The sequence below is a fragment of the Adiantum capillus-veneris genome, chromosome 16 (genome assembly GCF_014529385.1).
Source record: "Adiantum capillus-veneris isolate H3 chromosome 16, ASM1452938v2, whole genome shotgun sequence".
Taxonomy (NCBI): domain Eukaryota; kingdom Viridiplantae; phylum Streptophyta; class Polypodiopsida; order Polypodiales; family Pteridaceae; genus Adiantum; species Adiantum capillus-veneris.
In genome coordinates this window covers 8,885,665-8,946,612 of record NC_140946.1, presented here as the reverse complement: position 1 = coordinate 8,946,612, position 60,948 = coordinate 8,885,665, and the positions used below count along the sequence as shown (strand labels likewise).

Below are 60,948 nucleotides of genomic sequence, written 5' to 3'. Positions count from 1 at the left end.
TGATTGCACCAATCCATTGTTGTTGAATGATTATAGATGTAATGAGTGCACCAATCCATTGTTGTTGGCGGATTATGGATGAAATGTGTTTCAAAGTCCATTATCTTGGAGTATTTTGTATGTAATGTGTTCACAGTCCACGAATGAAGATTCTTGGACGTAGACAGTTCAATTTTCTAAAAGACAATTGATGCTCAAGATGGCATTCTTATAAGGTACAAAGTTGAGAGTAGCGTAATCGAGATCTAAGGAGATAGCACCCATTCCTAATGATGTCAATGACAGTGGTACTCAATATAGTGGCAAAGTAGAACCTGATGTACCATTTGCTCCCTCCACAAGGGGAAAGACAGACAAGTTACGGAAGTGGCTGTTGGAGACCTTGTGAGATGCATCGACTTCAGATTTTCCATGAGACTGGCGTGATGCCGGTACCACTCGGCATTCTCAGCGAATTCGGCTTGCTAGCACGACTGAGTCCTTATTTTTTACAGGTAAACTATACTTTGATGTCTATGGCGATCCATTTGCTGCCCTATACCTCTCGCGAACTTCAGTTTTGCATCAGCCTCACCACACGGCCAAGGATCAAGTTGCATTCACGTTTGTGGTTGCTGCAAATTTCAACCGTTATCTTCTCTCTCATGCAACCATCTACTGGGCGCCATCTTGGTGCCATTCCAATTGTACCTACAACCAATATGCAGCCAAAGGAGTATTTAGTTCAACCAAAGGGTTGTGTCCTTACATTTGGTGCATCAAATCATACCTAAGCATTGCAACAAGGGCAACGTGGATTCTCCTTCAATGCTCTCTTGTTACTACTCAAGGCATATGTGTATCTCAACTTTGATAAATCGTTTACAATGGAGATGTCGAGGCCTATATCTGTTGGAGATTCAATGCTTCAAGAAGACTAGCAAGAAAGAAACGGTAGGAGCATTCTCTATCAGAATGCATTATCGGAGCTCCAGAATGTGTCAACGGATCTTATGTGTTGGAGATGTTGAAGAAGGATTCTTAACATTGGAGAGGTCATCGTTTAAGTCAGAAAACCGCTCCGGATCTGTCGAAGTCAGGATATCATTGGAGGCAAAATCGATACAAATGTGGTGAGGTTTGCGTTTGAGGTTGATGCCGAATGAGAGAAGTTGCCCTCACATTGGGTGCATCAAATTATTCCTAAGCATTGCGACAAGGATAGTAGGATTCTCCATCCAATGCTCTCCAGCTACTACTGTTGGGGTAAAGCTCCAAAAATGCATCATCAGAGTCATATGTGTATCTCAACTTTCATAAACCATTTACAATAGAGATGTCTAGGCCTTTATTTGTACGATATTTACATTCGTGGTAACTTAAGAAGCTTTTTCAAATTAAATGATACATCATGTGTGTGGATGCAAGACTCTCCCTACACAATCAAGATCATCAATCCATAAGCTTTTATAGAGTGCCTTTAGAATTGCAACCTTGCAGACTTTGCACGTTGCCATGCGTACAAAACTCTTCATGAAACTTTGCAAATAGAATCAATGGTTATATCGTAACGTGTAAAACCATTGCTCAGGTTGATATGTGAAATCAAGCATGAACACATATGATGGTGCAACAATTTATAGTGCAATTATATTGTACTCTTGCTTAAACAGATGAGGAGTAAAATTTTCTCTATAGTATTATAAAATTTTATACCACAGGTTTTCAAATACTTCTCTTCATAATTTGAAATTAAAAAGTGTTGGTCATGCTCATGAAAACTACATTAAAACCAACAAAACATGGAACAAAAGTGATATTTTGAGATTATTTTAAAATTTAAATTTTTAAAATTGAAAGTTTTCAAAAGCGTTACTTCTACTAATAGCTTCGTATAGGTTTGTATCATGATATATCATATTGAAAATTTTTATTGTAGATTATCTAAATAACCCAAGAATTATTGCCTTAGGAGAATATAATGATCACTCTATTGGCAAATGAAAAAATTGAGTGATCATTTTATTCTCCTCAAACAATAATTTCTGAGCCGTTTATACAATTTACAATCATTTTTTTAAATCTGTTCTATCATGACACAATTCTGTAAAAAGTTATTAGAAGTAACACTTTTCAAAATTTACAATTGTAAACCTTTAAATTTTAAGTTAGTATCAAAACATCACCTTTGCTTCATGTTTTGTTGGTTTGAGTGTAATTTTCATGGAGCATGACCAACATTTATTAATTTCAAATCATGAAGAAAAGTACTTGAAAACCTTTTATCTAAAATTTTATAATATTATGGAAAAGATATGAAATAAGCATATGTAGAAAAAAATAACTATTATAACGATATTTTATCTGATGTGATCATGCAAAAGCATTTACATATATTATACGGTGCATCAGACTTATCAAGGAGCAAAAATAATAACAAAATCTATTTAAATACATCTGCAATTTACAAAGTAGTTTGTATTTGCGCATAATATGAACAATATTATCAAGAGCATGGATGATTTACAAGTGTTCATTTTGTTTGCAAGCGATACACTTATTCATATCATAAGAAAGCTATAGTAAAGTGTGAGTCAACAATCATGGTGATTGTTTATGATCGATCTATCTTTAAATCTGCACATTGTGTATAACAAAGAGAAGAGATGAACAATTTTCTTTACGAATACTCTTTTGCACAAAAACTATGGAGTAAAGATGAAACATACAAACTTGATAAAATTTTATGTAAATTTTAAGACCCGAGTGATCAAAAGCTAAAACCTCTTGAAAGAGCAATCACACAAAAGCTCTTTGGCTATAATTTACAATTCAAAGAAGTGCACCAAAAATTTAAAGAAAGAAAAGTTCAGCTTAGTGAAGCAAAGCAGCAAAACTAAGTGCTCACAAAGCAGCTTCATTGAATCAAAAAGACACATAAAAAGCTAAAGAAAACAACGCAACAATTGAAAGAGACCCACCTATAACTTGAGGAGTAGAAAAAGCCAAAAATCAACTTGAGATACTAAGCAAAGGTGCATGATTGGGAACACAAAGAGACCAATTATCATAAAAAAATTGCATGAGAGAGCTGTTAGAAGAGTTTACCTGCACACATATCACCCTCCACAATGCTAAACATGTTTTAATTTATTTTACTCTTGATTTATTTGAGCAAGAGTACAGTATAATTGTTGTACAAATTGTTACACCATCACATGTGTTTCTACTTGATTTGGCATGTCAACCTTAGTAATGGTTTTACACATTACAATGTAACCATTGATTCTGTTTGCACTGTCTCATGAAGAGTTTTATACGCATAGCAGGGATGCATATACGTCATACACCCCAACAATCCTCTTGTGTATCACGCATTCCAACATAAGTTACTAGAGAAAAGAACAAGGGCCAATGGAGCACAAGCTCTTGACAATTGTGGTGGCACGCTGTACGGATTTTCGTAATTTGTACTAACTGATTTTGACAGTTTTGTGTGAGCTCTTTGAGTTGGAGCTTTTGGGGTTATGTGCTTTTAGAACTGATTCTTTTGGGGGCTTTGCTTTTGGGCATCCCTTGTAAATTTTAAAAGAGCCCATGGGCCTCTCACTCTGCAGGGCTAAGCTCGGCAAGATCCAATGGGAAGCTAGCAAGAGAAATTAGCAAGAGGGGTCCACCAAGATGAGAGAGAGGGTTGATTTTTGAAGCATTATTCCACACACACTCACACTAGACCATGTGTGAAGCAAGGAAAAGTCTATCTCCTTCTCAAGCTTTAATGGAAAGCTCTTTATCTCCTCCAAGCTTGTGAGAAGGGAGGCCTACATCGACACACTCTTGGCTTCTGATGTAAATCCAACAAAGAGACAAGCTCCAATGCATGCTCATCTCCTCTACCATTCTAATTATTAAGCTATGCTAAGATATCCTCCTACACACAAGAGGTGGAGAGTGAGGGATCTAAAGCCGTTTTTTGTTGCAAAGCTTTAAAGTAAAAAAAACTTCATCAATATAACAATATGTTCTCTTTTCACAAAAATAGCAATTTTTTGAGCAACGCTTCACAAAACGTACCTACTTCAATTGAAGCAGTGCAAAAAGTATAGGCTATCAAGAAATTCTTTTTACATTGGGATTTTTATTTTTAGTTTGGGTTTTGAAAGGGATATGTGTAAGAAATACTAATCGTCTTTCCTCTTTGTTATATATCAATGCTACTCAGATTCAAATATAAATCGATCTTATAAACAATTACCACTGTTATTAGCTCATACTCTATCATAGCTTTTTTATGAGTCCTCTATCATTTCTCACTCCACAATAGAATATAGATAATAGCGCATGACCCATTTACACGCTACATGTGGATGCAGCTTTAGCTATCTAAGGAGCACATTCTCTACATTGTCATTTGCTACTTTGCGCCCAGTGACTCCAGATTTGCACAGACAAGAGGAGACGCTAAGGAATCCCACACACATGGCAGGGAGGAAGAGTATGATACGCATTCACCATATGCATGCCTCACAAAGAAGATCATGGAGTATTCCATACAAGGGAAAGTCTTTCTCATTTCAATGCCATGACATAGAGCAGATAGTGTGACATTTATGACTTTGATGACCCAGAGCTACTCTCCACCATGGAGCATACAAGAGCAGAGAGGACTTTTAGAGATACCACGACATCCACACCATATGGACTACACATGCTCCGCCTAGAATCATAGCACCGTCTCATTATCTAAAACGGGATGATGCAATGGCCATCATCCGGGCCTTGACATGTGTACTACCATCCAAGAGACGGGAGCACAATAGATTACATCATCCGAGCCTTGACATGTGTACCACCATCCAAGAGACAGGAGCACAATAGATTACATCATGAATTTTCAAGAGGCAGCCCACCTGCTCACATCCTTCACCATACGACCACTACCCATTGGGATTGACCAAGCATATTTTGCTCTCTCCTTCACTGTCTCATTAGTCCCACATACATCTCCTACTTATACACGACACACCACCATTCATTTCACACATGAGCTAGCTAGAGTTTACTCATCCCACGTATATGAGGAGATATACACTTTGGATCCAAACACACCACTACCTACACGTACTAGCCAGATCTCCACTGTCCTCAGCTGCTTCCCACACACTATCCATAGCGACCTCCAACCCCCATCTCTTGGGACTATACTCCATGCTGCCAGTATGTGACGTCCGAATCAAACAATGTACTGAAAGAAAGAAATCCAAGAATGGTCGGATGAAGAGAAGGGTTCTCTCCAAAACCACTCTCCACTGTCCCACTGCACTCAGGCTAGAGGGCAGTGCAAATGAACTTGTATCCTACTTTGGTACAACCTTATGATTTTTTTAGAGGTTAAAGCTGAAAAGACTTTTAAAATGACCTTATCCTCAAGATCATTTCAGAAAGTTTTTCTTTAGTTTCAACCTTTAAAAAATCATAAAAATATATCAAAGTAAGATATAAGTTTATTTGTAAGATTTGACTATGTTATACCCAATATATCAGATATATCAAATATACCCAATAATTAAGATATATCAAATATATATAAAATATATATCAAATATATCAAGTCTGTACCGCCAATGTCTTTGAGATCCTGAAAAAGAATCAAGTATACAGAATCTTAATTGAGACTCCATATCTTCTGCAAACTATTGCTTCAAAGTTATTGATATCTCCTAACAAAAGTTGAAAATCCAGTTTAAAACCATCGAGTATGTAGTCGCCGTTGTCATTAGCAACAACAATGACTGAGACATTTGTCACTTGGTGAGCAAAAAGTTCTTTTTCACCACTTTGAGCGCACAAGTGACCACGTGGCATTAAAAACATCGTGGATGCATAACGTCGTAAAAAGCAAGTTATATTAAAAACATCGTGGATGCACAAACGTCATGAAAAGCAAGTTACATTAAAAACATCGTGAAACTAGTGCAAAAACTTATGATAAAACCCTATGTGTGAAACGTTGTGCAATGATAATATATACAAAAGTTGTTGCTTCATGGTGAAAACCACAGAGCAACCTCAAACTCTTATCTTAATTTACTTTAATCAACTTTTGTATATTATCACTACGCATATGAAGACCGACAATCCGAGTGAAAGATATCTATTAGAATACTATAAGACCTTTGCGGCCGTACTTGCCATGGAGCGATAAGTCGTCGGCTCTCCACCCAACCATTGAGATAATGATAAGTGTTTCTTATTCCCAGACCTTAGAGATGTGTGGCCTGCCGTCCACATTGGTCTGGCCGCCCAGGCACTACAACCAGACGGTATCCCCCTTAACCCCGTCCTCATGGCTCTATGGCTAGAGGACGGTCGACCTCGTCATAGCCGTTATAGGCTACCTGACATTGCCCCCCCTTTAAGAAGAGTTTTTATCCTCAAAAACCAAATGGAATAACCTCTTGGAAAATGCACATCGGCGTTCCCAAATAGCTGCTACTTTGTCATTTTGGTTAAGTTGTCCACTACCACCCACACTGAGCCATTTCCTCGACCATCTTGGGTAAACCAGTAAAATAGTCTACAAGAATGCTTTTTTATTTACCTTGAGGAATCTCCAAAGGATGGAGTAGTCCCCAACATTGAGACATGCATGTGTATTGACCTGACAATTATTGCATTGCAAGACATAAGTCTTGGACGTCCTGAAATCGTAAAGGGTTTACAAACACTGACAAAGATAAAGGGGATGCTCATAAAAAATATTATTTGGAGCATTGTGAAACCTCCATCCATGGTTGGAGGCAACTTGTTGGATGCAAACCTCCACACGAACCTTAAATGCTCATCAACAAGCCAACGATGAGCAAGCACCACTTGGGATCGTCATCACGGCACTCGAAGACGACTTCATTCACCACATAGATGATGCTACATCCACGCTTCACGCTTAGCAAGTCCTAGAGCGTCTTTTCGGTGCTCGAGATAAGCACTTGAAAATGAGCCTCAAAATTCAACTTTATGGTCTCGCTATGCAAGAGCAATAATTTCTCGCTAGCCTCATCGACAAACTTAAGACCATGCACCAGTGATTTTCACTGTGAGACAGACAGACAGAGGAGGGGGAGCACGATTCTGCGCATCCCCAAGAGGATCTTGCTGGACCTCGTCACACAGCCGTTATAGGCTACCTGACATTGCCCCCCCTTTAAGAAGAGTTTTTATCCTCAAAAACCAAATGGAATAACCTCTTGGAAAATGCACATTGGCGTTCCCAAATAGATGCTACTTTGTCATTTTGGTTAAGCTATCCACTACCACCCATACTAAGCCATTTCCTCGACCATCTTGGGTAAACCGGTAAAACAGTCTACGAGAATGCTTTTCTATTTACCTTGAGGAATCTCCAAAGGATGGAGTAGTCCCCCAACATTGAGACGCGCATGTGTATTGACCTGACAGTTATTGCATTGCAAGACGTAAGTCTTGGACGTCTTGAAATCGTAAAGGGTCAGTACAAAGATGAATGGGATGCTCATGAAAAATATTATTTGGAGCATTGTGAAACCTCCATCCGCGGTTGGAGGCAAACCTCCACAAGAACCTTAAATGCTCATCAACAAGCCAACGATGAGCAAGCACCACTTGGGATCATCATCATGGCACTCGAAGACAACTTCATTCACCACATAGATGATGCTACATCCACGCTTCATGCAAGAGCAATATTTTCTTGCTAGCCTCATCGACAAACTTAAGACCATGCACCAGTGATTCTCACTGTGAGACAGACAGACAGAGGAGGGGGAGCACGATTCTGCACCTCCCCAAGAGGATCTTGCTGGATCCAAACTCTCCTAATGAAAAAACAAACTATGCATAAAGATGGCTAAATCAATAAATGGGAGGTGGAAACAACCACACTGGTGGTGTCCGGTACTGGCATCTAGGCACACCATGAACCATGGTGAAGGAAGAGTCGAGGCCACCATCTCCTCATGGCGCTCTCGTATGCAATCCGAGCTACACTAAAGTTGCTCGAATTGGGAGATTTTACTCGAGTTGTGATCAAGAAGTAGAGATTCTCGAAAAGAGACTTCGTGTCCAGGAAAGCAGAGTTGATACTAAGATCTTTGTGGAAAAAAGGACTCTGGGAATAGACTCCAAATAGAGTTTATAGGGATGCTACGCCACGAGTCTGGAAGGTGAGCTCTAGAGGTGAGAACCTTGGTTTCCGAGACCCATGAGTAAGGAACAGAGGTTCCTAGGTATAGGGTTTTGCTCTGAGAATGGCTTCTTAGTACTATCTAGTCTGATCTAGAACGAACGGGATACTACGTTCGGTTCAAATGCTTGTATAAAGCCAAGTAATAAAGATACTCTTCACAAGGAGGGACCATCCCATCTTCTAGTCCCTGATGTAGTATCAATCTTCTTTCTCTCTCTCTCTCACTCTCCATATCAAATGTCTTCAGTATTAACTAATAAATTCTATTTATCCAAGTATATTTGAGATTGTTATGCGCTCCCGTTTGTGACAGCTTCTCTGACATGATGATATGACATATAGACATCACTATATTGTATGCTTCTTGTCATGTGCCTTCTATTAACTCAATCAAGGAATAAAATGCTAAGAGTTAGGACTTGGGTGTGAGACAACACATTGGTAGATTAGGACTCAATCTGATGAAAGCACCGCAGTCAAAGTGACTAAATACTCTGCTAGTAGCTCCTGGTAGATTTGAAGATGGAGAACTCTAAACTCAGAGTTACAAAAACTTTTAATGAGCAAGATAAAGAATACTAAAACATCACCTATTGTCACCCATCTTGCACATGAATGTGAATAGCGACAAGATCTCATCATCAAGGGAATGGATCCCCAAAGGAATTAGTTTGCTTCAAGAAGTCCAATAGGATTGCATTTAACTCTTTCTACTGCTGCCTTCATTTGCCTTTAGCTCTGCTCCCTTTCTTCTCGCTTTATTTCTATTGGACTTTTTCAAGTAAACTAATTCCTTTAGGGACCCAATCCCTTTATGAGGATACCTTGTCACCTTCCATATTCGTGTGTGATACGATTGGCAATGGGTGATGTTGTAGTGTTCCTTAGCTTGCTTGTTAAGAGTCTGTGGAACGTTGAGTCCAGAATTTTCCATCTTCAAATCAACTTGAAGCTACTTGACAGGGCATATTATCTATTTGAGTGAAGTGCTCATCAAATTGAATCATAATCTATCAATGTCTTCTTTTGCACGGAACTTTGCATATTCATCCATGCCAAGGCAGGCAGCTATGTCGATGGAAATGAAGTCTTTAACCGACCCAGGGTGGTCAATGAAAATAACCACATCTTTGTCATAAACCATGACACAGACTTAGCCTACCAAGGCTAGCCAGGCACAAGTAGTTTATGGCTGACAGTACGTACATGGCCGTTGCCGCCACGGACGGGCAAGTTAATTTCACACAGAGGATTGTCATAAGTTCCCTATCCTTGATCACTGTGGATTTTTACCTTTAATAAAGTCTCATCTGCCCGCAACAATCCAAAGATGCTGAGAAGGTCGAGTCGTATCTTAATCCACTCCAATCTTGTCAAAAATTTGTAGTGCATCTCGCAAAGTCTCCAATAGCCACTTCAGTAACTTGTCTGTCTGGCTCCTCGCGGGAGGAGCTACTAGTATATCGAGATCTACCTCTGTACTATAATAAGAACCGTTGTCATCTACATCATCAGATATACCAATGTTATGACCCTCATAGATACCTGCTTTGGAGTGGCAAGTACTTGCTTTGGAGCAGCAACTAGCTACCCCTGTTTCTGTCAAAAGAGGCTCTGTCTAAAAAGACCTAACCATGTGTCAGTTGATTTGATGGCAAACTTAAGAAATGTTTTCCATAATATACTGAAGCTAATGATGCGAACACATTTTCTAGCCAAAAATAGTAGCTCCCTAAAATTTAGGAGATGCTTCCATTGCATCCCTACTGGTCTCCTTACCATCATTGAAGACTGCCACTAGGCCAACATCTGCAATGTAGCTCATCTACATCTGCAATTACATTTGCTAGTCTCTTGTCTACTTGTCCAATTATAGTGTCAACTAGCCAAACAAGGAAAATACCTGTCGCCGACCAAGACTCTTACTGGACATTCTTGTCCGTTTCACACTGGCCATGGAACTCCCGGCGTTTAGATTTCCAAAGGGGTAATTCCAAAAAGCAAAAGAAATTATACAAAAGTAAGAAAATCTGCAAAATGATAGTTAAGCATCACAGGCTTGTGACAGTGAGGGATTGTATAAATGGCTCTAGGAGGGTTGTATCAATGACACAGTTTAAGTTATCGAAAAAGAATATGCAATGGGCAAATATTTTGTCTATGTTCCACTTTCAGATTGTGCATGTGGAAGGCCAAAAGAATGTTGTGGCTGATGTGTTGTCAAGAAAGCCACAAATTTCAGCTGTGTCAATTCCTTGTCATCATGAGCTCGATGACATGAAGGAACAGTTTGCCAATGACGAAGATTTTGCAAGGGTCTTTAAATAGTTACTAGATGAAAAATACCATGAGCACTATCTTCTCAAATATGGTTTTATGATGATGCATGGCAAATTGTGTATCACTAGGCCATTGCGACCATAATCATCAATACTGAGACTACAACTAATACAACAAGCTCTCCACTATCCTATACACCTCAGTCCTCAGCTGCTTCGCACACACTATCCATAGCGACCGACCCCCACCTCCTGGGACGATCCTCAGAATCGATGATACGACGGAGAGTGTAGAAACTTATAAAGACATCTTCAAGCTCAACGAGCTTTGGGGGTGATCACATAGAGTAATATTAAACAACATATGAAGGCCATCGCACGAGTTTAAGACATGTAGAACTGCGAGGAGTTCCTTTTCATATGCATAGATCTTGCTCAATAGGGTCGAGCCTTCGACTCTCATAGGCTATGGTGTGCCCTTCTTGGAACAAGAAAGCTCCAAGGCAATCACCACAAGCATCGCATTGAACCTCAAATGGCTTTGAGAGGTCCGCCAGTGTAAGCATAGTTGAGAGATAAGCTTTTCCTTGAGCTTTTCAAAAGCATTGTTTTCGTTTATAGACCAGGTAAACTTAGTGTTCTTTTTAGTTAGGTCATGCAATGGTACTGCTATTAGTGAGAATTTTCCTATAAAGTGTCTATAATATGTACACATACCTATAAAGCTTCTTAGTTCAAAAGCATTGTTTTCGTTTATAGACCATGTAAACTTAATGTTCTTTTTAGTTAGGTCATGCAATGGTACTGCTATTAGTGAGAATTTTCCTATAAAGTGTCTATAATATGTACACATACCTATAAAGCTTCTTAGTTCAAAAGCATTGTTTTCGTTTATAGACCATGTAAACTTAATGTTCTTTTTAGTTAGGTCATGCAATGGTACTGCTATTAGTGAGAATTTTCCTATAAAGTGTCTATAATATGTACACATACCTATAAAGCTTCTTAGTTCAAAAGCATTGTTTTCGTTTATAGACCATGTAAACTTAATGTTCTTTTTAGTTAGGTCATGCAATGGTACTGCTATTAGTAAGAATTTTCCTATAAAGTGTCTATAATATGTACACATACCTATAAAGCTTCTTAGTTCATGCAAATTCCTTGGAATAGGCCATCCTTTTAGTACCTCCAACTTTGATGATTGACATTACTAGCCATATACTATAATACTGTCCGCAGTAATGTCCACAGTAGTGTCCACAGTAATGTCCACAGATTGAGTATTTAGGTCACATTATCTCTCAAGATGGCATCCAAATGGATCCATCAAAGTTAGAGGTAATAAAAGGATGGCCTAAACCAAGGAATATTCATGAACTAAGAAGCTTTATAGGTATGTGTGCATACTATACAGACGCTTCATAGGAAATTTCTCACTCTAATAGCAAGACCATTACATAACCTCACAAAGAAAAATGTTAGGTACACATGGTCTGCCAAGGAGAACAATGCTTTCAAAAAGCTTAAAGAAAAGCTTATCTCTCAACCTATGCTTACACTACCGGATCTCTCAAAGCCATTTGAGGTCCAATGTGATGCTTGTGGTGATTGCCTTGGAGCTGTTTTTCTCCAAGAAGGGCACGCCATAGGCTATGAAAGTCGAAGGCTCGACCCTGCTGAGCAAGTTCTAGCAGGACCATTACATAACCTCACAAAGAAAAATGTTAGGTACACATGGTCTGCCAAGGAGAACAATGCTTTCAAAAAGCTTAAAGAAAAGCTTATCTCTCAATCTGTGCTTACACTACCGGATCTCTCAAAGCCATTTGAGGTCCAATGTGATGCTTGTGGTGATTGCCTTGGAGCTGTTTTGCTCCAAGAAGGGCACGCCATAGGCTATGAAAGTAGAAGGCTTGACCCTGTTGAGCAAGTTCTATGCATATATGAAAAGGAACTCCTTGTAGTTCTACATGCCTTAGACTCATGGAAGCAACTCACAATGATCTATCTTCAATCATAGATGAGTATGCTATTGATCGCGATTTTAGAGATGTGATTTCAACCATTGCATTAGGGAAGAAAGAGGAACCAATTACTTTACAAGATGGTTATCTTCTCTATGGCAATAGACTATGTGTTACTAACTCACTACGTGAGAAAGTAATGTATGAATCTCATGCTCCTCCTTATGTGGGGCATAGAGGGATTTAGTCTACCCTAAAGGGGATTGAAGGGCTTAGAAATTTTCTCCTTGATGACGCATGTCCTTCTCAAAGGAGAATTCAAGAGCCCCCACCGAAGGAATGAGAAAGAAGTGAGTCTCCTGCCACCTCGATGGAGATGGCTCCACGAAGACGGCGAGCTAAATGCTCTTCATCACCTCCAAAACGGAGAAGACCATCACATACTTCTCCACACCATACTTCAAAGAGGGGTGACAAAAATCAAGAGAAGAAAAAGGCGAGAAAGAGGACACCCTCTTCTCCATCCTCTTCATCCTCTTCCTCTTATGAGAGTGATGGTGAAGACAAAGAAGATCAAAGCAAGAAAAAGGCGAGAAAGAGGTCACCCTCTTCTCCATCTTCCTCAAATTCATCACCTTCTGAAGAAAGTGATGGTGAAACCTTTGAACCATAAAAAATAAGAGGCCATAGGAAATCCTATGCCGCATGGAAGAGGTCATCCAAGCTCAACAAGTTCAAAGAGGGAGGGAAGAGCATCTCTTTCCCTACCTACGATGGAACCTTTGGTGCTACGGACAAAGTCTTGGCCTTTATCCAACAGCTCGATGCGGTGTTCGGAGATGAGGGCTTCAAGGAGTTCTCTAAGCTATGCCATGTAGCTGTGCACTTTCAAAAGTACGCCAGGCAATGGTGGTCTAGCTTGCGGGGGGCCAACGGTGAATCTCCACGAACATGGAAAGATTTAAGAGCTTCCATGATGAAGCAATTTTTGGCCACCGATTCCAAAGAAAAACTACTCACCGAATGGTGAAGCTTGAAGCTCTCTCCCTACGAATCCATCCACAAATATGGAAAGGAACCCCTCGCAGTTCTACATGCCTTAGACTCATGGAAGCACTATTTATTAAGGACTCCTTGAACATTCTGCAAACGGATCACCAAAGTCTTAAGTACTTTGACCCAGACCAAGCTCTCCGGACAAACAAATGAGGTGGGCAAATTTTATTTCGCAATTTCATTTTCGAGTGTGGCGAGTAGCAAGGACATGTGTACTGCGCTTGTCCCCAAAAGAACACCCTCCACCATAAGCCTTCTAGAGCTACCTTGGTCGAAATACAAGAGGAGGAAACTCACCACAAAGGATCTCCTTTATGCCATGCTTGGGGAAAGGTAAGAGAACATGATGCTTTTATTCTCTTTGACAACCTACTCAAAATTTCATATCCACAGAGTTGGCCACCAAGCTAGGCATACAAGCTTATGAGATGGGAGATGTCCAGAGATGGTGCTTTCAAGGGGAAAGAAGCTTTAGTCACTCCCTTAATCGAGAAATTGAGGCTCCATGTCCAAAGCTATATGGACAAAGAGTACTTATTTATCTCCCCTCTCAAGCATGAGGACGTAATCCTAGGGGCACCATGGTTTGATTGCATGGCTTGCAATGTTAAATTCCCTGAAAGGAGAATATCCTTTAAGTTCAGAGAAAAAGATATGTACATAGATGCTAAGAAAATGGGTAACACCATACCCATTGTACATACACAAGCTTTCAAGAAGTCAATAAAGAGATCTATTTTTGTGTACATGATTTTTGTTAAAGACACTCAAAATGAACCTAATGTTTTAGCAAAAGAAAATATACACAATCAAAGGAATTAGAGTTATCCAATTACCTCAAGGGGTTTGAAGATGTATTTATTGACGACATCCCTTGTGAGCTACCTTCTAAATGAGACAATGATGACCATGCAATTGAACTTCTTCCAGGAAGTTCACCGCCTAACAAACCTCCTTATAGAGTTTCTCAAGCTCAACAAGAGGAGATTATGCGGCAAGTCTATTAAATAAATCAAGTACGATGCTCAACATGTTTGTGACAAGGATTCATGCAATTCATATTGCACGTGTTCCCCTTCTTTCAAGGTTAAAGTACCTTCTCGGCCAACTTCTCTCACAAAAGAGTACTCAAACAAAAATTGCAGATGTGAAGAGAGTTTACTTCAATTAAACAGGGACTCTTTTAGCATTTTCAACCATGACACAAAGTTTTTATACCATATCAAGACAATTTACGCACTTTCCTTGTTCATCTTTTGTAAAGCAATGCAAAATTTTTTTTTGACATGTACTTTGAATCCACTTTCACGATAAACCATTCATATCTGTTCAATAGGACAAGCAACAAGTTAAAGCCAACATCAGCATTAATTACAGCATGCATGCATAGCAATGCCAATCATCAATTGGATATATTAATGCATATGTAGAACATTAGATCTTTCTTCAAATTAAATGATACATCATGTGTATGGATGCATAAGATTCTCCCTGCACAATCAAGATCATCCATGCATAAGCTTCTATAAAGTGCATTCCCACAAAACTTTAAATTTGTAAACTTTGCATGTTGCCATGCGTACAAAACTCTTCAAGAAACATTACAAATAGAATCAATGATTATGTCGTAACGTGTAAAACCATTGCTCAGGTTGACATGTCAAATCAAGCAGGAACATATATGATGGTGCAACAATTTATTGTGTTTCTACTTGATTTGGCATGTCAACCTTAGTAATGGTTATATACATTACAATGTAACCATTGATTCTATTTGCACTGTCTCATGAAGAGTTTTGTACGTATAGCAACGTGCAAAGTTTGTAATCTTATAGTTTTGTGGGAAAGCACTCTATAGAAGCTTATGGATGGATAATTTTGATTGTGCAGGGAGTCTTATGCATCCACACACATGTTGTATTATTTAATTTGAAGCAAGATCTAATGTTTTAAATATGCATTAATATATCCAATTGATGATTGACATTGCTATGCATGTATGTTGTAATTAATGGTGATGTTGGCTATAACTTGTTGCTTGTCTTATTGAATAGATATGAATGGTTTATCGTGAAAGTGGATTCAAAGTACATGTCAAAAAATGTTTTTGCATGTTTTACAAAGGATGAACAAGGATGTTCTCACTTGTTGGGATACACATACGTCATATATCCCAACAATCCTCTCGTGTGTATCACACATTCCAACATAATTTACTAGAGCAAAGAACAGGGGGCAATGGAGCACAAGCTCTCGACAGTTGTGTGGCACGCTGTACAGATTTCCGTAATTTATTCTGGCTGATTTTGGTAGTTTTACGTGAGATTTTTGAGCTGGAGCTTTTGGGGTTATGTGCTTTTAGCACTGATGCTTTTGGGGGTTCTGCTTTTGGGCATCCCTTGTAACTTTAAAAGAGCCCCTGGGCCTCTCACTCTGCAGGGGATCTGATGGCTAAGCCCGGCAAGATCCATTGGGGAGCCAGTAAGAGGAATTAGCAAGAGGGGTCCACCAAGAGAAATTAGCAAGAGGGGTCCACCAAGATGAGAGAGAGGGCTGATTTGTGAGACATTATTCCACACACTCTCACACTAGACCATGTGTGAAGCAAGGAAAAGTCTATGTCCTTCTCAAGCTTTAATGGAAAGCTCTTTATCTACTCCAAGCTTGTGACAAGGGAGGCCTACATCGACACACTCTTGGCTCGTAATGCAAATCCAACCAAGAGACAAGCTCCAATGCATGCTCATCTCCTCTATCATGCTAATTACTAAGCTATGCTAAGATATCCTCCTACACACAAGAGGTGGGGAGTGAGGGATCTAAAGCCGTTTTTTGTTGCAAATCTTTGAAGTAAAAAAACTTCATCAACATAACAAGATGTTCTCTTTTCACAAAAATAGCAATTTATTGAGCAACGCTTCACAAAACGTACCTACTTCAATTGAAGCAATACAAGGGGTATAAGCTATCAAGATTTTTTTTTTTACATTGGGATTTTTATTTTTAGTTTGGGTTTTGAAAGGGATATGTGTAAGAAAAACTAATTGTCTTTCCTCTTTGTTATATATCAATGCTACTAAGATTCAGATACAAATCGATCTCATAAACAATTATCACTGTTGTTAACTCATACTCTATCATAGCTTTTTATGAGGACATCATAACTCTTTAATGCAATTTTTGCAAGGGGGCATGGATCGTTGCATTTACTCATCATGCTTTGGACGACTCTTTGATCGTGAATGATATGGATAATCTTTTATCACTCTATGTAGAATTTTTAAAAAAATTCTACATAGACTCATCTAATGGAACTTTTGATGTCATGATAGTGTTTTTATATTGCACAATTTAACATAGTCAAATCTTGCAAACTGAACTTGTGTTCTACCTTCTTACAATCTAAAAAAAAACCATAGGATTGTACCAAGGTAAGACACAAGTTCATTTCTAAAAATTAACTATATTAAATTATACAATATCAAAACACTATGATGGCATCAAAAGTCTCATAAAAAGAGTCATATTCTTCATCCTCCCTTAATCAGATGACAATATAACTGTATGCATAAGTTTTTTAATAAATCAAATGCAAAGTTTTGCATCTTTTGAAGTTTTTTTTTAAAATATGCAGAGGTCCCCTTCTTTGACTTTATAATATGGTAAAAAACTATCAATATAATTCATAATCAAAGTGTTGTTTTCACAACACGATGAGTAAATATAGGAATTCATACCCTTTTACAATAGCTACATGAAAAATTTATTGTGTTCTCATAAAAAATCCATTGTAAAGTATAGGTTAACAATAATAGTAATTATTTATGAGATCGATCTATATCTGAATTTAAGCCACATTGATGTATAATAAAGAGGAAAGACGGATAATTTTTCTGTCAACACTCAAACTAAAGATAAAAAGCTCAATGTAAAAAGAAATTTTTAATTTTTTTGCACTGCTTCAATTGAAGTGTATATTTTGTGAAGCGTTGCTCAAGAAATCTTTTTTTTTTTGTGCGAAAAGAGAACATCATGTTATGCTGATGAAGTATTAATACTTCAAACCTTTGTAACAAAAAACTACTGCACTTTAATGCTTCAGAGACGATTGAGCTAGGGCTTCATAGCAATTGAGCTAAGGCCTCATAACGTTCGCTTTTTGCATGGTGCTATACATCAACACTTTCTTAACAATAATGTCGGGAGATATCAATAACTTTGAAGCAATGGTTTGTGGGGTGGATGATCTCAAATATATCAACTTTATCAGATATATAAAGTATATCATATATATCAAATATACCAATTCTCATGAGAAATCATATGGCCCTAGGGCCCTAGGGTGCCAATGTATAAGTTGAACAACTATAGGCTCCCCTCTATTATAATGAGAGATGATATGGCCCTAGGGCCACAGGGTGCCAGTGTATAAATTGAAGGGTTGTAGGCGTTCCTCTATTTTAATGAGAGATCCTATGTCCCTAGGGCCATAGGATGCCAATACATAAACTCAGTGGGAGTCCCTACATACGAAGTGTATACGGCACAACACTTCCAGAGGCTCTAATGGGACAGCAGTTCTCCATCATCGCTCACTCCACAATAGAATATAGATAGTAGCACACGACCCATTTGCACACGCTACATGTGGATGCGGCTTTAGCTATCTAAGGAGCACATTATTTACCTTGTCATTTGCTACTTTGTGCCCAGTGACTCCAGATTTGCACAGACAAGAGGAGAAGACACTAAGGAGTCCAACACACATGGGCAGAGAGAAAGAGGATGGTATGCATTCACCATATGCATGCCTCATGAAGAAGATCATAGAGTATTCCATACAAGGGAAAGTCTTTCTCATGGGAGATTTCAATGCCATGACATAGAGCAGATAGTGCGACATTTACAACTTTGATGACCCAGAGCTACTCTCCACCATGGAGCATACAAGAGCAGAGAGGAATTTCAAAGATACCACGACATCCACACCATATGGACGACACCTGATCTGCCTAGGATCATAGCACTGTCTCCTTATCTAAAACAGGATGATGCAATGGCCATCATCCGGGCCTTGACATGTGTACCACCATCCAAGAGACGGGATCACAATAGATTACATCATGGATTTTCAAGAGGCAGCCCACCTGCTCACATCCTTCACCATATGATCACTACCCATTGGGACTGACCAAGCATATTCTTCTCTCTCCTTTACTGTCTCATATGTCCCATATACACCTCCTACTTATACATGACACACCACCATTCATTTCACACATGAGCTAGCTAGAGCTTACTCATCCCACATATATGAGGAGATATACACTTTGGATCCAAACACACCACTAGCTACACTTACTAGCCAGCTCTCCACTATCCTACACACCTCGGTCCTCAGCTGCTTCCCACACACTATCCATAGCAACCGCCGACCCCCACCTCCTGGGACGATACCCCAGAATCAATGGTACGATGGAGAGTGTAGAAAATTTTATAGGCATCTGCAAGCTCAGCAGCAGCTTTGGGGGTGATCACATAGAGTAAGATTAAACGACATATGAAGGCCATCACACATCATAAACGATGAGCCTTCGAGGAGGCACAAGAGCTTGAGCTATAACACCTTCTCATGAGTATAAACTGCGCCACAGTTTGGAGGATCCTCAAAGATCCACGTCCCACATCCCACTTGGAGGACCCTTGAATATGGCATGGCTATAGAGAGCACCTATACCAAATCCATGCGCAAGCATTGATTCTCGGGCCATCAGATCCTTGTCGCACTACCTCGACCTTCTTCACATTTGGGATCGTGAAGAGAGCTATCCAACGTCTATATTTTTCTGGCTCCTTTATTCAAAATTTACAAAATATCGTATAACACTATAGCTTACTCTGCAAACAGTAATAGTGGATTAGGCAAAGTGATTCCAATTATACCTAGTCAAAGAATAATAGGCAGATAAAGACAAGGACTCAGACCAAATGGCATCACTTAGAACTCGTAGAGACCAAAGGTTGTTCTAAATGCAGTCTTATGCACATCCTCTGGCCTAATGCGAATCTGATGCACATCCTTTGGCCTAATGCGAATCTATGCTGCTAAAAATCTCCGCACTCTCTAGGCGATCAAGAATATCATCAAACCTTGGGATAAGAAACCTGTTCTTGATGGTATTCTTATTCAGCACATGGTAGTCAATACACATGCGCCAAGAGCCATCCTTCCGAGATGGTGTCTAAGATACTACGACTAAAATTCACAAAGGAAAAGCTAGAGTTTGATGATCTCAGGTCATTTCTCATTGTTGCAAAGGAAGTCGTGTTGGTACCTCAAGGCAAAGTTCGCATTTCCGATAGAGGTGGTGAAGCAATTGCAGCTTCGGATTCCAGAAAGAATACCAAAAGCCCTTGTTACAATTGTGGGAAGCGCGGTCATTTGGCCAGAGATTGCAAATCCCCAAGACAAAGACAGAGGCTCTACAAAGGACAAAGGCAAGGGCAAGCATAATGAGGAAAGCAATGATGATGACATAGGGAAGTATACTACAGGATCTGCTGGTGTGGTGGAGACTACACTGGCAAGGGTTCCACCTTTCTAGTCATGTGGTCATTGCCGCCACTAGCTTCAGCCTGAGGAGAGAGGCTTGTGAGTGGAACAGAGGGGAAGACAATGCTCCATATAATTGATTTGGACGATGCGTTTGAGGTCGATGCCATCCGGGGAAAGTTCTCTCTATCGGGATGTCACCGTGTCCGAGAGTTATACAATGCTCTCCTACTATTGTCGTCCAAGCTCTGGAATGTGTCATCGGCTCATCATTTGTGATCCATTTGTTATCCTATACCTCTCGAAAACTTCAGTTTTGCATCAGCCTCACCACACGGCCATGGATCCAGTTGCATGCATCCAAAGGAGTATTCAGTTTCAACCAAAGGGTTGTGTCCTTACATTTGGTGCCTACAACCAATATGCAGCCAAAGGAGTATTCAGTTTCAACCGAAGGGTTGTGTCCTTACATTTGGTGCATCAAATCATACCTAAGCATTGCAACAAGGGCAACGTGGATTCTCCTTCAATGCTCTCTTGTTACTACTCAAGGCATATGTGTATCTCAACTTTGATAAATCGTTTACAATGGAGATGTCGAGGCCTATATCTGTTGGAGATTCCATGCTTCAGGAAGACTAGTAAGAAAGTGACGGCAGTAGCATTCTCTATCAGAATGCATTATCGGAGCTCTAGAATGCGTCAATGGATTTTATGTGTCGGAGATGTTGAAGAAGGATTCTTAACATTGGAGAGGTCATCGTTTGAGTCAGAAAACTGCTCCGGATCCGTCAAAGTCAAGATATCATCCGAGGCAAAATCGATTGTGGTGAGGTTTGCGTTTGAGGTTGATGCCGAATGAGAGAAGTTGCCCTCGCATTGGGTGCATCAAATTATTCCTAAGCATTGCGAAAAGGATAGTAGGATTCTCCATCCGATACTCTCCAGCTACTACTACTGGCAAAGCTCCAAAAATGCGTCATTGGAGTCATATGTGAATCTCAACTTTCATAAACCATTTACAATAGAGATGTCTAGGCCTCTATTTGTACGATATTCACATTCGTGGTAACTTAAGAAGCAGTGCTTTTAAACACATTGAGCATGGCACGTCCAAACGATCCAAACGGTTGATGGTCATATGTAGTTTAATGTGCTAGTTGCTGAAGCTAATTTGGGGAATGACTTGAGGGTGAGGACTTCTGCCTTATGTAGGTATATAACATGACAAAAGTGGCAATGGGCTGAATTGGCGCACTCGATGTGAGAGGAATAAAGGGCTGAAAATGCAGATCTCAACGTTTCTAACTATGGACAGCAATGGGGACACTCGATGTTGGCAAAGCAATGGCCGAGGAGATGCTCGGTGGGCTGCCTACGCACCGGACTGCAACGGCAAGGAGACGCCGGCATAGACTTCCGACCCGCACGAAGGGCTGAAATCTGAAAACGCTGACTAATCTGCTACTTCGCTGAATTCTGAAAACGCAAGGCTGATCTGCTGCATTTGATGGCGCTAGGTTTATCTTGCCTGAAACTGATAACGCTATGGCCGATTTGGAGGCAAAAACGCCAGCTCTCTGATCCAATGCAAAAATGCTAGGGTCTCTTGCTGCTCCCCAAAACGCTAGGCTGATTTGGGCTTTGGGCGCCTCCACTTGTTTGCAGATGCCAAATGTGAGCCTAGCTGCTCCTTTTATATCGGGGGTATACTGCGTAAGGACTTTTTATAGTTTGCGTCAGGCAATCCGTCCACCAACCCAACAAAATAAATCATAAATAATGATGTATTTTAATAAATTGAATGGGGTTAAAACTGGGTGCAAACACGCACATCTGTCGACTCAGGAATTTGATTGACGCGCGAACGGGCACGCCGGGTTTCTCTAACCCTAATCTACATGCTCGTCATGCCAGATGCCTACCAAAGTGTAACAACATCTGTCAAAACGTGTGTACAAACCATTTATGCAAGAGGGTTCCAAAACTGGAAAACCTAATCTAATGGACTGGTCCGGGCATGCAGGTCCTGCGGGGGGGAATCTATAGGAATAGACAAGAAAAATGAATCTGATCAATTGATGAAGCATGTCCACGTGGCACACAGATCCATGCGCACGTGACAGGCCCTCCTGCTTAAGGTGAGGTATGGGTACCGACCTGCATGGCCTCCTTGTATGAGGCTAGCCTGCTCAGACACACACACACACACACACACACACACACACACACACACACACACACACACAGAGTGGACCTTCTGTAGCTCCTTACTCTCGTCCGTGCTAGAGTTTCCTTGGGCTTACTCCAGTGCTATTTTTATTGCAAGCAACGGAACAAGGTGAAAACTGAAGCTTTGCTTCATGTTGGCCCGCCACTATATGTGGGGGAAGTTTTTGTGGTGAGGTTTGTGTTTGAGGTCGATGCCATCTGGGGGATGTCCTCTCTATCCGGATGTTGCACTGTCCAGAGTTATACAATGCTCTTATGCTACTGTCGTCCAAGCTCCGAAATGCGTCATTGGCTCATCACTGGTGATCCATTTGCTGCCTTGTACCATTGGGTGCATCAAATCAGCCCTAACTATTGCAACAAGGGCATTAGGATTTTCTATTCGATGATCTCATGTTGCTGTCAGTCAATCTTCGGAATGCGTCATCGGAGTCATATGTGTATCTCAACTTTCATAAACCATTTACAACAGAGATGTCGAGGCCTCTATCTGTACGAGAGTTAACTCTTCGAAGAGACCAACAAGAGGATGGCAAGGAGTCAAATGCCATGAGGTTTATGTCAATAGAGCAGCGGAAAATACTCTATCGGATCTTCGGAATCCGTCATCAAAGCTCCAGAATGCTCCAGCGGAGTCGCATGTGTCGGAGATGCCGAAAGAGAATTCGTAATGTTGGAGAGGTTGTCATCGAAGCCAAAAACTGCTCCGGATCTATCAAAGTCAAGATATCAGCGAAGCCAAAATTGATACAGAAGTGGCAAGGTTTGCGTTTGAGGTCGATGCCATCCGGGGAAAGTTCTCTCTTTCGCATGTCACTGTGCCCGAGAGTTATACAATGCTCTCCTACTACTGTCGTCCAAGCTCTAGAATGCGTCATCGGCTCATTATTGGCAATTTTCTGGCCTATACCTCTCGCGAACTTCAGCTTTGCATCAACCTCCTACCACGGCGAAGGATCAAGTTGCATTCATGTCATCTGATTGCTGTAGATTTCAACCGTTATAATCTCCCTCATGCAACCATCAATTGGCGGAATGTGTTTCAAAGTCCATTATCTTGGAGTATTTTGTATGTGATGTGTTCACAGTCCACGAATGAAGATTCTTGGAAGTAGACAGTTCAATTTTCTAAAAGACAACTGATGCTCAAGATGGCATTCTTATAAGGTACAAAGTTGAGAGTAGCATAATCGAGATGTAAGGAGATAGCACCCATTCCTGATGATGCCAATGACAGTGGTGCTCAACATAGTGGCGAAGTAGAACCTGATGTACCATTTGCTTCCTCCACAAGGGGCAAGACAGACAAGTTACGGAAGTGGCTGTTGGAGACCTTGTGAGATGCATCGACTTCAGATTTTGCATGTATATTTGTATAAGTATACATTTGTATATTAAGATATATGTGTATTAGATATGGGTATATTAGATATCTGTATATTAAATATTTGTGTATTAGATATCTGTTTATGTAACATGTATATTGGATTTCAAACATATTATGTAAATTTGTTTCTGTATATTTAATATATATATATTAGATATTTGTCTGTATATTTGTATACATGTATTAGATATATGTATATTTGTTTGTAGATTTGATACGCATATTGGATTCATAAGATACTTATATGTATAATAGATATTTGTTTGTCTATTTATACATGTGTATTAGCTATGTATTTATATATTACATCCTTAATATGCATATCTATACTATGTATATTTGTCTGTATATATGTATATTAGATATTTGTATAATTGTACATTTGGATATTAAGCTCTTGTATATTAAGATATATGCATATCAATGTACTTGTATCTGTATATTAGATATTTGTATATTTATATGGGTATTCATATATATGTATATTTGTATAAGTGTACATTTGTATATTAAGATATATGTGTATTAGATATGGGTATATGTATATTAGATATGGGTATATTAGATATGGGCATACTTGTATATTAAATATTTGTGCCTATTAGATATCTGTTTATTTAATATGCATATTGTATTTTATTTGTATATTGCATACTTGTATATTAAATATTTGTGTCTATTAGATATCTGTTTATTTAATATGCATATTGTATTTTATCTGTATATTGCATACTTGTATATTAAATATTAAATATATTATGTATATTTGTTTCTGTATATTTAATATATATATATATATTTGTATATGTGTATATTTGTCTGTATATTTATATATGTGTATTAGCTATGTATTTATATATTAGATCCTTAATATGCATATCTATACTATATATATGTTTGTATATTAGGTATAGGTATATTAGATATTTGTCTGTATATATGTATATTTGATATCTGCATATTAGATATTTGTATAATTGTATATTTGGATATTATGCTCTTGTATATTAAGATATATGCATATCAATGTACTTGTATCTGTATATTAGATATTTGTATATTTATATGGGTTCATATATATGTATATTTATATAAGTATATATTTGTATATTAAGATATATGTATATTAGATATGGGTATATTTGTCTGTATATATGTATATACAAATACATCCTCACATATGTATATACAAATATTTCTCATCAGCATCCTAGTGCTTCATAGTAGATGTTTACAAGTCTCAAATATTTCTATATGAAATTTTTATCTAAACTCCCCACATTGCAAGATGATACACATTTATCCATAAGAGCAAGCCACATATGCTGCGTGCAAAACTAGCCCATCATAACAATTCTACTACTAACTTAACTTCATAAAAAATAAAGATTTAATGCCATCACATTTAAGCTACCTAGATTCAAAGAATGCATCCATGCATTCTTTGAATCTAGGTATGCATCTATGCATAGCTTGGTGTACTCAGTTTCAAAGTCATATGGCTTGGATGGTGGGTTTTTTGCTGATGTCTTGCTCTCCTTTGGCACCATCTATGAAGAATTGAATTGAAAGCGCCTTATTAACTACAGCTAGAAAGTGATATAGATCTGAGCTTGTAATCTGTTGAGCTTGTACATAAAAAAATGTTCTATAGAGAATACCTCTTAAATCTTCCATATCCAAAACTCATTCAACCAATATTTGATATGCTGGAAGCACTCACCGTGCACAAAAAAGAAGATATCAAATTTTGCAAAGCCTACTATGTCTTTTAAAGCTTGAGGAGGTTTTACAACTTGAAATTTACAAATATCTTTGATATGCAGCTTATGAAGATTATACACCAATACTTCCTCAATAATAATAGAATGCTCTCTTTTTGCTATGATAACAATTTTAGGAGCAATGCCTCTTAACAAAAAAATCTACTTTAAGCGTGACAATAAGCACACCCTAAAATAACATGTGAGGAGCTAAATGCTAATTGGGTCAATGCAACCTTTTAAGTAATAGATTCTTTTGGTAAGAAAGAACTTATAAAAATAAAATCTGCTTTAAAACAAAATCTACTTTAAGCGTGATAATAAACACACCTTAAAATAAAAAAATTTGAGGGAAATAAAATGCTAGTTGGGTCAACACAACCCTTCAAGTAGTAATAACTTCTTTTCATAGAAAAATGACACTTTCTTAATTTGCTGGTTCTTTTAAACTTGGTGTAATATTTATAATATACACAACCACATAAACATTGAGATATACATACAAGTAAACATTTTAATATACATGTAAATATACAGTTAGTAAACATATACAATTACCTACAATATACATATATACTTGTATGTATATTTTTATATTGTATGCATATGTATATTAGATACTTGTATGTATATTTGGATATCTATATGTATATTTATATATTATATGCATATTTATATATCTATATGTGAATTTGTATATTAGATATTTAAATGTATATTTGTATATTATGTGAATATTATTTGCATATTTGAGGATGCATATTAGATAAGTTCTTTCTTACAAAAAGAACTTATTACTTAAAAGCTTACACTGACTCAATTAGCATTTTAGCTTCTCACAAGTTTTCAGTTTAGGATGTGCTTATCATCACGCTTAAAGTAGATTTTTGTTAAGAGGCATTGCTCTTAAAATTGTTATCACTGTAAAAATAGAGCATTCTATTATTATTGAGGAAGTATTGGTGTATAATCCTTCTAAGTTGCATATCAACGATATTTGTAAATTTCAAGATTGAAAACCTCCTCAAGCTTTAAGAGACATAGTAGGCTTTGCAAAATTTGATATCTTCTTTTTTGGGCACGGTGAGTGCTTTGCAACATATCAAATACTGGTTGAACGATGATGAGTTTTGGATATGCAAGAATCAAGAGGTATTATTTATAGAACATCTATTTATGTATAAGCTCAGTAGATTACAAGCTCAAAACTATATCACTTTCTAGCTGTAGCTAATAAGGCGCTTCAATTCAATTCTTCATATATGGTGCCAAAGGAAAGTAAGACATAAAAAAAAAACCCACCATCCAAGCCATATAATTTTGATACTGAGCACATCAAGCTATCCATGGATGCATTCTTTAAATCTAGGTAGCTTTTAATCTTAAATGGGATGGCATTAAATCTTCATTTACTGTGAAGTTAATTTAGTAGTAGTTGGAATTGTTACGATGGCTAGTTTTGTTAGGCAACAAACACGTGGCTTGCCCTTATGGGTAAGTATGTATCATCTTGCAATATGAATGTATATTTAAGTTTATATCTAACTCAATATTCATTATTTATTTGAGTGTATATTTAGATAAATATTTGAATATAGATTGCATATTTGAATGTATACTGCACATATGCATTTGAATATATGTTTTGATGTATATATGTAATTGTATTTGAATGTATATTCCAATATTTATGGCATATGTGAATGTTTATTTGAATGTGCATTACCTATTTGAATGTATATTTGAATGTGCTTTTTCTCTTCTTGGGTTTGTCTTGCTTGTTCATACCATTTTGGCTTTTTGAAACTTGTCACACACATGTGATTAGTGTTTCCTCAAGCATTGGTTTGTTGTGTCACATGAAGCAAAGATGAGCGCGTCTCAGCTAGAGTACCTTGTCTATGAGGCACCTCACCATCTCTTGCTAATGCACCATTGGTGTGAAGCAGAGCTACCCTCTGTCATCGACTTTGTTTGGGCTATATATCCACGAGTTGTCACAGCATATCCTTCGAGAGATGGGGGCAAACCACATTTCATGGAGCAAACTGTAACATCACAACTCAGGCTTGTCGAGTCTTCTATTATTTTGGGTCAAATTCTTGACATGGTGAAATGCCCGTTTAATGTTGGCTATGTAATCCCTATGTAATGCTTGCTATGTAATCCCTAAAGGTCTGCTCAATCAATAAAGATTCTTGGAAGACTTGAAGCACCCCACCTTTGTTTCACTCATCATTGGCTTAGCCTTTTCATGAGACATATGTTTAAAGGATCATGTACGATTTGCTATTCATTTGAGCCATAATAACTTGACCGAATCATGGTAGACTTGGATAGCATCATCTATATCCTTACACACACACTCACACACACATATCCCAACTTCATGACTTGAATCATGAGAGCTGTTGTAGAGTTTGACATCAATATTTTGGCCACAATTATATTGACAAGAGTACACCTTACTTGTCGCACACACACCCCACAAAGATTTGATATCAAATGTGAGCTTGGCAAACTAAAAACACTATCAAGAATGTAGTTAACAAGGCAAATGGATAGAGGACATGATGGGACTAGTGAGCATGACACAAGGACAACTATAACATGATGCAAGTGAACATATTCCTTTTTACTATTGCCTTATTAAAAGTGTTGCATATACTTTAGAGGGACACATTATATGCATATTAATATACTTAAACATTGGACATGGTCTGGTCCATATATGCTTTGTATGAGAGAGTGTCCAGGCAGAGTCAGATGCCCAGGAGGACTATCAGACAGCATTACCAGCACCATCGGGGTTACCCAGGGGTGCCCACTTTCCCCCACTCTATTTGGTCTATACATAGATGAGATGGAGGACTACATCCGACAGAGTGGAGCCTGATCTAAACAAGGCAGGAAAGTTCCCCACCCTCGTCTCTCATCAAGAGTCATTGGAGGGGAAACTAAATGAGACAAAGGCTACTGTTAAGTTTCAGCTGAAGAAGGTGCTTTGCATGGCCTTGAAATGGAGGAGAAGTAGTTGAGCGTGAACTTTCTCATCTCTCTTTTGAAGAAGAATTGGCAAAATGTGAGAGTCTTGTACCTCAAGTCAACTATGGGGAAGCCTCAAAGAATCTTTTGAGTGTGTGGTGAAGTGCTGGCTTCAGCTTAGAGTACTGTGTTACCGACACACTATGTTACTGACACGCTGCTAAATTTTGTGGTGCTACATACATGCTTGGAGGCCAAGTGTTCCCTAGCACTGCATACCCTTTTGTAGTTCTCATCAACGAGGTTTTTCTTTCAATTTTACTTTCTGAGCATATATTACTTGCTTAATGTACTATTGAGGAATGTTTTAGAACTTGCAAGTTTGGTTCCATTTTTCATGAAAGCGGGTTTCTTAGCCAAAAAAAAAAACAAGAGAGAGAGACCATACAAAGCAGATGGCAAGCATAGCTTACCATCCTCACGATATGCAGTGACAGGTGGAGGAGAATGAGTGTGGGGGGAGGCAAGGGAAAGTGGAGGATGCGCAAGCTTGCCCATTGACCAAGTTGATGTAAGATGTTGTTGGCTTAGAAATAATAGCTTAGAAAGATTATTTTTTGCCATGTCTTGCTCGGACTTTTGGCTCGCTCGAGAAAACTTGCTCGGTGTTTGGTTTCTCCCTTAGCTAAGTCTATATTCAAATTATAGCCCAGCTATCATGCACCCTCATGCCCCCTTAATGCATGGAAAAATTAGTAATTTTTTCAAGAAGTAGACCTTTAATGAAAAGAGAATAGTGGGGGAGAGAGAGATCAGTATCTTGCAATGCAATGCCGGTGAGTTTCAACGGGTAGTGAGTAGGCGAGCAATGCTCACACGACCAAGCCCTATACCTTTGCCTTGGGCATGTCAAAAACACACCCGCATTTAAGCTTTTAAAAACTAATAATAAAATCTAAACTCTATCTTATTAGCTGGGCAGTTGTAGGCATAGGTAATCATACATGCGAGAGCTTATACGTGACCCTCATCATTGAGTGCTAATCCCACTTTCGGCATCATCATCTGCCGCACAGAACCGCGCATCTTTGCTATCATCTTTCTTCCCCGCTTCTTTGCCCAAGAGCATTTGGAGACTTGTTTTGGCCTATATAACCGGTGTTGCTGGTTGAGACCCATTCAGAGCATACATATTCACCATCCGTTGCAGTTGACTAGCCCCAATCATCGCAGTACTCTACCTACGGCATTTATTGCCATCGTAATCACTTGGAGGCTTATTAAGCATCAATTGTCACTGTCAAGCATTCACCTAAAGGTGCAGGGCAGCAGAGAAGCAACAAAGGAAGAGCCAGAAGGAAGCAGGGCAGCAGAGAAGCAGAAGCCGAAGCAGAAGGAAGAACCAAAAGGAAGAACCAGAAAGATGGAGGAGGAAGTGTGGGAAAAGCTGGCTACAGAGACGCCATTAAAGGTCGAGTATATTCAAAAATTATGGGAATTCTGGATTAAGGAAAGGCCAAACTACATAGAATTTCTTAAATGCACTTTACCAGTAGTTATGGCTGTTTCTGGAAACTTTGCACCTTTTCTGGCATCTGGAGTGGCCACCACTCTCTGGGAAGAGTTCCAAAAAGTTGATGAGGCTTTGAGAGTGCCTTCGAGGTTCTCAAAACTCTCTTTGTGTGACCCTGGTACGTGTTTGTAACTTTGGTATATATTTGGATCTGTTTGAGTAAATTGTCTGTGTGAGTTTAAAACCTCAAATTTGGTATATATTTGGATCAAATTTGGTAAATTTGGAAAATGTGATTAAAAAAGCAAGAAATTCCTATTTAGGCCGTTTTTTATTTGTGTTTTCTTTTAGATTTCTGTGTGTTTTCCATGTAAATGTGTTTGTGTTTATGTTCTTCTTTTATGTCAGGGAGAACTGCAGAGCACCACTTGCTGTCAGCGAGGAATTACTCTCTCTGTAGCAGTAGTACTGCAAAGTCAGGTCCTCCACTGCTTTTCCAAGACAAGGGTGTGGAAGCATTGGGGTGTGATATGTGCGACCACCATCACCCTGCAGCACCAAAGGACGCTATAGTGGAAGAGTTGTTTCCTAAAGATGATTGGTGCAAAGTTATGTCGGCCACAGATACAAAAAGCGAGTCAAAATTAAAAACTGTGTTTGATAATCACAGAGAAAAAGCTCTTGAGCTTGCTAACTTTGTATTTGTCAAGCCAAAGAAAGAATTATGTGATCCCAAAATTCCAGACTTTGTTTTGGTTGACAAGGAGTATTGGGAATCGCCAACAACTGAGACAGTAGGGGCTTTGCTTTTTGCTCAGTCCACTACCGAAAGCTCAAAGAGTTACAGTACTACCTATGCAGTTGGAGAAGCTGTTGCTGTTTCTCAGGTTTTACTTAGGAGTGCATCGCAGATGAGACATTTCATCTTTACCGGGGTGACAAATTGTAAAAATGTTAGGTGGTTCAGAGTGGAGAGACCTGGTATCATTGGTAATTATAATGGCAGTCGATGTGCTGAGACCCCACTTGTCAGAGAAAGTTTAGCTGGAATGATGTGCTGTGCTAAAGAGAACCTTGGAATATGTCTTCAACGTTCAATTGTGGTGGGCAGGAGGAATATCGCTTGTGGAGGTGGTTGGGTGAGGGTGCAACAAGTTATGTTTATGCTATAGATGCTGGAAGTGTATAGTGTGCTGCGAAAGTGGCCAAACCAGGACACTCTATTTCGATGGATGTGAGTAACCTTGAAAGATTGCAGGGCATCAAGGGAATTCCTAAAATTGTTATGAGCGACCCACCTTCAGTTTTGCTCATCACACCTGTGGCTGAACAGTTTAACTTGGCGCAGCTGTGTAAAAATAAGATGTACAACCGTGTGGGGGAGCTGGTTGAGACTTTGGAGTGTGCACATAACAGAGGCATAGTAAACCGAGATATTCGGATAGCAAATATACTGATTGCTGAAGATCAATTCATTATTGTGGACTGGGGATTTGCTACCTCTTCAAATGAACCTGAAGAGTACGCAGGCACTTCACATTTTGCATCTACAAGGGTTCTCAAGATTCTAGAGGAAGGGCACTACACTTTAGTATTTGAACCTTCAGATGATTTGGTGTCTTTGGTACGGAGTCTATATGCATTTACACGGCTGAGCGGAATGCGTGTGCACTCCGGAGTGGCTTGACAGACCTTAGCAATGATGATTTTGCAGAAATCCGGGAGTTCTGGGAGACTGAGTTGTCTAATTCATCTTGGAAGGAAGCTGAATTGTATGCTAAAAAATGTGATTATGCTGTGCTCAAGGATTGGATACAGAATCGGTTTCATAGGATATAAAAAAGCTGTCTTCAGCCTTTGGAGAGCTAGGGCTAAGATGCCTTTGTTACTGGGGTTCCAACTGTATAAGGGATTTCATGGGCCATTCTTATGTAATGACACTTTTATATGATGAGAAGATGGAGAAGAATGTGTATAAGTTTTTGTTTTTTTTATATGATGCATATTCAAGATGCAGGTCATGTTCAATTCAAGATGTATGTTCAGTTGGCCATTCCAGTTGTCTCACGAGCCTGTGCCTAGTTAATTAAAAGTCTTGAGTGGCAAAACTGTTGCTTCATCTTATTTTCTAGTTTGATTTTTAGTTTTAAGTATCGTAAGACCAACTTTATATGAATGTGTGTGTGTGTGTGTGTGTGTCGCAATATAGATTAGAACAGCCTTAGAACAGCCTTAATGGTATGTGCATTACGAGAGATTCTTTGATCTTGCTAGTCACAAGCTCCTATGATATGCTCTTTCCTTGAACAACATCCATGCATAATTAGACCAGCCTTAATGGTATTTGCATGTGCGAGTGTAAGTGCAAGGTGTGTCGTGTGGAAGTATGTGTAACTGTGTAAGTGCAAGGTATCTGAGAATTTATGCATAGTATTATTTAGTTGTTTATATTCAAGTGGTCAAGAAAAGTATTACTTTATGCAAATGTGGATAGGTAAGAGTTCTTCTAGCCGCTATACATGAATATGCAATTATACATGTATATAATCCTGTATTATTTTACAAGGTTGCATGTAGCGGATGAAGCACCACAAGAGAGAAAATTTTGGTTTCTCATGACTACTACCTCTTGACTTGTGGGGGAGAAAGAGTAGTGGATGAAGCATCCAAATATACATGACTCAATATGGTTGAAAATTTATATATAATTTGAATATGTATATTTGAATTCATGCATGTTTGGGTATTTATATATTTGGGTATATATGCATATTTGAATGAATATATTCCTATTATTTAGATATATGTATATTTGAATCAATACATATTTGAGTCATGCATATTTGGTTATCTCTACATACGTTAGTATATATGCATGTAGTTTTAGAGATAAACATTCTCTACCATAGACCATATCTTTGGGCTTCTCTGCGCTTGATCAATGGAGAAAGGCATGGAAGAGCAGACTTTATTGCTGCCTTCTTGTGGATTTCTACAAAGCCTTCAAAAGCATCCCCAAAGACAGACTCTTCCATCACGTTCATGAGCTCTAAAAGGTACATAAAAAATTAAAGTACATCTAGGTAAAAGTACCTATAAAGATAGAGTTACATATAGATAAAGGTATCTATAAAGATAAAGGTACATATAGGTACAGGTACATATAGGCAAAGGTACAAAGTGTCATGGTAGAACAGGATGCCATGACAAAGAGGAAGCTAGGGGGCATCTATCCATCCATCCATCTATCTGTCCATTAATCCATCTCTTTAACTATCCATCCATCCATTTATCTATCCATCCATCTATCTATCTTTCCACCCATCCATCTATCTATCTATCTATCCATCTATCCATCTTTCCATCCATCCATCTATCTATCTATCCATCCACCTATCCATCCATCCTTCTATCTATCTATCCAGCCATCTATTTGTCTATCTATCTATCTCTATATCCATCCATCCATCCATCCATCTATCCATCCATCCATCCAATACACTTCCTAATAATTTCATACACTTCCTATAGTATTACACATGCTTCTTTCCACCTCACAGATAGATAGGTAGATAGGTATATTAATAGATACATTGATAGGTACATAGGTACATACATAGATATATAGATACATACATAGGTACATTGATAGGTATATATATATATATATATATATATATATATATATATATATATCCATAGGTACATTGATAGGTAGATAGATACATTGATGGGTAGATAGGTACATATATAGATACATTGATAGAAAGATAGGTACATAGGTACATACATAGCTATATAGATACATACATAGGTACATTGATAGGTAGATAGGTACATAGAAAGGTTAGATAGATACATTGACAAGCACATAGATAGGTACAAAAAAGGTAGTATGTTTTTGACGGAGTATGAATACATAGGTAGATAGGTAGATAGATACATATATAGGTAGATAGATACATAGATAGGTAGATATATAGATACATGTATAGGTAGATAGGTACATAGATACATAGATAGATAGATAGATAGATAGATAGGTAGGTAGATACATAGATAGATAGATAGATAGGTAGATAGGTACATAGGTAGGTAGATAGGTACATAGATAGGTAGATTGGTAGATAGATAGATGTATAGATACATTAATAGATAGATATATAGATATATAGATAGGTAGATAGGTAAATAGATAGGTAGATAGGTTGATTGGTAGATAGATACATATATAGATGAATAGATATAGATAGATAGGTAGATATATAATTAAATAGATGCATAGGTATACATAGATAGATAGGTAGATAGTTAGATATATAGATAGATAGGTACATAGATAGATACACAGATAGATAGGTACATATATAGATATACATAGAGATAAATAGATGCATAGGTATACATAGATAGATAGGTAGATTGCTTATAGATAATTATAAATCTAGATAGATAGGTAGGTAGATACATAATTAGGTACATAGATAGATAGGTAGTTAAATAGATAATTAGTAGGTACTAATTATGAATCTAGATAGATAGGTAGTTAAATAGATAATTAGTAGGTACTAATTATGAATCCAGATAGATAGGTAGGTAGATACATAATTAGGTACATAGATAGATAGGTAGTTAAATAGATATATAGATCAAGCCCTCCAAGGCCAAGATGGATTAAGGGTTTTTGTACAAAAAGTAGATAGATACATAATTAGGTACTAATAGATACATACTCATGAAGAAGTAGATACATTGATAGATAGATACATACATAATTAGGTATTAATAGATACATTGATAGATAGATACATACTCATAAATAAGTGGTACAACTCGAGCTCTTGGGCCTCCTCAGATGTTTGTCGCTTTCGGCGTGTCAATGTCTTCATTTGTCTCCTAGCCTCTCTCTCACTGTGATCTATTCAAGGGCTCGTCGAGAATGGAGACGTCGGTAAATCTCTCTTTGCACCTTCCGAACAAGAGACCTCTTCATTAGTGAAATCCATCCCTTAGAAATTGGTCAGAATATTCTTGCCGTGGACATCTTCAGCTCTAAGATTGATCTTGCGAGGAGCATGATCCTCATCATTTTGGAGATCAGTTAGGGACACTTCAAAAACTCAACCTTTTAAACCATCAGCAGCAATCTTGGTTTTGCCAATGGACCTGACAGTGAAAATTGATGGGCTTGATATCATACCAATCCTTCTCTGAGAAGGGATGAACAACTTTCTTCTTGCCTTTAGAAATATGCTTATTCTTCCCAACGGCCATACCTTCTTGCGGGCTGTAGGGAAGATTGAATGTAGGAGGCAGACGAGGGCTCTGTCACACGAAAAGTCTCTCTCTCTCTCTCTCTCTCTCTCTCTCTCTCTCTTTCTCTCTCTCTCTCTCTCTCTCTCTCTCTCTCTCTCTCTCTCACACACACACACACACACACACACACACACACACACACACACACACACACACACACACACACATCTTAGAGGACACCCTCTTAGAGCACCCCGACCACCATCCATGCTCGCGGACAATTTGAGTGCTGTCACAAGGCACCCCTCCCCATCTCAAATAGATAGATAGGTAGGTACATAGATAGGTAGGTAGATAGGTAAATAGATAGATAGATAGGTAGCTACATAGATAGGTAGGTACATAGATAGGTAGATTGATTGGGCCAGAAACTTTATAAAGGTCACTAAGAAATGAAGAGCCAAAGGTGTAGACTTGGATAACGATTGATTTAAAAGATACAATTAAACTCAAAGATACAATTAAACTCAAAGGTACATGATTTAAAAGTCACATATATATAAAAGATAGAATTAAACTCAAAGGTACATGATTTAAAAGTTATATATATATATCAAAGGTATATATATTTTAAATGTACAAGTACTCTTAAAGAAACAAGTAATCTTAAAGGTACTTCGTAAGAAAAATACATAAATAGAAAAGGTAAATAGGCACAAATATGGACTCAAAGATACAATAAGTATTAAAGGTACAAGGTGTCTAACATGTACATGGTCAAAAAGGTACACTTTGTCACAAAGGAACAAGTAGTCTCAAAGGCTTACTGAGGGCAAAAATTATGCTGAACTCATGGATTGGATACTTTCTACTAATTGCTTACCTATTTGAATCAAGGAAATTATGTTGAACTCAAGGACTGGATACTTTTTACTAATTGCTATATTCAAGGAGCAGTTGGTGTCCTCATTTGCACATGCCCTTACCTGAGATAAGTCTGAGATGTGTCGATTATCTTTGATGCACCCTTTCTAAGAAAGTGGATACACTAGCTTGAACACAAACATTATTTTGGATGTATGCATTGTCTTCATTATCTTAAATGGTCTTGGCTTGGATGTGGATATTCTTGGTTTGGATTTAGTTATTCTTTAGGATGTGGATGATGGCTTGGATCATACTTGTTTGCCTATGTCTAGTGGATGTGCCAACTAGCTTGGATGTACCCATTATCATGGTTGTCTCCGTACGACGCTTGACTGTATTTGAACAGTATGGTTTGTAAGCTACAATATCGTATGGAGTGCCACTCACCCCATATGCTATGTTCTTAGCCAAAGTCCATGCCCATGGGACATCTGCCATGGTACATAGATAGATAGGTAGTTAAATAGATATGTACATATTAAAGATGAAGACGCTTATTTATGAATGGTAGGAAAGAGCCATGGATATTTAGTGGAGATCCAATTGTATGTAGAGCAAACCCATATATGTGTAGTAGGGCTTTGTTGTGTCCCTAAATATCTCAAATGTGACATCTTTAGGAATTTTTCTTGTATTATGTTTCCATAATTTCCTTGATTTTTAAACAAGGTATAAAACAATGTCTAGTTTGAGGGAGCTAATAGAGACACATAGTGGAGACCCATATACATGAGTGGGTTTGAGACTCATCTCGCCCACAAACGAGGGGCATCTAATACCTACACATGGGTCAACTTAGGTCTTTGTGGATATCAACTAGTCACTGAGTCATAGAATTGTATCCACTGGGTACCCATACATGATCTCAACTAGTTATAATGGATCTCCATTATCATACATGGGTCTCAAGTGTGGCACAAAAGTTAATCAGATTCCTGCTATTAAAACCCACCTTTGGTACCTTCTCCCTTGTCTTTTCATTTAAGGATAGGACTCTATATTGCACTACTCATAAACTCACAAAACTACTTGTAAATAAGAATAATTATCTAAAGACAAACTTGATCATTTTAGTGTTACCAACTTCAAGATCCTTTACCCACATATATGTGTTATAAACAAAGCTATGTCATTAAGAGATAACTAAGAGCGTCCAGATTGTCTAGGTTAGACCCATGGCAATAGGACTGACAAATTAATAGTACAGAAGGGCTCCGATATCAACAATTAAATAGTGCAATCAGGCTTTAGTCAGTCAGGAAGATACATAGGTACATAGATAGACAACTAAACCAATAAATAGGTACAGAGTGGAGACCTTTGTGCATGAAATGGGGGAGTTTTTAAAATAGTGGAGACCCTTATTCAAGTAGTGGGGGGATTTTTTTAAATAGTGGAGACCCTTGTGTAGATTTTGGAGACCATGTAAAAATAGTGGAGACCCTTGTAATAGTAGTGGGGACTTGTGTAAGAATTGGAGACCCTTGTGTATGTAGTGGGGACCCGTGTAAGTATTGGAGACCCAACTAGTTGTGTACTTACACAAGTTCCCACTACATTCACAAGGGTCCTTTGTGAATGTAGTGGGGGGACTTGTTTAAATAGTGGAGACCCTTGTGTAGATTTTGGAGGCCATTGTAAAAATAGTGGAGACCCTTGTAATAGTAATGGGGACTTGTGTAAGAATTGGAGACCCTTGTGTATGTAGTGGGGACCCGTGTAAGTATTGAAAACCCAACTAGTTGTGTACTTACACAAGTTCCCACTACATTCGCAAGGGTCCTCACTCATTTTACAAGGGTCCCCATTACTTCACAAGGGTCTCCATTACTTTTATAAGGGTTGTTGCTGCTTTCACAAATCCCCCACTACTATCACAAGGGTCCCCATTACTTTCATAAGGGTCTCCACTACATTCACATGGATTTTTTGTACTTTTATCAATCTCCCACTACTTTCACAAGGACCACTATATAACTTGCCTATAGACTATAGTTTTCTGAATAAAGTCAATGGTTGGTTAGATCTTCAATGTGGTTGGTTAGATCTTCTCGTGCAAGAAGGCGCTTATATATGCTCAATAGAGTTAGGAATGTTTGACACCTTGCATATTCAAAACTCATGGCTTATAAAAAACCCCACCTCTTTGAGTTTGCAAGCCATGGCCAATCTTAGAGTTGACTGTAAGCATGTACGACATAGATGCAAACGCGGACGTTTGAGATTTCAAGAGGGGGGTATGTCACTAGCATGTGACTACTATGTATCTTTATGTTGGCTTCTTTCTTGTTATATTATTTGTTCTGCTTTTTGGAAGCACCCCTCTGGAAATCTAAAGGCCCTGTTGCATAGCTAGTGAGGAACTGTTCAGAGAGAGTCCAAGCGGGTGGCCAGTTAGCACTAGAGTTGGACAAGTTGTCTAAGGTTAGCCAAGGTGGGATCACCAGTGAAATTCCTTTGGTAAATAGGATACATTACACTTTTGGGTGTGGCTACAGTGTACAAAGAGGGTCAGGGGATCTGTAAAGATGCAATGACAGCATCTTTTAAGATTTAGGGGGATGCTACTTTTGGACTACAAAATGTCTTCGCGTCATTAGTTGCAGAATGACAAGTGGATCATTTTATTACTCTATGGTCAATTCACCTGACATCAGAGTTGGGATATTTTTAAACCTGGAGTTGGAAAGCGGGAAATGCACGAATGGGTGTCAAATGGCACTTTCTGGTGAATCTACCAAGTCTGGGAGAAGGGGGGGTGCTTGATTTGAGAGAGGGAGCCTCATTTGCAGCCTTTTGTCACAGGTTAAGAGCTACGGAAACCTTGATTACCCTCTATGTATAGTGTACGTGCAAGAAGTGATGTCATGTACACCTTACACTACTCTCTCTCTCTCTCTCTCTCTCTCTCTCTCTCTCTCTCTCTCTCTCTCTCTCTCTCTCCCTACGTGCAGTATGTGATGGCCCACAAGAGGGCTATTCAATTGACCTACGTGCAGTTGTGTGGTCATATGCTTCTTTTTAACAAAGAAGCATTATTGGTATGTGTGCATGTACTCCTAGACCACAAATCTTGCAAGAGGTGCATCCCACACCTCATCCCCTAGACAACCCAACTCAAGCCCCTGAGTCCATTCAGTCGTGGGACATACCCCAAAAATCCTCCCTTATCACAAAACTCAATCCCAGAGTGTGCTTCCACATTAGAAAGGAATCCATGCCACCCAAACTAACATCGGATAGAATCCACCATGTAGATACCTTAACTCACAACTTCACCTTGGGTGGTCCTATCGAGAGGATAACAATTCCTGGCAGTGTCTAGAACCCATCACAAAAGAAGCTTACTAACCATGAACTACTAACTGGTAAAAAATTGAACACTAAACACGGTTTTATTGAAAAGGGTAAGCATGTATATAGAACCTCCCATTATTTTATACATGGTAGTTTTAGATTTAAATGATACCAATGCTACCCCCATGCCTCACTTGGTGCTTATTCATTACTATCATGACAAAAGTCAACAAGCTTCTCAAAACGCAATGAGCATAATCATGTATAAAACACTAAGCAATATATATGAGAAGGAGAGTAGTTGGAATTGTTATGATGGCTAGTTTTGTTAGGCAACAAACATGTGGCTTGCCCTTATGGGTAAGTACGTATCATCTTGCAATATGAATGTATATTTGAGTTTATATCTAACTCAATATTCATTATTTATTTGAGTGTATATTTAGATAAATATTTGAATATAGATTGCATATTTTAATGTATACTGCACATGCATTTGAATATATGTTTTGATGTATATATGTAATTGTATATTTGAATGTATATTCCAATATTTATGGCATATGTGAATGTGCATTACCTATTTGAATGTATATTTGAATGTGCTCTCTCTCTTCTTGGGTTCGTCTTGCTTGTTCATACCATTTTGGCCTTTTGAAACTTGTCACACACATGTGATTAGTGTTTCCTCAAGCATTGGTTTATTGTGTCACACAAAACAAAGACAATCCATTTTCCTCTTTGCAATGCAAAAAATATATATATAGATTGCTATTACTTGGACCTTTGGTTCCTTAGGGTACCTTGGGGGCATTAGCTTGATGCTGCGGGTAATCATGTTATTGATCCTACTTGTATTAACATTCTATTGTTATCCTTGTGGATATCCCTTGGGAAGGGTCCTCAAGATGTACGTGTTTATATCTCTTAATGTGCATACGTGTGGGTGGATGCTTTTACTTATGTATGTGCAAGTATGTATAAGTGTGTGGGTGCAAATATAGGGTTAAAGTTAAAGCTTGAAATTGAATCTTGTTTTTGAAGTTTCTAATCTACAATATCTACAACATAACCTAAATCTACAGCAGCGATGGGCGAAGCGGAAGAACCTACCGACACTTGGAGGGCAATGCTCTACGAGCTCCATTTGGAGCTAAAGATGGAGGACGAAAAGCACTTCGCTTTCCCATCAATGTCTTCTGAGTAGGTGTTCCAATGATATACTTTAAACATGATAATAAATACACTCTAAAATGAAAACTTGTGAGGGAGATAAAATGCTAGTTGAGTTAGTGCAACCCTTCAAGTAATAGATTCTTTTTGTAGAGATTTTGTGACATCATTATAAAATAAATTTTATATGCATTTGTGGTTTTGCTACTTGGCCATGGAGGCTTGGCATGATTGTTTGTATGAATGTCAAAATGTTTAAAGATATACAAAGATACAACTATCTAATATACATATGCACATAATATACAGATATACAGATATACATACAGATATCTAAATATGCATACAATGTACAAATATACATACAGGTATACAAATATTCATCCTGAAATATGCATACCCTGAAATAGTGCTCTTTCCACTACTTTGTAATCCCATAGTTCTAAGAACAAATATCCATGCTGGCCTGTCCTCTAGCTTTGTCTTAATCATGGCATCCAACTCTACAATGACACTCTCTACCCAGGTTTTGTAAAACTTGCCTACATCGCCATCAAGAATCTCCAAGAGAAATCCATCTAAACAGTGATGTGCAACTTTCTTGACCAATTGGTGTTGATGCACTAGATCTATCTCAGAGATATGAGAAAGCTTTCTCCAAAGATTGTCCACTTTAAACGTATTTTCTATGTAGTCTTGTTCGTCTTTGACATACTTTTTTTTCACATTCTGAGAGGCTTGGGATCTAGTTTTGATTCTCAGGGAGGTCACCACCTCATGCATTTGATTCAGCTTCATTACAATTAAATTTTTTTAACACAAAATTGCAACTATTCGTGATGTGGCATCATGTTGAGAGACAATATGATAAAAGAGATGCACCATAGGATATTTCAAGACTTCTGCAACAGCCAAGATTGAGTGCATGTTTCTCTCCTATTCACATATGTTCTCTCTCACACGCTTTTCACATATGTTCTCTCTCACACGCCAAGATTGAGCGCATGTTTCTCTCCTGTTCACATCTATTCTCTCTCACACGCTTTTCACTTGGATTATCCTTTAGTTGTAGAATCTCAAAATTAGAACTCCTTTGCATATTTTAGGGTAAATTTGATTGTATATTAAAATGTATATCATAAATGTTAATGTATTTTTGTTTGTATATTGTATGTAAATGTGTATGTTTACTTGATTGTATATTTACATGTATATTAAAATTTTTATTTGTATAAGCTTCTAAGTAATAATTTCCTTTCGTAAGAAAGAACTTATTTAATATGTCCTAAAATATGCATACAATATATACATAATATACAAATATACATTCAAATATCTAATATACAAATTTACATATAGATATATAGATATGCATATAATATATAAATATACACACAGATATCCAAATATACATACAAGTATCTAATACAATATACAAATATACATACAAGTATATATGTATATTGTATGTAGTTGCATATGTTTACTTAGCTGTGTATTTACATGTATATTAAAATGTTTATTTGCATGTATATCTCAATGTTTATGTGGTTGTGTATATTATTAAATACTACACCAAGATTAAAAGAACCAGCAAATTAAGCAAGTGTCATTTTTCTATGAAAAGAAGTTATTACTACTTGAAGGGTTGTGTTGACCCAACTAACATTTTATTTCCCTCACAAATTTTTATTTTAAGGTGTGTTCATTATCACGCTTAAAGTAGATTTTGTTTTTATAAGTTCTTTTTTACCAGGTTGCACTCACCCAAATATCCCATGTACTTCCAACTAGTTGCTTCTGACAACAACAACAAAGATTGCCAATATAAACCTGATTTTACATCTAGAGACACCGGTTCAGCCTCTAAACATGCAGAAAGGACATCCAAGACATTAGATGAAGGCTCGCCTCTTAGAATTTCAAACCCATCCCATAAATCTCACAAACACCGGATCATCAGCACACGAACGACTCGAAACAATGTGATCATCTGCAAATCAATGACACCCACTACAATAGATTTTCTTTCATGGATGACACGTTGTAGAAACTCTTGACCGTACAATAGGATGTATATTTGCATCAAAATATCTAACATCTACATCTTGAATAGAATATGAGCCAACCTAGCATATCTGTGTGGAGGGAGCTCCCATGTACTATGGATGAAAGACACTGATGGGACAAGACCCTCAACAACAATTGGTGGTGTGTAGCCAACTCAGCCCTTATAATGTCATGGGGTACTGAGGCCTTAGCCCGAGTCATCCTAGTTAGTGTTCACGGAAAACATTTTTTCCAACCAATGGAAAATCTCTCGGTTTTTTGCCTAAAATTTCAAGGATTTGCCGGTTTTTACACTAAAATGTGTAAATTTTCGCCGGTTTTTGTCAAGACGAACTTGCAATCTAGCCGGGAATTCGGATTTGTAGCCGGTAAAAAATACACTAAAGGCCGGTTTTTTGTGAACACTGATCCTAGAGATTATACAAGTGGTCTCTCCATCGATCCCCACCCATCATAAGTGCGACCAGATCTGATATGATGATCTAAAATTGGTCCCCAAATCTGTACTCCATATATGCGCAGTAGTAGGCAATCGTGATCTTCCGCACAAAACAAACCCCTTATTTGTGTAAAGGCTTCCAGGCCAAAAACCGACCATTAGTGTCTCTTCATACAATTTGTGTCTCTTCACACACACAATTCAAAAATTTAGACTCGAGTTGAAGTTGGAGGGAAATCAAGCGGAGTTGTGGATTCAGATCCTAATGATAGCTCCTAACATCAATTCAAAAGCCTAAGATCTCCTGCCTAAGATCTCTTCCAGGTAGTCTCTGTCTCTCTCTCTCTGAGTAATCACTCTCTCTCTCTCTCTCTCTCTCTCTCTCTCTCTCTCTGTGAGTAATTGGGTTCGGAAAGTTCTCTCTCTCTCTCTCTCTCTCTCTCTCTCTCTCTCTCTCTCTCTCTCTCTCTCTCTCTCTCTCTCTCTCTCTCTCTCTCTCTCTCTCTGAGTAATTGTTTTTTGAATGGCTTCTTCTTCGTGGACTAGGACAATGGGCGGTAGGTTGGAAAGGCAAGAAGAATCCATGAGAGTAGAAAGCTCAGACCCTTTTGAGACGATGGAGAATAGGGAAGAACTCGTCAAGAAGGTGAAATACACTGCATCAGTTTTCTATGAAGAGGATTCAAAAACATTCAAATTGGTAGATGTTTGCGGGTCGCCGCGACGGACGTCCATAGCATAGCTCTCAAGCATCAACATAAAATTATCGATACAGGGGAAGCGACTCGGATGAGGCATGGAAACTCACTAGGGTGTCAATCCTAATGAAGTGAACTCGAAGAGATGCAACTACTAACTCTACAAGCAAATCAAACGCACTAAAGCCAAGTAATCTGCCCATGTCCTTCTACACAGCTCTACAGTCATCACGCCCGTTCACCATGCAAATCATAATAGAATCGCACGAAACTTGAAGGGAAGCTACATGAGACTATCAAGAACATATCCTATCACTGTCATAGCATTCTGGAGAGGTACAACGATCGCGATCGTTCGTCCCACAGTACGCAAAAACAGTAAACGAATGATCCTAAAGGGTCGTTTTTAGGTCCCTAAAGCCTCTCCTAGGGTCAAAACAACATAAAATATGCATATAAACACTCAAAACAGCGATTTAAGGCCTAAACGGATGCGTCTGAAACCTTCACCGAATCTTGAATGCTTACACTTGAATGGAAGAGCAAAGTAAGAGGAACACAATGCAAGAAACAAAACTGAATTTGGATTACCGTAGCCATAGAAGCGATGATTACAAGTTGGAGCAAAGAGGTAGCTCTCTGTGCGTAACGCAATAGTCCCTTATCTTCAAAAAAATAAATCTCCCCTTTCCCACTAACCTTAGTGTAAAATATACCTAGGGCTTTCTAAAGTGGCCGGCGGCCAACTTCTCATGAACCTTTACATACATCATTGGAGAAATTACATCTTTGACTCAGACTTGACATAGACGATTGACATTAGGCTTTTACAGGGTTTGATGTATTAAACATCGGAAAAATAATGTGACCACATCAAAACTTTGGCCGGATGACCCAACGGGCGCCTTGGCTAGGTGGGCACTTGTATGTTGTTATCACCTCCAAACACTCCCCCCTTCCTAGCTCGTGTCGTCCCTTGACACGACCTTGTGCAATCTTGTCATAGGGTTGTCTTCAGCCTTGTCTTCAAGGTCGTTCTTCATCTTGGGAAGCGCGTTGTCGTTGATGACACTCCCCCCTTCCTTGAGTGATGCATAGCTGTCATGTTGTTGATACATGATTTGAGCTTTGATTATCGAGGCAACATTTCTTCTTGTTGTGCATTCGCCTCTTGGTTGTCAATCTTAGCCGCTGTAAAGATGGATGTTGAAGTGTTTGATCATGTAGAACTGATCCTGTTTGTGGCGTGGACTTTATGATGGATAGTCTTTCAAGGTCCATTGTAGTTTGAGTTGTCTGCAATAGGTCACCAATGTTGAAGCATTGTGTGAGCTACTTTTGATTGTTGTGGATAGCTTTGCTTGCTAAATTTCTCATTGCTTGATGTTGTAGGCCATTCTTTGACGTATTATTGTTGGTTGGAGCTTTGTTGTCACCCTTGAAGATAAAAGATGCTCTTGATAAGCATATTGAGACCTGCTGTTTTTGCTCCAAGTTGTTGTTGATTGATTTGGGTAGCCCTTTCCTTATTGTTGATGTAGAAGGAATATATACAAGAAGTTGATGATGAGGTGTAGATTAGGGTCTTAAAACCTGGATGACCAAAGGGAAAAAACCCGGTGGGAAAAAAGTGCGTTTGGTATACGCTCTTATTGGAGTTGAACACTTGAAATTTGAGTACCTGTTCATGCAAGGTGAGTGCTTGGGAGAAATAAAGTAAGAGTGCGTAATGCAAGTGCCAATTATGGGACACTCTATATGCACACAAGAGTTCTTTCAAGAAAATCATGCGGTGTGAAAAATGAGTTGTTGGGTGCTTCAAGGAACAAATGTAGCACATGTGATATCCAAGGACATCTCAATAGCTTCCACATTTTCAAGAAGGGTTTTTTATGTTGAAGCTTCTCTACTCATTACTCACTATGCATAGTGCATGAGTGTCTTTTGGACTCTCTTCTTCACTTTAACAAACTTAAAATACATAGACTTGGACTCTTATGCTCACCTATACCAGCATGAGCGACACAACATAAATATGCTCAACTCCTCCACCTTGAGTAGTACCTAGAATAGCTAAAACTCTTAGACCACGGAGAATATTACTTGAAGCTTTGGGACTAATGCCTTGCTCATTTAGTGACTCAGCTGCCCGACTCTTGACTTTTATGCCATGTATTTTTAATGGCGACTTGGACTTACCTGTTCATGGACTGAAACCTAATGCCATAAGTTCTTGAGATTAAGGCCTCTATCATTGCTTTGGTCTTTGGATGCCACCATCTTATCGAGTAGGTTGGCATATTTTGGCTCCTTTTGACTTGCGTGTTGTATGTTGATACTTCTTTGTAAAAAAAGTCCTTCAGCTCTGATAGGGCTTGATGTAGCCTTTGCATTAATTTCCATGAGAAGCAATTGTCGAGATGTGTGGGTTCTCTGTGATTGAATTTCCACTAGCAATTTTGGAACCCATCTTGTTTTTGGTCCTTGTGTGACCGTCTTTGGCATTTTATCTTCTTCTACAATTTGATGGACACTAGGCTTTGGTATATAAACCTGATGATTTCCGTTGTAAAAGCCTTGATTTTGTAATTGATGACAAGGTATCCATCTGTAGATTGCAGCATCCTTGGTTGTAATTGGCTTCTGTTGGCTTTTGGTTGTCATTGCTTGCTTTGGGGTAGGAGCTTGTTCTGCTTGATTTCTCTTCGTTGTTCCCGATTGAGCTACAATTTTTGGTAACCATATTTGTGTGTTACCTTCATAAAATCCTTGTGCTTAGAGTAGCTTAACTGGAATCATTCGTTGATTCACCTGTTTGCATTGGGTAATTTGACTAGCGAGTGACTTTGGTACCCAAACTTGTCGCATTGCCCGCTTGGAAGGTCTTTTTGTTTGCCTTTTGTTGGTGTTCTTTCGCTTGCCTGAGTATTTTGTATTCCGTTGATAGCGCGTCTTGTTCCTTGTAGAACTCGTTGATTGAGGTGGGTGGGTCCAGGCTGTTACTTTAGGCTTTTTGGCCCACACATTAGCGTTTCCTTGGAAGTAGCCTTGAGCAGTGATTGACTCATTTGATGCTATCCACCTTGTCACCTTTTGTTGTTGTGGTTGAACCCGTGTTTCATGTATCCAAAATGGGTCTTTGATTTGGATGTGCTCTTTGGATACCAATACTTGCTTGACATTCTTCGACTTCTTCTGGATGCTTTTTTGTGATGGAAACTTTGGTTGATAGAATTTTTGCTTTGGTTTCCATTGCATTGTTGATGGTGTGGCTCTTGATGTAGAGGCTTCGTGGAAAATTTGATGGAAGCTCGTTGAAGGTAAAGTCGTCTGGCGAGGTTGATATACTTCAATGTTTACCTTTGCTTTACCTTTTTCCGCGATGGTTGGTGATTTCTCCTCTGCATGGATTTGAGAAGCTTCATGGAGTCTTACCGTTGTTGTTGAAGCTTTTGATTATTGTCGAAAAAAGATGTTCCTCCAACTTTCTGTCAGGACCAGACTCTCTTTGATATGATGGGAGTTGATTATGTGGAAAGTATCTTTATACTCCCCGTTACTCGATTTGAGTACAGCTTTTGCCACTCCAAAGCTAGGAATTGGCAATTTTGAACTTGTGTAAACTGTTTCTTCTAGCTCATTGATTGGTGGCTTTCCCATCATGATCCACGTTCCATAAGTCATTAGATTCTTAGTAGCATAAGGATCTATTGCGGCCGAACATGTAACCTTGAGCCCTGTTTGTCCACATAAATTGAATTTGATCATTGTAGGAGATAGTCCATCTTCTTCCTTGTCCCTATTCTTCTTTTGATCTTGCGTTTGTTGAAGATTTGCTGTTGAACTTGGAAGCTTTTCTCCTTCATCTACTTTCATTTGCACTTTTTCTGGAGTCGACTTCTTTGAAACAGCTTTTGTTGATTCTTTAGGTATGTCAATGATGACATATTCTCGTTGTTGCTCTGCTTTCTTCATGTGCACTTTGGCATCATGCTCCATGACGTAGCTATCTGTTTCACCTGTTCTGCCTTCACACTCACAAATCTCGTTAGCTTCCTTCAACACCTTTATCGTAAATACGGGAGTTATATCATACCCTTCCTCATCACAAAATTTAGTCGGGGTCGCCTCATTCACACACACATCAAGAGTCGCCAATATTTGAGTCCATTCAAATGGCTCAAATAACTCCTCTGGAAAGGGTTCCGGTATGTAAGCTTCATCGTCCATGGATCTTTCTAGGATGCAATCCTCCTTCACTGAGCTTCCACACTTCGAAGCACCACACATCCAAAGTTCTTGTTTGGTTTGTAGCCACGCATGTATCTCTTTCCCATTGACTATAGTAGAGTCAATTTCTTCTAAAGGAGTTCTATTCACATCTCTATAGCTATGGTCTTTTATGATTATTTTTGTGATGATCTTTTATATCTCAAGTAGATATAGTCATAGCCCCAATCTTGAACCATCTTATGTTGATGCATGAAAGGTCTTCCTAAAAAGATATCAAAATTGTTCCCTTTTCCAAAATCTACTATTGCAAATGTATGTTCATATTCAATCCCACAAGAAGTCACAATAACTTGCTCTAGGATACCCATAGTTTTTTCCGTGTATCCATCTGCAAGTTGCAGCTTCATTCTAGTTTTCCTAAGCGCTCGTCTACCCCATTTTTCCCAAATTCCTTTTGTGGCTATGGCTACTCCAGCCCCACTATCAAGTATAGCCAATGTTTTAACTCCTTTGTATTCCACAGGTAAGGTGGTGGTTCCTTCTTCTCCTTCGCAATATTCCCCCACCTTGTTTATTGGCACAGGTTTAGCGTGTGCACTTTCTTGTTGAGTTTTGTTTGATTTTTCATTTGAGGGTAGATCTTGAAGAGGTATCTTTAATCCCATCTTCCCCAAATTGTTGCCTACTTCATCCCATACATGTGGTCTAATCTTAAGCAGTTCAGATAGAGTAATGGTGCATTGTATTGGAGCTGACATCAACTCTTGCATACTCTTTGTATCCTCTGAGATGGCACCACTCTAGTCTTTGAGTCTACCTGATGTTCTCCTATGTATGAGGGTAAGGTCTTCAAGGACTCTGGTTTGCTTTCAATTGAAACTTCCGTCCCTACATCTCCATTTAGAGATTGAATGTCTCCCTGATAGACTTCATTCCCTGTATTGATCTCAATTATGGGTGCAGATTGGAAAGTCGCACTTCCATCTTTTGCACTTCTAAATGCTTCCCATAATTCATTTGGCCATGGCTCATCTATCTCTGGGATAGGTGCCATAATTTGTGATCTTAAACTTGCATCATTAGTGGTGTTGGCCACTACTTGATCATCTAGTTGAATTTCTAGGTTGTTGGTTTCTTGTGTTGCAGTCTTTGCTTGCACATCCTTTTGTGATTCTAGCTCAGTGTTTCTTTGCGTTAATGTTTCAACAACCTTTGCCTTAGGCATTTCAAATCCAACACTTTTTGGTTTTGTTTCTGGAGGTAGAATTGGTGCTTCAGGCTCCATCATTGCCTGTGCAGTTTTTACCAATTCCTTACACATTTTCAACCTCTCAGTCTCTACCTCAGCATGAGGATATTTCATCCCTCGTTGCTCTAGGGTTTGGTTGGGTTTCAATCTAGCCTCATATTCTTCCAGTGCAGCATCTAATGGCTCTAGGACTTTGTCTACCAACACAGATCCTCCAGAAGACGCCTTCCTTGGTTTCTTATCGCTCACCACCGTTTTGTTTTCCCGTTCTTGTTTTAACTGCTCCTTTGTCTCTTGTAATTCTGTTTGTAGTGCAGTTTGATTTGTAACTGTTTTTGCTTTAATTCTGTCTCTTTTGGCTTTCCAAGATTTTCTCCCAGTCCTCACTGACACACTAGCTGTTTTCCCTTGTTTGGGTTGTTGATCTTTCTCCTCATTAGCTTAGTCCTCAGCGTTTTCTTTTGCTTGGGCTCTAGTCACTACCTTCACAGGAATTTTGGGTTCTTCGTCTGATCCACTTGGAGAAGGTAACACTCCCACAACATTCATTGTTGTTTTCCCCTGTTTGTTTGGGTGTTTTGGACAATTAGGAACAATGTGTGTAATGGAACACTCCAAACAATATCCAATTATCTCTACACGAGAACAATTCTTGGTCCAATGATTACCTCCACACTTGTAGCATGATCCCTCTTGTTGAGTCACTGGTGGCACAATTGATGGTTGTTCTTGCTTAGCCAGAATGGTATCTGGTCTACGCTCTTGATTGGATATGAACATCAGCGTATTCGTATCCATGAAGTATTGGTTTCTCATGGGTTGTGGCACATATGCTGGTTGAGTGTAGTTGACTACCCCTCTCCCATCATTCAAAAGATGCGGTTGTTGTTGCCCTACCACACATTGTGGCTTTGGCTGAGTGTTACACCATGGAGTGGGGTGATCCCCTCCGCAAGTATTGCATATCCTCAATTGAGGATGTCGTACATTTATGTTTTGCTTGTAGCCTTGGTTTATTCTTCTAATCACCCCCTCGACTACTTGGTCAATGATTGGTTCCCAAGGAGTTCAAACATCTTGCTTTGTGGTGGGTTCGCTCTTTGGAGAAGAGGCAATACTAGTTGTGTTGTCTGTATCTTCAGTCATCTCTCCATAGGCCTTGCAATTGTCAACTAGATATAGAGCTTCTCTAGTGACTTGCTCAAACGTCGTGCATCCTTTCAAATGTAGGTCCTTTTTGAGAGTTTCATTCCTCAAGCCCTCTACGAAGAGAACTGATAGCCTCTCATCTTGCGGTAGCTCTCTCATAGGACATCTCTTAATGTATTGTTTGAAGCGAAGCAAAGCTTCCTTCACTCTTTCGTTCTTTTTTTGTTTGAAAGCGTAGATTTGGGACACTGTGTTGTGTTTGATTCCTCTTTTTGAAAAATCCTCTACAAACTCTTGTAAGAGTTGTGCTATGTTTGGAAAATCATCTCTATTTAATGGTTGGAACCAAGTCAAAGATGTTCCTTCTAATGTTAACCCAAATCCCTCATATTGAGTATGGAAATCCGCAATTTTTTCAGCTCTCAAAACTTGTTTGAAGAGTGAGACATGAGAATACGGATCCCCTGTCCCATCGTACTTTGTTTTGACACATTGAGCCACTTGATATGGTCTTAATCACTGTGGTTCAGTCACCAATCCAACCAATTTGTGGTCTCTTGCACAGTCGGATCCCGCTCTTTCCTCTCTTCTCAGAGAAAATCTCGGTGGAATCCTCTCTGATGTGTACTCTGGCATCATTTTTGGCTGAAAGTAAGTGGAGATCGGTGTACCCTTGTATGTGTATCGTTCTAAGTCAATTGGATTGACAAGTTTGTACTCACGTCCATACTTATCTACCATCAAAACTTGAACTCCTTGGTCATCTGTGTATGTGAAGGCATAGAGGTTCTTGTAGTCTGTCAACTCTTCAATGATGGAATTTAAACATCTGTAGAAGTTGTTTTAATCCCCAATAGGTAACCTATAAAGGCCATCATAAGTGTAATCCGTTAGAACTCTCGTGGCTTCATTGGTTTTGATGAACCTCACGTTGGGTTTGTTGATTAGAGGATGCTTCTCCTCTAAGTCTCCAGTAATTTCTACTTTTGCTCTTTCAAACTCTCGCATTTTAGTTGATTGGTTTGGTTTCTAGTGAGCTACATGATCACTTGACAAATATCCATGAGCCTTGCCTTGGGGTTTGGCTTGATATGATTGATAAGCCTCATGGTCTTGTCTCAACCCTCTTGTTATAGGTGTTGCAGTGTTTCTGGCTATTTGTGTAGGTGGCATAGCTCTAAGTTGAGTGAGAAACCCTAATGATGGATGAGTTGTCATGTTTAAGCCTCACTCAATATTCTCAAGATGGTCCTTGATAAGAACGCCTTGGCTTAGTACACACAATCTCTTTTTGCCCCGGGTCAAGTCAGTAAAAAGTCAAGAATTTATGACTTTTTGGTCTCTGGAAATTAGTCTTGGGGTACCCTAAAAGTTTGGAATTAAGAAACCTAGTAAAATTCAGCTCTAAAAGTTTGGAATTAGGAAACCTAGTAAAATTCAACCCACAAGCTTTCTTCCTAGCTATACTTGACTCAGTTTGGAGTTGTGTGTCAAAAGTTAGAGCAATTTTAGTGAACTGCACTTGAAACAACACTCAAAACAGTCTCAGGACCAGAACACAGGAACGTTGGCTTGTATTTTGGCTTCCAGAGGGTATTTTTCACTCAAACTTGATATTTGGGATGTACTCAAGTAGGTCTAAAAACTTATGAAGTCAGATCCCCCCACTGTGTAGAGGTACACTGATCGCGATCGTTGACCCCATGTCACAGATTTTGAGGATTTTTGCACAGTAGCTAGCCCTTGATATCCTGATACCAAGTGTCTCTGTATTTTTGAATTTGGAGATGTTTTGACCAATGAAAACCCAAATCCCAGGCGGTTCTATGGTTATTGGCTTGATTGTGTAAATGGGACTTTTGACCACTTTCTTTTGCTTTTTTGACCTTGCTCCTTTTGGAAAATATGCTGCACTAGATGTCAGCTACCTACTCAAAAATTTCAATCCAAAATGTCACTGGGGTACACCGATCGCGATCGTAGTTCCAGCTCCTTTTTGCATGAAATTTTAGGAGTTGATAGACATGGGTATGATTAGTCTATTCCCAAACCCACTTTGCATTTGGATCACAAAAACTTGAATTTTCTCAAAATTTTGGTCTGAAGGATCAGTGATCAGTGTTTGCCCTATTTGACAATTGTCTTTTGGTTTTTTGACCCTAGTTCTTTTGAGAAAGTTGTTTGTTTAGTTGTCAGCTACCTACTCACAAATTTTCAACTCAAAATGTCAGTATGGTACACCGATCGTGATCGTACTTTTGAGCCCAAATTGGATGAAACTTGTGGATATGGTAGACAATGATGTGTACAGTCTACTCCCCAAATCTTTTTGAATTTGGACAAGAAAAAGTCAAGTTTTTACCAGATCTTGGTCTGCTGCAATGGTTTCTTGATTGTCTGCTGTTTTTGGCTATTTTGGTGATTTTTTGAATTTTGAAAACTCCTGGTATCTTATATAACCTAGGTGTATGTGTGGGTAAAGTCTGGTCAAAATTTGGCATTGAGGTACCCCGATCGCGATCGTACTTTGGAGCCCAAATTGGATGAAACTTCACCAGCTTGTTCACTAGGCTATTTTAAGACTACCTGCCAAATCTTTTTGAATTTGGACTCAAAAAAGTCAAGAATTTGCAGTTTCTTGGTCTGAAGTGCCTGATTTTCCCGAATCTGTCAATTTGACTTGATTTTGGTGTTTGTTTTGGGATTTGAAAGCTATTTGGGATTGTCCTGTGTACAGGCTATCCCTCTGTATGCTTTCTTCTCAGTTTTGATGTGTTGTGGTCTACTGAAAGTCAATTTCTATGCCAGTTTAGCAGTTTTTTACTCGGATCTGTATTCAGTGGTTTTGACCTATTTTTTGTGGTTTTTGACCCTAGGTCCTTTAGACTTTTATGTTTCTATACACTTGAGGATCCCACAGATGAAATCTGGTCAAAATCTGGGACTGAGGTACACCGATCGCGATCGTAGTTCTGAGCCCAAATTAGACCAAATTTGGCATGCTTGTAGACACTGATGTTTTAAGGCTATCCCCCAAGTCTTTTTGCATTTGGATCACCAAAAGTCAAGATTTTACAGTTTCTGGGTCTATCAGGCTAGTTTTACCCAAGTGGCCTGATTTCCTTGATTTTTGATGTTTTTGGGTATGGTTGCTTTAGACAAACTTGTTTAGAATCTTATCATGAAGGCACAGAACAAATCTTGTCCAATTTTGGCACTGAGGTACACCGATCGCCATAGTAGTACAGAGGCCAAATCTGATGAAATTTTGTCTGCTCCCTCTGACAAGTGTTTCCCAGTGTTTGGTGCTACCACTTTGTGATTTGAATTAATTTCAGCTCTGTTTGGTCAGATTTTGAAAATTTCAGAGTCTTATGGCCTTTTTGCCAAAGTTATGGTTTTTTGGCTTCTCGACTCTAAATCTTACCCCAAATCTGACTAGAATGTCATTTACTTATCCTACTCCTAAGTACAAAAATGAAAGAACATAGGAAAATGAATCAAACAAAACAAACAGGATAAAAAACGGATGATGGATCAGTACTCAATCAGTACAAAGAAATTTGGAGAGAAAAAATGCTTAAAGCAACCTCACTCACAACTCCCTATATCACTCAAGAGTAGATCTAGCCAGTCCACCGACCCTAGACTCCACTATGCACTAAACCCTTGTCTAGATGCTTCACTGAAATGTAAATGGAATGGAAATTATCTTTTCGAACAATAAGAAAACTCTAAATACGCACTCGGTCACTCATCACCTAAGATTCATTCCCCGGCAACGGCGCCAATGTTTGCGGGTCGCCGCGACGGACGTCCATAGCATAGCTCTCAAGCATCAACATAAAATTATCGATACAGGGGAAGCGACTCGGATGAGGCATGGAAACTCACTAGGGTGTCAATCCTAATGAAGTGAACTCGAAGAGATGCAACTACTAACTCTACAAGCAAATCAAACGCACTAAAGCCAAGTAATCTGCCTATGTCCTTCTACACAGCTCTATAGTCATCATGCCCGTTCACCATGCAAATCATATCAGAATCGCACGAAACTTGAAGGGAAGCTACAAGAGACTATCAGGAACATATCCTATCACTGTCACAGCATTCTGGAGAGGTACAACGATCGTGATCGTTCGTCCCACAATACGCAAAAATAGTAAACGAATGATCCTAAAGGGTCGTTTTTAGGTCCCTAAAGCCTCTCCTAGGGTCAAAACAACATAAAATACGCATATAAACACTCAAAACAGCGATTTAAGGCCTAAACGGATGCATCTGAAACCTTCACCGAATCTTGAAGCTTACACTTGAATGGAAGAGCAAAGCAAGAGGAACACAATGCAAGAAACAAAACTGAATTTGGATTACCGTAGCCATAGAAGCGATGATTACAAGTTGGAGCAAAGAGGTAGCTCTCTGTGCGTAACGCAATAGTCCCTTATCTTCAAAAAAATAAATCTCCCCTTTCCCACTAACCTTAGTGTATTATATACCTAGGGCTTTCTAAAGTGGCCGGCGGCCAACTTCTCATGAACCTTTACATACATCATTGGAGAAATTACATCTTTGACTCAGACTTGACATAGACGATTGACATTAGGCTTTTACAGGGTTTGATGTATTAAACATCGGAAAAATAATGTGACCACATCAAAACTTTGGCCGGATGACCCAACGGGCGCCTTGGCTAGGTGGGCACTTGTATGTTGTTATCACCTCCAAATAGTAGAATCACTGGCTAGGGAAACTCCGTTGTTATCAATATGGGCACAAAGGGCATCAGGGTCAGAGCTTGTATAGTCGGTAAAGAGAGTAAGGCCATCCCTTACTAAGGAGAAGGCAAATGAAGTTGTAGCCTGCTTTTTGCCCTACTCAGCTGACGTAGAAAAAGGTGATTCTTCTTCCTTTCTTTTGCTTTCTTCCTTTCTTTGTCTTCCAGCTAGTGTGTGGTGTTTTGCATTCAGAGATTCATCTACATACAAGATTAGCGACAAGAGCCAGCCATCGTAGAAGCAATGAATACATGCAGTACAACATCGCACACTCAGAGCAGGACAAAGGAGCATGTGCAAAAGCTAGTCCCATTGACCTAACATTTCCAAAGTACACACAGGTGCATACGTGGAAAAAGGATGTCTGGGACGAGGTGATGTCTATTGATTTAGGTCGTGCAGGCCCAATGCAGGCACTAATTAGTAGAGTAGAATCAAGAGGCTGTGCTTTTGAATTCAGGTTCACAGGGGAAAAACCAAGTGTTGGCATCTATAAGCCAGATGTAATAATGATCGCTAAGGGTCGCCCTTTGTCTAATTTGAAGGCATTCTCTCTACGCACACCATATTCGCGCTATACATAGATATCTATGTTTTTATCCATCATAGAGATCCATATTTGGCTAGAACAAACCCATATGTGGGTAGAGGAGACTCTTGTATACCAATACTTTACTTGCATATAGCTAATGACTTCTTCCCTGTCCAGTTCTAACCTCTTCAAGTTCAAAATTGGTGCTTGCATTCATAGGAGAGTTTCTCTCAATAGAGCCAACGGAGGAAGCATATGAACAAGTACACAATTGTTTAGCTCTCCCATAGAGACAAACACAAGGGTCTCCCCCACAAACACAAGGGTCTTTGTATTTAATATGTAAATATAGATAGATCCCTACTACCTTGCACATGGGGTCTTTACTACCCTCTTAGAAAAGTGCTCTATGGAAGTCTGTAACACTCTTGGTATGTCCGCAATGCCCTTTAGGCAAGTACATAGGGCTCTTTTAGACTAGTTATTCATGGATGGTACCAAAGGAGAGCAATACATTAGCAAAACTCAAGATTACATTATCCAAGCAAAAATGATTTTGAACTTGAGCACATCAAGCTATATAGGCAAGTGCTATGGTACACACTAGAGAGGAGGTTTTTTGCAAAGAGGGAGAAGGTTCGGTCCTTTTCTAATGGGACCACTCATTTTTTATTTTCTTGGGACATCTTAGCTTTAGTTGTTAGCTTGTCTTTACCCTTGGGTTACTTAAGCACTAAAAGGGTCCTTGGGCAAGATGGTTTGATGCATCAAATCTTGTGGCAAGGTGGAGTGGTGACCCCTTGACCACTTTTGCCTTCAAGATTGTTTTGATACTCAAAATAAAAGATCTTAAGCTCTAAATTTTTGGTATAATGTTTGTGCTAGTTGTTACTCTATTGATACCATCCATTTGTAGACCTCTCATTTTGGCCATCCCCAAATGTGGTAGGAAGGGCATGGAGGTTGATAGTAACTTTATTAGCAACACTGACTTGGGATATATGTGCACCAAGCTCGGGTACACAACAACCCCATTCCTCAAAGCATGGAGAGTAGGTAAAGACCATAAAAAGAGGGTTCTTATGTTACAATTCAAGGACTTAATGAACAATTCAAGAGTGCTGGCATGAAAACAAGGTCGCTTGCAGTATTTCAAGAGGGGGGTACATCACCAGGAGGTGCATTTTGATGTTGTCTTTTTCTGACTATTCCATCGACGGGATAAGACACACTCTCTCTCTCTGTCTCTCTCTCTCTTTCATTCTTTTCCTCCTGATTAAATTTTTCTTTTTCCTCTCTCTAGCTCACTCTCTCTCACACACACTCTATATCTCTATCTCATGTTCTCTTCACATTGCTTGCATCCCAAAATGGAGCATAGATTGTCGGTGGATTATTGTGAATTTTAGGCAAAAGTTCTCAGTCTAACAGTAATTCAAAGAAAAACAATTCCAGCCCTATGATACACAAGCTCAAATAATTCAAGTAGCCATACATCAACATCATCAATTTTCCAACTATCTCAAGGAAAACAGCCTTGACTGGTAGAAAAGAAACAATATCAGTTGTATGCTACACAAGGTCAAATAGACCTAGTAGCCATGCATCAACATCATCAATTTTTCCAGCTAACTCAATAAAAGAAACCAGGTAGACAACTCTATTGGATAATGTGAACCATGCTCCCACACAAGGACAATGCATGACACCTCTTCACTCAATAAAAACGGCCAAATGACAAGTTCCATTTGATAATGCAAGCCTTGCTCCCATACATGGAGGTTCACAAGATTAAAAATAATAGCATTACAAGAAATTTCAATAATAGCATTACAAGAAATTGTAATACTAGGTGTCCATTTTCCTTCAGCTCCTTCACCACCTCCTCTAGCTACTGTCTGTTTGCCTTCAGCTCTGTCACCACCTCCTCTAGCTCCTTCACTTTCTGTTCATACATCTTCCGCTGGCGAGAAAGCTTGCTCTGCGAGACATAGCCTGTCTGAATGTACTTCTCCTGTCGGTTTTGTGTATTCACGTGGCCTGAGTGGGGCTCACAGACAAAGGGTGGTGCACAGATGAGGCAAAACACTTTACAGCCCGAATGTGGAGCACCGGCCTAGGGCTTTCTTTGTTAGTTTGACAAAGCTTCCCTTCTAAAAGTAGGGGATTCCCACCACGGACTTTGGGAGCTTTCAAAGCTACACACACAAAAAAGTTAAATGATCTTCTAAAATATCAAAGCTTCACTCACACACACACACACACACACAATTGCTAAACTGCTGCAGCAAAAGATCCAGAGAGCAAAATAATACAATTTGCAAGTTGATTAATAATGTTAGAGTCTTCCAAATGCAATGGTTTTTCAACACTTCTTCCACACACAATTAATGCAATGGTTTGAGGTTTAAGTAGCAAATAATTAAGAGATAAAAAACATGCAAAATCATTTAAAAATGCAATCAAGAAATGAAAATCCAATGAATATGCACGTAAATTATAATCTAAAATGCAAAGCGCAATCGTCTCCTCACCTTATCACCAACGGGCAGTGGAGCATGCTCATGTCCAAGTGGTATTAGGGATGCTAATGCAATGGGAGTTAATTAGCCTAGGTGTAGAAACATCGTCTCTGATACCCCTTGTAAGGCTCAATTAAAGCGAATAATGATTGGTCGTGTTTATAATTAGGATTTACGTTAACGCGCTAATTTAAAATTGATGTAAGCAATTAAAGTGCAAATAATACAAAATAGGTAGATTGGTAATATGCATGTTTGTACAATGTGTTGTGTGCTTATATAGCACTAGGAGAGTGTAGCCTTAAGCCACCTGTTGAGCCACATGTCCAAATACATGGCATAGGAGGTGGCACTCTTAGGTGAGAGGTAGTGTCATATAGGTGGCACATAGGTAGTCATGCAAAGTGTAGGGTTTCTTCCCACAAGAGTGTGTGAGAGTAGGACCATTAGGTGTAGTTCACATATGCATAGGATAGAAGTAGGTTTAAAACCCTAATATAGTCGAGTTGACTCCGTCCACGATATGACATTTATGTTCGTGGTTCTAACTGTCACTACAATAAGATAACGAAGTTTGTCATTCGGGGAGCCCCACATTTTGGCGCCATTGTTGGGGACGAGGTGACCTAAACTACGGAAAACCTCAGTGCTCTATAGTTTTGTCCAAAAACTTCCTCTAGGTTCCCTTGGAGTACCTAAACAATCTTTTAGAAATCGCATGGTTGAGGTGTGTCTACTTCAGCTGTGTAGAGGTTTCTTGGGAGTAGTCGTACTTGTCAAGAATGTTTAGGCTTAGATTATGTCATTTTCTAGTGGTTGATAGCTTAGACTATGCCAAAGTCTAAGCGTTGACAAACTTTTCAAGCTAAAAAAACCAGTGTTGGTGGACACTTTCCACTATCTTTTGGTTGATGTGATTAGGAGGGAATCGAGGAAGGTTTCGGATCCATCTCATCCTCTGAATTGACATCATTGAAGTTCCTTGCAAAAATTTCAGAGTTTTTAGGTACAAGACTCATAAGGTGAGTTCAAAGCTTCAAAATAGCATTTCCGGCTAAAGATCTATCCGGCGAGGAGAGGTGAACTCTATGGGTAAGTCAAAAATCAAATTTCAAGAAGATTTTCAAAGTTTGGCAAAAAATTAGCTTATTATCTTCTTAGTGATAGATGCACGCAAAAGTCAGTTTAATTGCTAAAAATGTTTGCATTATCTTGTATAAGACCTAAATATCATCAAACTCCCAAAAAAGTGCAGATTTTGTAATGTACATAATAAGCACTTTTTTTTCCAGCCATAAAATTGAACTTTTTTCACATGGATGCCTTATTTGGGTGATATGTTAACACTTTTCTGAAGGCACAAGTGATTTAACTCCATTTTGAGGCAAAATTGGGCCAAAACAACCTTTTTTTTTTAATGGACTGGCAATCGAAGGTAAGAACACTTGATACCGAATAGAACTTAACCAAACTTCTTGACAGGTCTTTAAATACGATGTTACAACTGTGGGAAGTGAAAAAGTTGCAAAAATCACCACCTAAATAATAAGCACACTTAATATCTGGGAGGTCAAAAAAGAAAAAAATTGACATTTCTCAGCTCCACAGGTATAACCGTAGTGTAGGGAGGCTCTAATTCAAGTTTGGTAGCATTTGGATTTGTAAGTTGTTAGATAGGCTCAAGAATCACAGAAACCAAACTGCAAGCACAAAATTTGGCCTAGAAACTTCAAAATTGAACCAAACTTCATGAAACTAGATTTGTGGCTTAATTAAATTGTATCTAGTACAAACCAAAAAAGTTGAAAAATTACTTCATTTAGACCCTGGAGATAATAAGCGTGCTTAATATCTCCTACCCTAAAAATTCTACTTTTGTAAGTTTTCTCAAAGGAGAATGGGGATAGGGTAGCAATAGAGTGCTTGGAAGAAGTTTCAAGTAATTTGGACATCATTCGACTGACATGACCACTTGATTTGCAATTGAAATTTCCAGATAAAGAAACTCTTGTGGAAGTAGACCAAATTGACCAAAAATTGAAATAACCACATTCAAGGCTTGCTGAACACATACTTGACCAATGTGAAAAAAAAAAGTGGAAAATAGTCATTTTTAAATCTAGTGATAATAAGCGCACTTATTATCTCATGCTAGCCAGAGAGCTCCATTTTGAGATTCTTTGGTCCAGATAGCCAATAGACACCATATGAAATTGGCCTAGCAAGTTTGAAGTCATTTGGATATTGTTTGCTACTTGAAATTGAGGTTTTCAAAATTGAAGGTTGTAGATTGACCTTGTGGCTATTTTGACACGATTGAAGTAAAAACTTGCACCAAGGGTCCTTGTATATTCTTGCAAATATATAGAATAACTTATATACCCTTCATTGTACATGAGTGATTGGGATCTAGCTTGAAAAACTACCAGATTGGATTTACAACTACGAAAACGGGTTGATATTGGTATTGAAGGTGAGGTATGCATTTCCATTGAGTAATTCAAGTCTTTATGTAACTAAGAAAAGAGAAACTAAGAGTAGAGTATCTATAGAGGAGAGTGTAAACCAAGGGAAGCCTTTTAAGACTATACTGGAAGAAGTGCACTTACTCCGATTCAAGTTCCGAGATGTCTTCCTTCTCGACTCAATCAGGGACTGGAACCTCTCTCAAGTTCAAGCACATTTTGACC

The 60,948-nt window shown here is 38.8% G+C and overlaps 2 protein-coding genes and 3 pseudogenes across 2 annotated transcripts; 4 read left to right on the top strand and 1 right to left on the bottom strand.

Annotated features, from left to right (window-relative positions):
* Positions 1-425: 425 nt before the first annotated feature.
* On the top strand, positions 426-20,917 carry LOC147438530 (uncharacterized; annotated as a pseudogene).
* A 1,763-nt stretch (positions 20,918-22,680) lies between these two features.
* Positions 22,681-23,402, top strand: LOC147438529 (uncharacterized; annotated as a pseudogene).
* A 5,956-nt stretch (positions 23,403-29,358) lies between these two features.
* Positions 29,359-31,995, top strand: LOC147438528 (uncharacterized). The gene is made up of 3 exons (XM_086484623.1): positions 29,359-30,113; positions 30,344-31,066; positions 31,150-31,995. The coding sequence occupies exons 1-3, from the start codon at positions 29,846-29,848 to the stop codon at positions 31,620-31,622; spliced, it is 1,464 nt and encodes a 487-aa protein (XP_086340749.1). The 5' UTR covers positions 29,359-29,845; the 3' UTR covers positions 31,623-31,995.
* Positions 31,996-32,806: 811 nt separating this feature from the next.
* LOC147438526 (uncharacterized) lies at positions 32,807-43,643 on the top strand (annotated as a pseudogene).
* LOC147438527 (uncharacterized) lies at positions 33,783-35,209 on the bottom strand. The gene is made up of 2 exons (XM_086484493.1): positions 35,107-35,209; positions 33,783-34,360 (listed from the first exon to the last, which is right to left on the bottom strand). Exons 1-2 carry the CDS (start codon positions 35,207-35,209, stop codon positions 33,783-33,785), a joined length of 681 nt encoding a protein of 226 aa, XP_086340619.1.
* Positions 43,644-60,948: the final 17,305 nt, after the last annotated feature.

Coding starts and splice junctions, on each gene's coding strand:
- LOC147438528 (XM_086484623.1), top strand. CDS start 29,846: ATGGAGGAGGAAGTGTGGGAAAAGCTGGCTACAGAGACGCCATTAAAG. Junction 30,114..30,343: donor ACTCTCTTTGTGTGACCCTG/GTACGTGTTTGT, acceptor CTTTTATGTCAG/GGAGAACTGCAGAGCACCAC. Junction 31,067..31,149: donor GAGGAATATCGCTTGTGGAG/GTGGTTGGGTGA, acceptor TGGCCAAACCAG/GACACTCTATTTCGATGGAT.
- LOC147438527 (XM_086484493.1), bottom strand. CDS start 35,209: ATGGCCGTTGGGAAGAATAAGCATATTTCTAAAGGCAAGAAGAAAGTT. Junction 34,361..35,106: donor CAAGCCCATCAATTTTCACT/GTCAGGTCCATT, acceptor ATTATCTATAAG/CAATCTACCTATCTATCTAT.